General features: G+C 42.5%; 1 protein-coding gene across 5 annotated transcripts; it reads left to right on the top strand.

Annotated features, from left to right (window-relative positions):
* Positions 1-1,944: 1,944 nt before the first annotated feature.
* Positions 1,945-50,143, top strand: LOC118710504 (SEC23 interacting protein). Of its 5 annotated transcripts, none has more exons than XM_036423016.2 (19): positions 1,948-2,267; positions 7,806-8,338; positions 11,098-11,320; positions 13,700-13,893; positions 15,293-15,382; positions 17,241-17,361; positions 18,480-18,569; positions 19,949-20,090; positions 23,768-23,976; positions 24,322-24,440; positions 24,751-24,903; positions 25,511-25,606; positions 29,145-29,342; positions 32,260-32,415; positions 33,380-33,482; positions 34,726-34,911; positions 35,575-35,734; positions 36,218-36,319; positions 41,371-43,937. In XM_036423016.2, exons 1-18 carry the CDS (start codon positions 2,105-2,107, stop codon positions 36,297-36,299), a joined length of 3,018 nt encoding a protein of 1,005 aa, XP_036278909.1. In that variant the 5' UTR covers positions 1,948-2,104; the 3' UTR covers positions 36,300-36,319; positions 41,371-43,937. The 5 variants fall into 5 exon arrangements, with proteins under 5 accessions (XP_036278907.1, XP_045432091.1, XP_036278909.1 ...); XM_045576134.1 differs by lacking the exon at positions 41,371-43,937 and adding an exon at positions 49,705-50,143 and having other exon boundaries at positions 1,949-2,267; positions 35,572-35,734; XM_036423013.2 differs by having other exon boundaries at positions 1,949-2,267; positions 35,572-35,734.
* Positions 50,144-72,089: the final 21,946 nt, after the last annotated feature.

A 72,089-nucleotide genomic window follows, 5' to 3' on the forward strand; every position in this document is an offset into this window, starting at 1 on the left:
AGGCTGCCTGGACAGATTACCTGCACAAAAGGAGGCTTTGAAGCTGGAGAGAGGGAGTAAGGAGGGAGGGGCCAGCTAGTGTGTATTTTCGGATTCTCAAAAAAGGCCTCTCCTCCTCTTCCTCCTCCTCCTTTGACACTATGGCAACCAAGTGGCAGCTGGTGGAGCTGCCTGTGAGCTGGGCTGAGTTGAGGGGGAGGTGAGCTGGGGGTAGGGCTCTCTGCTCCCCTCTCTGAGCCTCAGTGTTGGCATCTAGAAAATGGGTATGACAACCCAGTTGCTGGCTCTTGTCAAACCAGGTGCTCCAGGAAGCAGAGGCCCAAGCTGAACTCATGAGGGGGAAGGCCTGAGGGTGAGGGCAGGGATGGAGGGGTGGGGGGAGGCTGCATCATCCTGCAGCTGGGGGCTAGGCCAGGCGGCAAGGAATCCCTCAGTCACGTGGCCTGTGCTTGCCAACAAGCAGCCTGCCCTGGTGTGCCCACTGCACTGTCACTGACCAGGAGCCCGGGGGAGCAGGAAGCAAGGTCGAGGCACAGACACAGGATGGGTCTCCCTGTAAACCATGCAGTAAGAGGTCTAGGGGGGACCCTGCCAGGGTACAGGGCTCAGCTGCTGCCAGAACCAGGTCAAAGGCCCCAAAGGAGGGGCAAGGAAGGTCTATTTCCTGGGACTGCTGCTCCGATGACTACAGACTGGCCTCAACCAACAGGAACATGTGCTCTCCCCCTTCTGGGGCCAGAATCTCAAATCAGGGTGTTGGGGCTCCAGGGAGGGTCCTTCCTGCCTTTTCAACTTCTGGGGCTCCTAGCCTCATCCCTTCAGTCTTCACGTGGCCCCACCCCTTGTTCATGTGCCCATTCTGGTTGATCACGTGGCCCTGCATCCTCGTTCATGGTGCCTATGCTGGCGTGTTCACGTGGTCCCGCCCCCTTGAGATCTTGGATGGTGTTTCTGGGGTGCCACCTCCCTGGTTGGCTGTCTGCCCTTAATCTCACACCTATCAACAGTTCCTTTGCCAAAGTCCTCCCAGAAAATCATTTGCATTTGCCATTTCTTTCCTGCTGTGACTGTGACAGCAGGAGACAGGAGAGCAGGGGCCGGTCCAGAACCCATGCAAGTGGTCCAGGAAGCCTGTGCCAAGCACCATTATTTTTCCTGGGTGCGCCTTTGCCGCCTGCCTCCCCAGGCAGATTTTGTTTTACCTCGAAAAGAAATTGATTCGGGGCCTGCAAGCCCACTGGCTAGGATCCTGCATTCCCTCCCTGAGACACAGGTCTGTTCAGGCACCGCCTGGCCCAAGGCCCTGATGCCACACACCCACGTGGCAGCCTCTCCTATCCTCTGGAGCCCCCATTTAGCGCACCGCACCCTCAGCGCTCCCCTGCAGTTCCAGGGGCCTGCTGAGCCCAGGCCCCAGCCCTTCCCTGTTCCACCAGGTCCTGCCTGCAACCCAGGATCCTCCAACCAGTCTGGGCGGGGCCGGTGGGTTGACTCCTTAGAGCAGTGTTTCCCAAACTTTTGATATATGTGTACCCCTTCTATAATTTTCGTAACGCTGAGTACCCTTCGTATTCATGAGTACGTAGAATTAGGCGCAGCTAAGCACAGTGCAGTGCATATCCCCACCAAACTCTGGTGCTGGTGCAATGCGTACCCCACCAAACTCTTCCCGTACCACACTTTGGGAAACACAGCCTTAGAGCCTGAGGCTTAGACCTCCTCTAACCGCTCCTCCGTTTCCAGCCACGCCTCTCCCTGCCACGCCTCTCCCCGTCTAGAGCCCCGCCCCGCCTCCAGCCCCTCTTCTCCCCGCTTCCAGCCCCGCCCCGCCTCAAGCCCCGCCTCCAGCCCCGCCCCAACTCCAGCCCCGCTTCCGTAGCCGTGGAGGGAGTCACGTGTTAAGACTCCGGGCGTGAAGCCCGCGCCACCATGTTGGTTTAGGGCGGCGCTACGAAGCGGCTGGAACTCGGCTGAGGACTAGCCGCCCGAAGTTCCGGCCCTTGTGCGCAAGTGCGGAACTGTGCTGGCCCCGAGTGTGACTGGTTTCCGGCCGGTGGTGCCGCGCCGGCTTCCCGAGACGTGTAACGGGTGGTGGGCCGCAGCCATGGCTGATAGGAAACCGAACGGTGGGGGCGGCGCCGCCTCCACCTCCGCGTCCGGCACTAACTTACTCTTCTCCTCCTCGGCCACGGAGTTCACCTTCAACGTGCCCTTCATCCCGGTCACCCAGGCCGCCGCGGCCTCCGCCCCCCTGCTCCTGCCCGGAGGTAGTCCGGAGAGGACTCCGGTGGGGCGGTCTGTGCGGGGAGGCGGGCGGGGGCCTCGGTGACGGGGGTCGGACCGGAGTTTTCCTTCGGTCGCCACCCGCCTGGTGGGCGGTGCCCGGGGCTGTTGGCGGGCCAGGGTGAGCGGCTTGGGAGCTCTGGGACCTCGGGGGCGGGTCAGGTCACCAGGCCTCCTTTGCGTTCGTGAAGGACCCCGTGGGGGGCCGGGCACTCCGGGCTGGCGTTCCGCAAGTTTCTGTGGAACACTCACAGGTGTGCCAGGCACTTGCAGGAAATGCAAATGGACCAGCTCCCCTTCCTTCAGGACACGTAGGAGATCCCTAGGTTATGGCGGGGTGTCTCCTGGGAGGCACACTTGGGAAAGAGGAGGGTTGCAGCCTGGACCTCTCTTCTGTGCAAACACTGCATGGCCACGCATCATGTCCTCCTGTTCTCCGGGATCCCACTCCTCGGTGCACCTTAGCTCCTTGTTCGTATCTTTATTGCTGTGGAGAGATTGCGTTTAACGATTGTGTGGCACAACCCAGAGGGTGGTGTTTAGAAGCATAGACTGTTCCAGCTCCAGTCCTGGCAATACTTACTGTGTTAATTTACCTTTCTGTACTTCAGCGTCCATTTATGTATAGCCTCTTAAGACTGTAATGTGAAATGAATTGATTTTTAAAAAATTATTTTTATTGATTTCAAAGATGAAAGGAGAAGGAGAGAGGTGGAAACATCAAAAAAGAGAGAGAATCATGGATGGACTGCCTCCTGCACGCCCCCGATTCCAGCGAGGGAGCATGCAGACCACACGCCAGTGCTCTAGCCATTGAGCCAAACTAACTAGGGCAATGAATTGATTTTTTTTTTAAAATATATTTTATAGATTTTTTACAGAGAGGAAGGGAGAGAGACAGGGAGCTAGAAACGTCAATGAGAGAGAAACATCGACTAGCCGCCTCCCGCACACCCCCCACCGGGGACGTGACCGCAACCAAGGCACACGCCCCTGACCGGAATCGAACCCGGGACCCCTCAGTCCGCAGACCGACGCTCCACCACTGAGCCAAACCGGCTTCGGCAATGAATTGATTTTTATAAGGCACGGAGTATAGTGCCTGGCACATAGTTCTATGTAAATGTTTGTGAAATAAGCATACATGTCTATTTGGACTGTGGGCTTTTTGAACTTTGCAGGGGTGACTTATTTACTTTGTTATTTTTTGGATCTTTAGTGACTATCTCACAGATTCTTAGTCAATGCTAAATATTTTCTCGCAGAATACTTTATTCCAAGAAAGACAGTCTCATGGAGAGGGCGAACTGGAGGTACTTGTGCGTGCAGATCCCTTTCACTTGTGTTCTATTTCTTCTTGGTGCTTATCACCACTGACAGGTACATGTATTTGTTTATCTTATCCCACTAGAGTGTAAGTTGCATGAGAGCGGGAATTTATACCTAGAACAGAAATTTGAGGATAAGGAAGGGCATGGTAAGCAATAGACCAGTTTTTCAATAGGTATTTGTTGAATGAATGAAAGGATGGGCGTCAGGCATCTTGTTTTGACAACTGGTGCGAAGATTAGGCATTGCCATTGTAAAGGACTAGCCTGGCTGTAGGAGGTTGAAGGAATAAATAAGGCCAAGCATGAGGCTAATTCTGTAACAATTATTTTTCCATCTATGAAAAGGATTTGATTGTGGCCACCATAGCTCAGTGGATTGAGCACCCTTCCATCACCAGGAGGTTGCTGGTTCGATTCCCAGTCAGGGCATTTGCTTGGATTGTGGGGGGTAGGCAATCAGTGCTTCTCTATCATTGATGACTCTATCTTCTTTTCCTCTGTCTCTAAAACAAAACAAAAAATAAAACATACTTTTTAAATAAAAGATTTGGTTATTAGAACTCTATTCAGAGAATTTACAGAGACAAAGGAAGAACATGTCTCATTGGAAGCAGCAGTTAATATCTCAGGGAAAGAGACACAAAGGAAGCAATTTCTTTCCTTTAGCAAACATGGACTGAGCAGCTTCTGTGGGCCAGGCTGTGTTCCGGATGTCTGGGAGACAGCACACAGCATTGCCCCCCGTGACTACAGTGTACATATACACACTACCAAGCTGTGTAAACAGCTTGATGCAGGTTTATAATGGCCAGAGAGAGGGGTTGATTGTCTGTGTGAAAGCTACGGCTTTCAGGCTGGCTGACTTGGGAGAGAACATCCCTTAGGCTTAGGGCCTCACGTGGAGGTGATGGAAGAAATTAGGGCATTGGGAGAAAGAGGCAGATGGAAAAGTCTGGAGTGTGGGAAAACCTGCAGATTTGTTAGGATTTGGTGGTAGCTGTTCACATTCTCTATCCTCCCGCTCTTCGTCTTTCTCCCTGTCCCTTCTCCCCTCTCCCAGGAGATCAGTGTGACTGTAGTGTGTGTAGGGGAGTGGCTTTAGTGGTCAATAAGGATCAGATCACACAAAGCCGCCTATAACATACTGAGGACTTTTTGTCATCCTGTGGGGTGTGGAGGGGCCTTTGGAGGATTTGCACAAGGCAGCGAAATTAGAGGTGTGTTTCGGAAAGGTGAGTGTTGTGAGCTTGCACTGGAATGAAGCCTGGTGTAGCAAGAGGCACCAGCCTGGAGGTCATTGTGAACCAGGCAGGAGTGGATGGCACTGCAGCCATAATCAGCCACATGGGGTGTGAAGAGCAGGAAATGGATATGAGAGGTTTTCAGAACCTAACATTGTTGGGACTTACTGACTCACTGGTGACCACACTGTCTCCTCGTTGAGCACAGAGGCTTCTCATTCAGTTTTAACCCCAAGACCTAGCTCCGGTGCCTAGCACATAAATATTTTGTACATATGTCTTGAATGAGTGTCTGACTGGAGAGTATGAGAGGAGAGGAGTCTGTGAGGTGTGGTGTCTGGCTGGAGAGGATGGGTAGACGGGTTGGTGAGAGGTGGTGCAGGAGCATGTGGAGGGGGACAGGGAGGATGATGGAGGCCATTCTAGGTGTCCTCACTTTGAGTAGATGTGGCTGCGCCTACCCAAGTATTGAGGAAGCAGTAGGAAAGTAGTTCAGGAACAGTGAGCACAGTCTCATTTGACACGGAGTTGGGAGTGTCACAAAGATACTGGTAGGTGCTCACTAAAGTGGTGTGTCTTTTTAAAAATATATATTTTATTGATTACTTTTACAGAGAGAAAGGGAGAGAGATAGAGAGAAACATCGATGAGAGAGAAACATCGATCAGATGCTTCCTGCACACCCCCTACTGGGAATGTGCCTGCAACCAAGGCACATATCCTTGGCTGGAATCGAACTTGGGACCCTTGAGTATGCAGGCCGACGCTCTATCCACTGAGCCAAACCAGTCAGGGCAAGTTGTGTGTCTTGATGTCAGATGTATCCACATGTAATCATCATGTGCCCCTGAGGTGAGGCTGGCATCAGGATGAGACCAGTACTTCCTCAGTAATTGATGCTAATTAGAAAAAGGCTTCTTGAATCAGATAGAGCCTTAAGTTGTCTTAAAGGATGAAACGCATGTTTTCAGTGGTTGACAGATGGACGAAGAAATACAGATGAATCCACATGAGGATTACATGACTGAAAAGAGTGGGAACTGGAAACACATAAGGAAAGTAGAATGATAAAAAGCAGACAAGGGCCCTTATGCAGGCTGCGATATTTTATTTTTACTTACAAAGGAACAACCTACCCTGTTTCTCCAAAAATATAAGACAGTATCTTATATTAATTTTTGCTCCAAAAGATGCGCTAGGTCTTATTTTCAGGGGATGTCTTATTTTTCCATGAAGAAGAATACGGTACACATTTATTGTTAAATGAAAATAAAGGAACTTTATTACTTGTATACAGTATGGTAGTACGGTAGTTGTCAACACAAACCAGACAAACTGTGAATCCTACAGTATCAAGAATTTACTCATTTATTCAATGACAATCATGTCATCATCATATGGAACATCATCATAACAATCCAATTCCTGAATTTCCTGGTGAATTTCTTGTGACTCTATTTCTTTCAGAATCAGTGGAACAATTCTCTCATGCTTAGCCTAGGGGGGGCCTTATTTTCAGGGGGTGCCTTATATTTCACTCAGAAGGAAACCTGTAAGTAGGTCTTATTTTCAGAGGATGTCTTATTTTTTGGGGAAAAATGGTAGAAGAATATTTGGAAATAGTGGATTATTTCAGTTATTATAAATTGATGGGGCAGCCTAGAGGCTTCAGCAAGAATCTCCAAAAGCCAAGGGCCCTGCTTTAGCAGGTCAGTGTGAAGCCCGGAGCTTGCAAGAGGGGGCTCCCTATGTCAGGTCTCAAGGGCAGGGACCTCTGTGCCTGGGCGCCGGGCATGGGCCCACCTCTGATGTGCTCCATTTCTTCAGAGGTAGGAGATAAAGAGAATGAGAAGCTTAAGAAGAGGACAATGGAAGTTACGACAAGCTAAGGGCTCATGAGAGTTTAGTAAGGCTGAACTTTTGAGGCCATCTACTAGTAGAGAAAAAATGCTTTGATTTTACAAGTTAGGGTGGAGAGAAGATAAATAATTTGATGTTGATAATACCCACAGGGAAGATCAAGTTGGGCAAAGAGAAACGAGGGGACTTACCTGGCTAGAAAATGACTTTTCTAGTGGTGTGGTGCTCAGTCACAATGCTTTAACTGGTTGTGATACTCTGATGTTAGGGATGGCAGTTCCTTGTTGGCACATTTTGCCTTGTGAATACAAATATCACATGTTCATTTCTACAGTGAGTGCTTTGTGGGTAAGAACCTCGACACACCCTTCTTGTCAACAGAGTGAATACCTGCACTTTAGGTCCTTGTCATGACTGGAAATAAAATTATGTGTATTTGATTTTTTACCAGGAAAAAAGGGAGCATGCAGAAGGACATGTAAAATAGTAAATACAGATTTTATTTCTATTTTTTTAAATGTCTATACACAAATAGGTATAATTTCTTTAAAAAAAAAAAGTATTTCATTGATTTTTTACAGAGAGGAAGGGAGAGGATTAGAGTTAGAAACATCGATGAGAGAGAAAACATCGATCAGCTGCCTTCTGCACAACCCCTACTGGGGATGTGCCTGCAACCATGGTACATGCCCTTAACCAGAATCGAACCTGGGACCCTTCAGTCCGCAGGCCGACATTCTTATCTACTGAGCCAAACAGGTCAGGGTTGTATAATTTCTATATATTTACAAAATAAATGTGTAACTATATTATTTAAAAAGTATGGAAAGGTATGTACCGAAATATTGTTGAAGGTGATTATATCTAACTTAGGAATGAATTATAATTTTTCTTACTTTTGTTGTTTCTGATGCATATTTTCCAGTTTTTTATTACAAAGAGAAGTTTTCAAATAAAAAAAAAAGTTCTCCATTTTCCCCCCCTGTCAATGCAGAAATGTAATTTGGAACAACACAATAAGAGGCATAAGAACTAGGACTGTAGAACGATAGCATACCTTTTAAACCATTTGCTCTTCTGTCCCTTTCAGACGATTCCACAGATGTTGGTGAGGAGGACAGCTTTCTTGGTCAGACTTCTGCTCACACATCTACCCCACAGACATTTAGTTACTTCTCTCAGGTATCAAGCAGTGGTGATCCATTTGGGAATATTGGACAGTCACCATTAACAACGGCAGCAACATCATCTGGACAGTCAACATTCTCCAAGCCCCAAGCTGCTCTCCCTTTTACAACTGGATCCCAAGATGTGTTGAATACATTTCCATCATCCTTTTCGAAGGCTCAGTATGTTGCTCCAGCTTCTTCACAGATGGGAACAAATGCTTATTTGCCTGCTCAGCCAAGTAGTCTCCCTCCTTCAAATGTTGGGAGCCCACCCCAAGGAATATCCCAACAAGGATACAATCCCTATCGCCATACTCCCGTAAGCAGCAGAGCTAACCCTTACATTACACCACCACAGCTGCAGCAGTGCCAAACACCAGCCCATCATACCCATCTGCCACCCTCTGGACCTCCTGTTCACATGTACCAGACGCCTCCAGGATCTCTGCCACCGGTATGGAGACATGTTTTTGTATCCACTTTAGCTTTCAATCTCTCTCTCACTTAGCCTATGCTTTTATTTTATTTACTTATTTATTTATTTTTTAAATAAATTATTATTGTTCATATTATTACAAATGTTCCTCTCCCCCCCCCCCCATTGCTCTCCTTCACCAGGTTTCCACCCCACCCTCTGCCCTTTCCCCACCCCCTCATTGTCCTCATCCATAGGTGCACAGTTTATGTTCAGTCTCTTCCCACATCCCCCTCTCCTCTTTTCCCCAAGAATCGTCAGTTCACTCCCCTTCCATACCTCTGATTCTATTATATTCAACAGTTAATATTGTTCATCAGATTTTTTTTTAATTCCCTTTTTTTTTAGATTCACTTGTTGATAGTTACGTATTTGTCGTTCATAATTTTTATCTTTCTTTACTTTCTCTTCTGAAAGAACTCCCTTCAGCAATTCATATAATTCTGGTTTGGTGTTGATGAACTCCTTTAGCCTTTTTTTTATTAGTGAAGCTCTTTATCTGACCTTCAATTCTGAGTGATAGCTTTGCTGGATAGATTATCTTTGGCCTTAGGTTCTTGCTATTCATCACCTTGAATATTTCTTGCCATTCCCGTCTGGCCTGCATGGTTTCTGTTGAGAAATCAGCTGACAATCGTATAGGTGCTCCTTTATAGGTAACTACCTGCTTTGCTCTTGCTTCTTTTAATATTCTCTCTTTGTCTTTTGCTTTTGGAATTTTAATTATGATTTGTCTTGGTGTGGTCCTCTTTGGATTCCTTTTGTTTGGAGTTCTGTGCGCTTCCTGGACTTGTAAATCTATTTCTTTCACCAGGTGGGGGAAGTTTTCTGTCACTATTTCTTTCAGTATGTTTTTGATATCTTGCTCTCTCTCATCTTCTGGGACCCCCATAATTCTAATGTTGGTTCGCTTGAAGTTGTCCCAGAGGAACAACTACATTATGTTCAATTTTCTGGATTCTCTTGCCTTCTAGCTTCTGCGGAGGAGTGTCTTCTGGCTCTTTATGTTCCAACTCTTTGACTTGATTCTTGCAATCTTCCATTCTGTTTTTAGGACTCTGTATAATATTTTTTATTTCAGACAATGTATTCTTTATTTCTTGTTGATCCCTTATCATTTCTTGTTGATTCCTTATTCTAGTTGATCCCTTTTCATATCCTCATAGGTCTTATCCATCTTTTCTAGGAAATTCTTGAAAAACCTTATAAGCGTAGATTTGAACTCTATATCCAGTTGCTTTTTGTCCTCCATTTCTTTCATTTGTGATCTATTTTATCTCCGCATTTTCGCAGCTTTCCTGAGTTGGTAGCTTTAAAAGTCTCTGTGTCCTGATTGGATGGGGCGGGGATTCAGGGTGGAGTCTGCAGCTTTGACTTCCGTCAGCCTCGCCCTATGCAGGTCCTTCAGTAATAGTTGCAAGTGCCTCTGAGAGAAAGGTGCCCTTGATTTTCGCCTGCTGCCAAACAGTCTATGCTCTCCCCCAATGAGCCCGGTATTGGGGTTCGGTTCAGTTGGAAGTGGAGTTGGAGGTAGCATTCAGAGCAGTCTGGAGCCCCTGTCTCCTTCCCCCCAGGGCAATCCCACGGCACAGCCAACGCGCTCCGGGACCTCCTTTCCTCCCTTCCCCGGGGTTCCGCCTCGCAGCCCAGCTCCCTCTGTGTGAGCCTGGGTCCCCGGGGTCTGGCCTAGAACTGGGGTTCAGAGCAGTCAGAACTGGGGCCCAGCACAGTCGGAGTTTTATCTCCTTCCTGCTAGGGAACGCCAGCCAGGCACTTGGCCTCCCTCCTCTCCGGCTCGTCCTCTCTGCGCGCGCGCCTCATTTCTCCGTACCTTAGGCTTTTACAGCTCCTCCGCACTTCCTTCTGGTTTTCTCCTTGCTTCTCGTTGTAGAATTTCCAGTCAGTCGACTTTTCTGTAGTTCTGGGTAATGTCCATTTTATATTTTAGTTGTATTTTATTGAAATTGTTGTGTGCTGCTGCGGCTAGGTGTTTGCCTGTCAGCCATCTTGGAACGGCCCCGCATTGGTTTTCACTTAGCCTGTGCTTTTAAAAGCATAGTGCTTTTTATAATCAATATGATGACAAATTATTTTCAGAGGATATTGTAAGATGTATGCTTTGAAGCAAATGTTCTTTTAGGGGTAGCTCATTGAAGATTTACATTTTGGTTCTTATTATCTGGATTGAAGTAGTAATTGATTTTAATGAGATAACCTGTGCCAGTATTTTTAGATTTTAGTGTAAGATATCAATGATAAATGTGATCTAAGGACCAGTGAGAGTTGAAGCAGTTATTAACTTCCTTAACAGCCTGCTAGCATCTCATTTTTAATTATACTATTCAATCAAGATACTAAATTATAGGTACTAAAGTTGATTACTCTAGTAATTTCTTTTATTTAAATTTATGGAGTTTGGATCTAGACAGTTAATCTCAGTCTCAGGAGGGTAATGGAATAACATTTACATTGGGTTATGACATTCCCTTATTTTTTCCACCCAACTGATAATCAATTGACTTACAAAGGGAAATCTACTAAAACAACAAAAAGGAAACCATTAAAAGATAGCAGTATTATAAAAGTGTAACCTAACTTTACTCTTGGGGACAGTGAATGGGCTTCATTTTACTTAGTTAAAATCATACTGATGCACAGACTCTGATAATGGGTTCGAAGCACCATCAAAACTGTCCTTGGAACTGGCATGACAGTCCTACCTTTGTCGTCCCCTCCAGGTTCATCCTTCCGTGCAGTCAGGGTTGTCTCCTCCAGCACAGCAGCAGGCACTTGCTAGACCTGTGGGTCCCTCTGTGTCAGTGCCTCCTCCTTTTATGGTTCAAAACCAGTATGAGCCTGTTCAGCCCCACTGGTTTCACTGCAAGGAGGTAGAGAACAAACAACTCTGGATGCCTTTCAGTGTGCTGGACTCTCTGAATCTTGAAGAAGTCTATAATTCAGGTAAGACTGTTTATGCATCACTGTACCTGACTTTAGGGAGAGAAGACGTGGAGGGGATTTATCCATGGCTTACTTTTTGTGAATGTCACATTCCTTAATCGTAGACCCCACAAGACTCAGTACCTTAGGATGGTGATTTTAATAGAAGTTCTGAGATATTGGAGAAAGGTATCTGAAGAAGTGTTTTAGTAATTTTCTTATTTGTTTAAAGGATTTTTCTGATTTTAAATCAGAAAAACAGAATAGTTCATATAATCCAGGTGTCAATTTTTTTTTATCCTTTTTTTGGGGATGGGTGTCAATTTTTTTATTTCCCTGATAGATTTGTATGTATAGAGTATATAGAGCATTTTCTATGGAAATGTTATTTCTTACGATGCTGTGAAAAAAGTATCCCATAGTCAGGTGAGTTTGGAAGTGCTGCCTTTTGAGACAGACAGTGCACAGGAGTGTGTTAAGGCTGTGAGAAGTCCTGTGGGCGGGAGAGGGGGAGAAGATATCTTTGTTTATCTTGATATTTCACCATATTAATTAATAATATTCTTCAGAAATATACTTCATAAATATTGCTGCTTTGACTCAAAAAAAATTACCAGTTACTTGAATTATCGGGTCTAGTAATAATTAATGTCGTTTTTAAACATTCGTTTAAAATCTTGCTTGGCGTTGACTTGTATTGACATAACCTACAAACACGTGGTATCTACAGAACGTGTGAAGTGCAATTAACAAGTTTTGCTTGAAAAAGTTTGTGTTTGGTTTGGTTTTTGTTGCAAAACTAGGGCTAAGAAGATGGCGGATGAAGAGCATATTCGGCACTGCATGCTTTACGAGTTCCAATTAGGAAGAAAAGCAAGTGAGGCTGCAAAAAACATCTGTAGTGCTCTTGGTCAAGATGCAGTTAGCGCCAGAAAATGCCAGCGTTGGTTTGAGAAATTTCGCGAGGGAAATTTTTCATTAGATGACAAGAGTGGTCGAGGTCGTGTGTCCAATTTTGATCAAGAAGCTCTTCAAGCTCTTTTGGTGCAAAATCCTCAAATTACCCAACAAGAGCTTGCGACAACTTTAAATTGTTCACAAAAAACAATTTCCAATCAATTGCGTGCACTTGGCAAAGTCCAAAAGTTTGGAAAATGGGTTCTTCATGAGTTGACCGACAACAACCGTAATCAAAGAGTCACAATTTGCAGTTCGCTCCTCTCTCGTCAAAACCGTTTGCCGTTTTTAGAGCAAATTGTTACCGGAGATGAAAAATGGGTGCTGTATGTTAATTTGAAAAGGCGGCCTCAATGGTTGGACAAAAATGAGGCTCCGCAGCCCACGCCAAAACCTGACTTGCATGCGAAAAAAGTGATGTTGTATGTTTGTTGGAATTTTAAAGGAATTCTTCATTATGAACTTTTACCATCTAATCAAACCATTACAAGTGCAGTGTATAGTGCCCAATTGGAAAGGTTAGCCCAAGCTTTAAGAGAAAAAGAACCCGCACTGATTAATCGGAAGGGCGTCATTCTTCAGCACGATAACGCACGACCGCATACTGCAAGAATCACTGCTGAAAAACTGCGCCAGTTGGAATGGGAAGTTCTCCCTGAACCTGCATATTCTCCTGATATTGCCCCTTCCGATTACCATTTGTTTCGTTCTTTGCAAAACTTTCTTCTTGGAAAAAAATTTAATAATGAAGAATGCCTCAAAAATGCATTGACCGAATTTTTTGCATCAAAATCACAAGGATTTTACAACAGAGGGATTAAAATGCTTCCTGAGTGTTGGGCACAAGTAGTAGAAAACAACGGCAACTATATTGTTGATTACATTTTGTTGTATTGTTTAAATAAATTCGATTTAAAAAAGTATTAGAAAACAACATTAATTATTACTAGACCTAATATGTTCATGTTTTAAAATTTTGCCCTAGTTATTTCTTCATTTAAGATTATAATTTTGATCAACACAGATTAATCTTTAGCTCTTTTTATTTTTAATGTTTCAAAAATTATTCTTTTTAAAAAAAATTAAAATTATTTAACTCATCAACTGAGGACATGCTTAGAGAGAGGAAAGGGGGGAAAGAGAGAGAGAAAGAAACAGCAATGTGAGAGAGAAACATCGATTGGTTGCCCTCTGTATTTGGACACACTGGGGATCAAACCCACAACCCAGATATGTGCAGACTGGTAATCGAGCTGGCAACCCTTCCATCCATGGGACAATGCACAGCCAGCTGAGCCACTCCTACCAGGCTAAAGGTATTTTTAAATAATTCAAAGAGCTTAGTTCTTTGTCTTAAAGGAATAACTGGTCACTGCATTCATTGCTTATTACTTCATATATGCCTTGTAACTGTTGGATTAAACTGTGGACTTTGTGCTCCAGTCCAGCCAGACCCTGAGAGTGTGGTTCTAGGCACGGATGGAGGGCGCTATGACGTTTACCTTTATGACCGCGTGAGGAAAGCTGTGTACTGGGAAGAGGAGCCCGCTGAAGTGAGACGCTGTACTTGGTTTTACAAAGGAGACTCAGATAGCAGATTTATTCCCTATACAGAGGAATTCAGTGAAAAGCTAGAGGTATGTGGGCTTTATTCCTTTATGCTTTTCTTAAAAAAATGTCGGCCCTGTGTACATTGGAGCCTCATGAAATACCACCCACAGGGAGCAGACTTTGTTTACAAGAGAGCCTGTCTGTCTTTTTTAATAAAATTTTTTAACGTATTGATTGATTTCAGAGAGAGAAACATCGATTTGTTGTTCCGCTTATTTATGCATTCATTAGTTGGTTTTTCCATTGATTTTTAGAGAGAGTGCAAGTGAGGGAGAGAGACGGAGAGCTAGAGAAACATCAGTGTGAAAGAGCCACACATCGATTGGTTGCCTCCCACTCACGCCGCACTGTGGCCAGGGACCACCGGTTTCACCCAATCCCACAGGCCAGGCCAAGGGACCCCACCTCCCAGAGGGATTCTGCTCCCTCATTCCGCAGACGCAGGGGAGGGACTGCAGTGGTTGGCTCCAGGCCGTATCTGACCGGATTCACCCAGCTGGTCACCTTCTCATGAATTTCCTTTCAATGTGCACGAATCTGTGCACCAGGTCAATGGTAATAAAATAAACCAATTTTATAAAAAAAATGTCTGTTGGGCTGTTCGGGGTTGAATTGTGTCCTAGGCTCTAGAAACCTGCCGCGGCCAGTATGTAACGTTGTGAGTAGGTCGTTGCACATGTTATTAAGATGAGATCATAGTGAAGTAGGGTGGGGCCTGTTCCCATATGACTGGTGTCCTTATAAGAGGACAGACAGAAAGCGAGTGCTCTGTGAGAATAGAGGATTGGAGTGATGCACCAGTAAGCCAAGGGACACTAAAGATTGGTGACAGCCGAAACCGGTTTGGCTCAGTGGATAGAGCGTCGGCCTGCAGACTGAAAGGTCCGGGTTCGATTCTGGTCAAGGGCATGTACCTTGGTTGCGGGCATATCCTCAGTAGGGGGTGTGCAAGAGGAAGCTGATTGATGATTCTCTCTCATTGATGTTTCTAATTCTCTCTTCCTCTCTCTTCCTCTCTGTAAAAAAATCAATAAAATATATTTTTTAAAAAAGAAAAAAAAAGATTGGTGAGAAAGCACCAGGAGCTAGGGAGGCAATGAAGAAGTTCCCTACAGGTTTCAGAGGGAACATTTTTATAACATTTTACAACATTTGCTCTTCTGACACCTTGATTTCAGACTTCCGGCCTCCAGAACCAAGAGAATACATTTCTGTTGTTTTAAGCCACTCAGTTTATGGTACTTTTTTTGGAAGCTCTGAGAAACTAGTAATCTAAATCTTGTATTTGCCTCTGTCTAATGTGGATAATGTTATTTAGGAATGAAAGAGTAATTTTATTACCGTCATAGTTTTAATTCCCTCCCACTTTCTCTCAATGTGAGATAGATTTGTATTAATGTATGATTGTTGTTTTCATTACTGTAGGTAGAATATAAAAAAGCTGTAACCACAAATCAGTGGCACCGCCGATTGGAGTTTCCGAGTGGAGAGACGATTGTTATGCACAATCCTAAGGTAGTGATTTTTTTAGAATATTAAAGTTTTTAGGTTCATTTAAGTAATTTTGACAATTGTATTTGCTAAATGCTTACTTTTACTAATGTCTGCAGTGGGGATATATGTATGACAAGTCCTTGGCTCTTAAGTTTACTGTAGTTCACAGTAATCTGTGGCACAGCATGGGCCTGAGCACTGCCTCCTCCCTGCGAGCAGGTGTGGGAGGCAACCAGTTGATGTGTTTCTCTCACATGGATGTTTCTCTCTCTACACCTCTCCCTTCTACTCTCTTGAAAAGCAGTGGAAAATTTATCTTCATGTGAGGATTAATAAAATAAAATAAAATTAAATTAAAATTTGTTTCATGAAGTTCCTGTTTATGGCAACATTCTAGCTGAAGCTTAATATGCAGCATAGAAGTTGCTTGATAAATTTTTGCACTTGATCAGGTGTCAGCTGACTTTTTCTGAAAAGGGCTAGAGAGAAAGATTTTAAGGCTTTTTGTGGCACATGGTCTTTGGGACAGCTATTAACCCTGCCCTTGTAGCCTGAAAGCAGCTACCGACATTGAGGATGTCTATTTTTAAGCAAACTTTGTCTTCCTGCCCTTAATGAAGGTTTGTTTCAACCTTTGAGACGGAAAACATATTCTTCCTCTTTTCATTTGTACCGTCTTTATAAACTTCTTGTGTATCCCCCCCCCCCTTAAGTTATTAATGGTATTCGCTTCCTTTCATTGACCACCCTTAATCTCTGAGCTACAGGTTCCTCATTTGCACTAAGATTTTCCTCTCTGCCCATAACTAGTCAAGGGCACATACCTCACTTGCAGGCTGGATCCCCGGCTCTGGTCAGGGTGCATGTGGGGGCAGCCAGCCAATGTGTCTCTCTCCCTCTCCCTTCTACTCTCTCTAAAAATCAGTGGAAAAATATCCTTGGGTGAGGATTACAAGCAACAAAAAAGATTTTCCTTCCTGGGGCATATTCTAGATGAAGTCGAGGTCATTTATAAAAAAGCATCTAGCATAGTGCTTGGCACAGTAGTTGTTCACAACAGGACAATTGCTTATTATAGGAAAGTATAAAGTTACTTATATTCTAACCACATCTATAGTCTTTAATTTTTTAAAATTTATCTTTATTGTTGAAAGTAACACAGATATACCCTTTTTTCCCCCATTGACCTTCAACCCGCCTGCTTCCCCTTATTGATATTAAAATAAATAAAAGTAAAAGCACATTTATATGTCAACAAAATTTAAACAGTATATAAAGGTGTGAAGTGAAAAATAAAAGCCTCTTACTCTTCTGTATCCTAGTTTCTCCTCTTGATGGTGACCAGGCTTATCCATTGTGTTTTATATTTTTAACTTTTTGTTTTGTGTACAAACAGAAAAATTTTGCAAAACATCTTGCATGCATTTTTTAAAAGAAGTATTTTCATGACATCAGGTTTAATTTAATATAGTTGGATTATACAATATAGGTCTTCCTAAAAATTGGTAGGTAAATCCATGATTGGCATTGAAAATGCATTTGTAAATGACTCCTCTATTGCAGGCAACTTTTCCTTAATTTCTTATGAATAAACTTGGGTGTTTATATTACATTTCTAAATGGAGGTATATTCTGATATTTTAATTGTGTCATTTTCTACTAACATTGGAAATAATGGTATTGATTTGCTTACTTTTAATTGTTAATGATCACTAGCAGGACCATTACAGATTGGATTTGGGGGAACATTGGTAGTATTTGATGTATAAATTATCCATACTATGAAGTAGTTTGTCATGTATTGAAATAACATGATTTTGTCTGTAGTGGAAGTGAATTTGCTAGTGAGCTGTCGTAATCCTCTTGTTGTGTCTTGAAGGTTATTGTTCAGTTCCAGCCGTCGTCAGTGCCAGATGAATGGGGGACCACACAAGATGGACAGACAAGACCCAGAGTTGTAAAGCGTGGAGTTGACGAGAACCTTGATGAAATTCCCGAGGGTGTGTAAAATTGGTTTAGGACCCATGTCATTTCTAGACTTCTCAGTCTTACCATCATCCTTTATAATGATGACAAAAAGAGACAGTTATTAGGATTTCCTGCCATAACAGGTTGGCACATATCTTTAAAAAATTTTTATTACCATCTTCGTTTTTAAATTTATGATCCTGTGAAGGTATAGAAACCATGTAATGTGGACTCTTAAAATATGTATTGTTGTAAAGGAAACACTGACTGAAAGTAGGCTTTTGGCTGTATTTTTGGGATTGTTTTGTCATACTTCAATTAGTTTGCCTTATTCTAGTGCTGGAGTAGCACACATTTCCTGTGAAGGCCAAATAGTAAATATTTTAGGCTTTGCAGGCCATACAGACTCTGTTGCATGCATTCAACTCTAATTGTAGTGTGAAAACATCTACAGACTGTATATAAACAAATGGGCATAACAAGGTTTCAATAAACTTTATTTATAAAGAACAGGCAGGGAGAAGGATTTGGCTTGTGATGCATAGTTTGCTAACCCCTACCTCAGTGTTTGTGTTTTGGTTCTCCTATTATATCATTTAAAATATGGATTTTATTTTGATGTACTTTATATTTGTTTTATTGTCTTATGAAATTACAAAATGAATATACTTATCTGGATCTGAATGAAATAACTAGAGTAAAATAGTAGATTTAACTAGGAGATGTCCTTTATATAATATATATGAATCTGACAATCAAAGAGAAGGATTTGGGGGAAAGATTTAAAATTTTACATTGACAAATTGCTTCTCCATATGGGATTTAGTGCCCTGTGGCTTCTGAAGAAATCACAAGGTTATGGAGCCTTTGTAGGTACACAACTGCTGGTCATCATATGCTGATAACTTCTGGGACCACAGATGGCCTGCTACCTCCACTCCTTGGTTCAGTTCACTGTTCTTTATCAAGACTGACTTTGAGTTTCGTTCTTCTAATTTGGTAGAGGATAATGAGGCTAATTAAGGTGGAAGGGTCGTGGATTTCTTTGGTAAGTTTGCGATGACAAAAGGGATATCTAGGTTATTGCCATTCAGTTAAAAAAACCCAAACAAGTTTCCAGCTTGTGTGTATGTTTGTCTTTCTTTTGTAGGGGAAATGCCTCCTGTTGACCATTTGGTGTTCATGGTACATGGCATTGGACCAGTATGTGACTTGCGATTTAGAAGTATCATTGAATGTGGTAAGTGTTAGTCATTTCATGCTATGATTTGAGAACTAATGGAAGGACTTTTAAATGTTCATTTTTAAAATGGCTTCTAGCTGAGGGACTACAAAAGAGGATTTAAATGATCATTATAATGATCATCATAATATTAATTTGTACCTGATTTGTTGTTATGACATGTATAACTCATACAATTTTAGACTGAAAAATTACATGGGATCATGGAAATAATTTATTTCTGACAACCTCTGCCTGAGCAATTCCAGCAATAGGAACACCTGTGTATCTAACTGATTTATGGAAAATTAGTTTTGAGAAGTTATTTAAAGGAAGTATGAATCTACCTGGTTTACTGAAGTATTTTATTTTTTATTGATTTTTTTTTTTGTGGGGAAGGGAGAAGGATCTATTTGTTATTTGACTTATTTATTCATTAATTGGTTGATCAAACCTGATACTTGAGTGTGTTGGGATGATATTATATATTAATATAACCAACTGAGCTACCCGGCCAGGGCTACAGAAATTTTTGAAGTTTTATTTTATGTCTGTATAATAGTTCATTTTTTTTTTATTTTTTTTTTAAGAATACTTGTTATGTGTCAAGTATCTTGCATGTATTGTATCATTTAAGTCTCACAATGAATCCTTGGGGAACAGGTGACCACAGTCTGTAAGTTCTGGAGCAGGTAGTTTGATTTCCAGTTTGTACTCACAGTTCCATGCTATTTATATGTGATAGTTAAAGTTATTCAGTCAGCCAAAACCAGTTTGGCTCAGTGGATAGACTGTCGGTCTGCGGATTGAAAGGTCCCAGGTTCGATTCCGGTCAAGGACATGTACCTTGGTTGTGGGCACATAACCCAGTAGGGAGTGTGCAGGAGGCAGCTGATTGATGTCTCTCTCTCATCAAGGTTTCTAGCTCTCTATCTCTCTCCCTTCCTCTCTGTAAAAAATCAATAAAATATATTTTAAAAGACAAAGTAAAATAAAGTTATTCAGTCAGTTATACATACCTCTAAAATAGGGGTGTCGAACTCAATCAGAGAAGGGGCCAAAATCTAAAATCCAGCCTAAATCGCGGGCCGAATGGTTTACTGAACAGTCATAAACTGTCATTGTGATGGAAACGCAGCGGAGTGCAGTGATGACAGCGCAGTGCGGGCCACATTGCAAGGCCTGGCGGGATGGATTTGGCCCGCAGGCATTGTGTTTGACACATGTGCTCTAAAATAATGAAACACTTGAAAGATTTTTCTAAGTATTAGGTTTATTGTTATGGGGGTTGAATCCTTGCAAAATATTGGCATGGTTGGGGTAATTGCTAACTACTAATCAAGCTAAGAAAATTATATTAATTTAATTTGTTGTTTTCCCTGATTTTCTTTTTTAAGTGGATGATTTCAGGGTGGTTTCTCTCAAATTGCTGCAGACTCATTTCAAGAAAGCTTTAGATGATCGGAAAATAAGCAGAGTGGAGTTTCTTCCCGTTCACTGGCACAGCTCCTTGGGTGGGGATGCAACAGGTGTTGACAGGTTTGTGGATTTTGAGAACTTGCTTTTCAGATTATTCACTTGTAGATTAAAAATTTAAACCATAATATAAAGTAGTTTATTATCACTTCAACATATAGGCATAGATATTTTAAGAGATATATTTTTTATTTTAAGTTTATACTTGCTCTGACATATAATTAAATACTGTGGTTGTTAAATTTACTTGCTACTTTTCTGTGTATGCATTTATTCTTATAAGTATTTAAGACCGTCTAGGAAGTTTAGGCGGGTTTTAGAATACTAATGCATAGTAGTTTAGATAGGGGCTGATTATACATAGCTGTAGGGTGTTAGCAGCATCCCTGGCCTCTATCCAGTAGATAATAGCAGCACAGTCCTTCCCAAAGTGTGATGTGACAACCTAAACTGTCAGGAGTCGTTGCCAGATGTCCCCTGGAGCTTAAAGCCCCAGGTTGAGAACCATTGATTAGGTGATTGTTCCTCAGTGGAAGCTCTTTGGGCAGGACAGGTCATTATCCTGTCGGATTGCTGCATGTGTACTGTAGGCCACTTACCCTGTTTCCCTGAAAATTAGACAGTGTCTTATATTAATTTTTGCTACCAAAGATGTGCTAGGTCTTATTTTCAGGGGATGTCTTATTTTTCCATGAAGAAGAATACGGTACACATTTATTGTTAAATGAAAATAAAGGAAATTACCTGTATACGGTATGGTAGTACGGTAGTTGTCAACACAAACCAGACAAACTGTGAATCCTACAGTATCAAGAATTTACTCATTTATTCAATGACAATTGTCATCATCATATGGAACATCATCATAACAATCCAATTCCTGAATTTCCAGGAGAATTTCTTGTGACTCCATTTCTTTCAGAATCAGTGGAACAAATCTCTCATGTTTAGCAATAGCACTGTCTTTAAATGAGTACTTCTTGTCAAGGTAGCCTGCTCGCAGTGCATTTGCAATGCAACTGTCAGTAATTTTCTCCCATGAATTCTCCACCCAAGTCACAATTTTTGCAGTTTAGGTTTCACAAAGTTTCTGAGACAGAGCCGGGGGGGGAGGGGGGGGCTTATTTTCGGGGGGATACCTTATATTTCACTCAGGAGGAAACCTGTAAGTAAGTCTTATTTTCGGGGAAACACGGTAGTATCCTTTGTCTAAATGCTACCAAATGCCCACAGCACTCATCAGGCACTGTGACAATTAAAAATGCCCCCACTAAAAAAATTTTTTTTACATGTACTTTTTTTTTTTTCATGGAGGAAGGGTGATGGAGGGAAAGATAGAAACATAAGTGATGAAAGAATATCATAGATCACCTGCCTCCCGCACACCCAACACGGGGAATTAAGCCCAAAACCTGGGCATGTGCCCTGACCGGGAATCGAAAGCTGACCTCCTGGTTTATGGGTTGATGATCGACCACTGAGCTGTGCCAGTTGGGCCCCACTCAATTTTGAAAGCTTTCAATTGAGAATCAGAGATTTAAATAATTTTTTTTTAATTTTTAGGAAATATTTATGCTAGCACACAGGCTAATAATATCTGAAATTAGTGACAGGCACAACCTATATAATAATGAAGTTATTGGGTCGGCAACTAAGTAATTGCGGATTTTATAAAAATCGAATTTTTTAATGGAACTAAATAACTTTATTCTGTAATGTATTGCCCATTTTGATCAATGACCTTTTGCCATCTTTCAGGCAGCATCATAATCCCACGTTCAAAAAACTTCTTGTTTTTATTAGCAAAAAACTGAATCAGGTACGATTTGACATCATCATCATTATTGAAATTTTTACCATTCAAGGAGTTTCGTAAAGATCGAAACAAAAAGTAATCAGATGGTGCAAGGTCAGGACTATATGGTGGATGTGGCAAAACATCCCAACCAAGCTCCATTAATTTTTGCCGAGTGACCAAAGATGTGTGTGGCCTTGCATTGTCATGATGGAATACAACACCTTTTCGATTTGTCAATTCGGGCCGCTTTTCTTCAACTGCATTGTTTAATTTCGTTAGTTGTTCAATGTAGACATCAGAATTGATCGTTCGGTTGGGTGGTAAGAGTTCAAAGTAGACAATTCCTTTGTAATCCCACCAAACTGATAACAAAACCTTCTTTTGATGAATATCAGCTTTTGATGTTGTTTGAGTTGGTTCACCTGGCCTGCTCCACGATCTTTTCCGCTTGATATTGTTGTAAACAACCCATTTTTCATCGCCAGGTATCAGTCGTTTTAAAAATGGATCATTTTCATTACGTTTCTTTAGCAAATCGCAGCTGCTAATGCGTTGCGTTAACTGTGATTCTTTCAGTTCGTGAGGAACCCATGTATCGAGTTTTTGAACATAGCCAAGTTGTTTTAAGTGATTTTCAATGCATGTATGTGATACATGAAGCTTCTCTGCAATCTCACGTGTTGTACTGTGACAGTCCGAATTGATTATTGCTTTGATTAGGGCGTCATCAACTTCAACTGGACTACCAGAGCGTTTTTCATCTTTGAGTGAAAAATCACCAGAACGAAATATGGCAAACCAATTTTGACACTGCCATTCTTTTAAGGCTTCGTCACCATAAACAGCACATAACTTTTTATGAGCTTGCGATGCGTTTTTCCCTTTGCGGAAATAAAAAAGCAAAATATGACGAAAATGTTCCTTTTGATTTTCCATTTTTCAACGAACGCCAAATGAAAACTACAAAACAGATCAAAAAACTTTTTTTTACTGATTAACAGCTGAATAGCCAACTATCAAATAACAAAATGTGTTTTACATTTGTACTACGTCTGCAAACCTAAAAATTCAACTGAAGCCATATATGTGTGAAACCCGCAATTACTTAGCTGCCGACCCAATATATGCAAATTGGCCACCACTCCAACACACAAAATGGCTGCCCCCATGTGGTCAAAGATGGCTGCCACAAGATGGCCAGCAGGGGAGGAGAGTTAGGGGTGACCAGGCTGGCAGGGGAGGGCAGTTAGGGGCAATCAAGATGGCAGGGGAATGGTTAGAGGGTGATCAGGCTGGCAGGAAAAAGCAGTTGGGGCAGGCAGGCGAGCAGTTGGGAGACAGAACTCATGGATTGTGAGAGGGATCCCAGATTGGAGAGGGTGCAGGCTGGGCTGAGGGACACACAGCCCTGTGCAGGAATTTTGTTCACCAGGCCTCTAGTGATTTAATAAAATTGATCCTGCACACAGCGTATACCCATGCTGGGCCCTGTCATGAGGGTGCTTTCTTTCTCTGTGGATGTTCTTGAACTTTGCTATGGACATTCTCAAGTCAGGAAAGAGCTTTATTTTATTAATCTCCTTTCTTAGTCCTGCTTTCTCTATTGTCTTTTCCACCCACATTTGCTGTCAGGTGTCCAGATTTCTAATAAATTGGAAAACAATGAAAGAGTAGGCTTTCTTCTTTAAAATTAAGTCTTTTCATAAGCTTTATTTTATTTGATAACTTTAGAAAATCCCAACATTTATAGTTCAGTTAAAGGCACAAATAGCAACTTCTTTGCTAATGTTAATGTCTTTATAACTGTCTACAAAATCAACTCATAATTAGTTTGTGGATTTATTTACTCACTGTACTTTCAGGATTCAAAATCTAAGATTAAAAAAATCCATAGATTTTAGGTACTTTCTCACAAAAAACATACTTTTTTCTTTCTAAATAGGAATATTAAGAAAATCACTTTACCAAGTATTGGTCGATTTCGTCACTTTACCAATGAAACCCTGCTAGACATTCTGTTTTATAATAGCCCCACCTACTGTCAGAAGATTGTGGAGAAAGTGGGAATGGAGATAAACCGTCTGCACGCACTTTTTCTGAGTCGGAATCCAGACTTCAAAGGAGGGATCTCTGTTGCTGGTCACAGTTTAGGTAAAACTGTCAAATATTTGTTGAATCAGCACTGCTTTCAGTGTGGGTGACACTGTTGGTGCAAGGTTTAGAATTGTAGATTTCAGGTTTTATAAATCGGTAGAGATGAATGCTTTCAATTTAGATTCTGCCTTTGCTATACACCTCTCATGAATACCTACGAATGTTTTATATTTTAATTTATTCTGCTGTTTGGTAAAACAAGAACACTGATTATCAGATCTTGATTAACGCCTAACTTTTATATAACTTCTGACAAAGGACTTTGAGAAAAAGTAGGAGAATGTATTTAGTGATATAAAAAGCACCTAGAACATTATAAAGCAAATGCTGCTTTTTTTTCAGGTTCTTTAATATTGTTTGACATCCTGTCTAATCAGAAAGATTTTACTTTATCGAAGGCTTCAGGGCCTTTTGCTGCTGCTAATGGAGCTGTGAAGCAGCCACGTGTCCAGGAGAAGCAGGTACGCCCAGTTAACATTTAGATTTGGAGTTTGAGCTGAACGTTTTTCCAAAATCTGAACTGTCTGCATATGAAAATATGCTGAGGTTTACAAGTGTAATGGAACCATATAACTTGTTGTTATTGTAAGAAATGAGAGCATGAGTGATTAATTTACATGCTTTTTCAGAATACTTACAAATTCGGATGACAAACTATAAAAATTAAGATGTGTTTTTAGAGCAGAATGGGTTAAGATTTTCTGTAGATAGGGAGACATTTTATGGGAGTTTTTCTGAGTTTTGTAATGTTTCCCCAACTTTATTTTGCAGATGCCTGAAGACCCAAAGCTGACCTTGGATGAGTCTTGTGACCTTGATGTTGAAAATGAAGAAGTCCTAACTTTGCAGGAAACTCTGGCAGCACTTAGTCTCTCTGAATATGTTAGCACTTTTGAAAAGGAAAAGATTGATATGGAATCTCTGGTACTGATGATAGTTTCATTCAGTTTTGTTTGAATTTTTTTTCCTATGTATAAATTGAAAGTTAAGAATGATTTGAACACTCATACACCATAATACATTCCAGATAAGGAAGAAATATAAGTGTTTAAGAAATTGAAAACCCCACAATTGTTTTTTTTGAAAATTGATTTCAGAAAGGAAGGGAGAGAGAGAGAGAAGCATCAATGATAAGAGAGAATCACTGATCTGCTGCCTCCTGCATACCCCTTCTGGGAATCAAGCGACCCAGGCATGTGCCATCAGTTGCCGCTGAGAAAGATGGGTTGGGTGGATGGAGCAGGACTGGAGGGGAGAGACCTCAAACCTTCAGCTTGACTGTAGCTTTTGAATTTTGTACAACTTGCCTGAGTTTTCTGTTAAAAAAAATGATGGAATGATTTGGATGTGGAGGGCTAAGATTGTACAGCCTAAATTAACCCATGATTTAAAAACAAATAACTTACCAAAAAAAAGAAAAATTGATTGGGTCTTAGGTTGCTTTAGATGTGTAGTTTCTTTTTATAATTTCCTTTTTCAATTTCAAGTATGTTCCTAGACTACTTACCATGCTTGTCTGTGTTCTTTCCAGCTGATGTGTACAGTTGATGACCTGAAGGAAATGGGAATACCCCTGGGGCCCAGGAAGAAGATAGCCAACTTCGTGAAGCACAAGGCAGCCAGACTGGTAAAGCTCATCTCGCACCAAAGGAAACAAGGCTCCCCTGTGACTAGCGTAGGGTTTGGAAGTTTTCATGAACAGCCCCCTGAGTAGGCCAGCTCGCGTGCTCCCTGCTCCAGGACACGGTGATGGAGCTGATGGAAGCTCAGACTTTGGAGTCAGCCAGGCTGGATTTTAAGTTCCAAGTAGGGTAACTGACCACCCAGTTTCCTTGGAACAGAGAATTCCCTGGACAAAGTACTTTTCAGTTTTAAAATGGGAATTTCCCAGGGCAAAAACTGGATAAGTCCTGGATAAACAGATGAGTTGGTTACCCTGATTCCCAGTATATCCACTTATTCCCTTCATGTTCATGATCAGTTTGCTTACTCTTTCTGACCCTTTGTTTGCTCCATCTCCCAAATGGGAATGACACCTTCCTTACAAGGTTTGAATGAGGATGAAGTAATCATGTGAAGGTGAATACCCAATAGATGTTTGCTCATTTTCTCTTCCCAATTTCTCTGACCTTCTAAAGATAACACACACACACACACACACACACACACACACACACACCTCATTACCAATACCCGGAAAGCAAAAATTAAAAAAAATTAATATATTGATTGCTTTTAGAGAGAGACAGAGAAACATCTATTTGTTGTTCCACTTATTTATCCACTCATTGGTTGTTTCTTGTATGTACCCTAACCCCGATCAAATTTACAACCTTGGCATATTGGGACAGTGCTCTAACGAGCACAGCTAGCTGGCCAGGGCCAGAAAGCAAAAATTCTTAACAATACAAATAAAACAACAACAACAACAGAAAAACAAAAACAAAAACTGGGAAAAGCCTCACTTGTTTATTTAATTTTCATTAAATTAATTTTACAGAGTTGCTTTTTAAATACTTAATTACAAAATTAGCACTTTGGGTGCCTACTTTATTTTTATTAACATGGTCTTTGTTGATCTATCTTTGAACTTCTGTGGTTCTGTTATTTGTGTTACTTCTTTGGAATGTAACATATGCCAGTATATGTAAAATGACTAGTCATAGGACTGATTTGTCGAGAAGCAATTGAGTTAGTCAACATTTTATAAATAATCTCTTTTGGGTCAGGCATGTTACTCAATTCTTGAGATTTGGAGGTCAGCTGAGGATATTGTGTCTATTTAGAGGGAGATATTTGAGCACAAATGATAACACATCAGTCCTGGAACAGTACTGCCCATGCTTCCTGGTCCCAGAAGAAGGGATGGGTTGATAACAGAGGATTTCCCCAAGGTGTTGGTGCAAATGAAAGGCTGCCTTTAGGCCCTGCAGCTTGTCCTTGACTGTATTCTGTAATAAAAGGAAAAAGTATTCCATTGTTCTTTGAAAATTTTTAGAAGGAGCCTGGTATATACACTGATATGTAAATTATGAAATTATAAGAATATTTTGAAAGGAGTGAAAATGGGTAAAGTGACCTTATTCTTTAAAATCAGATGTATTTGCCTCTGGATGAACAGTGACATTTTCTTGGCCATGTCGCCATTGGTCGCTCTTCATGTTTCATAGGTAATAAGGTGCTGCCAGATGAATAATAAGATAATATGGTATACCTTGTTGATTTAATGCATCTGAAATAATGGGACCAAAATTAGCTAATTACTTTATAATAAGGACATCCAGTATTTGTAGTCTGAGTGTTTCTTTACCCTTTGTAAACTATCTTAGTGATTCCCATTTGAAAAGGAATGGATTTTAGTGTTGGGAATATTGGTAATCACATAATGTGTGTCGGTTCACTTTGTTTTTACAATTATCACATGTATCTAGGGGAAATGACAATAGTCTGGCATAGGACAGTTTATGACCTACTTAGCTCTCTTAGCAATTTGGAATGAGTTCTATTAGTATAATTGGAGGTTCTTCAGAGTGATAGAGCAAATTTAAACTGAAGAATACTGAACATGTTCTTCATTTTGGGTTTGAGATTTAATCTTGTGCTGCCTTCAAAGGGAAGAGATAACCAAACCTTCCATAAAGTCATGAAGTCATGGTGGGATCCGTTCCCAGCTGGCTGGCAGAGAACTTTTTTTTCTTTTCTATTCTGCATGTTGAATTAACCAACTGGACTCTTCCTGATTTCCTAGTATTTGGAATTCCTTAGTAGATGAGACCTGTTGAGCCAGATGTTTTGTGTAAGCGTTGTCCACAAGTTCTTAAACAGACTTTCATGGTCATTCTCAGCCTGGGGAATGCAGGTCACTGAGCATGTGCCTGTGGTGAGGGACAAGTCCACCAAGGGCAGCTGTTCACTTCCCTGGCATCGCTGCAGCTGCCTCAGGCTCTGATGGCAAACAGAGTGAGTGGCTCCATTGTACTGAATACACCTGCTCCATAATGCTCCTAAAGCTTTTGTCCACATTTATTTTGGGGATCAGATTGATCATAAGTATTTGGGGCAACAGGTTTTGACAATTCTTGCATCTGTGTAGTCACAGCCTAAGACAAAAATAGAACGTTTCTGTCACGTGTGTGCTTCTTTGTAGCCAACTCTTCCGCCGTACAACTAACCATTCTTATTTCTGACACTTTTGAGAGTTTTGTCTGTTGGGTATGAAGGGAGAGAACAATATGTATTGTACTCTTTGGAATGTGACTTTTTCACTCAAAATCATTCATTTTTATTCCATTGTATGAGTAAATTACAGTGTTCTTATTTGTTACTTCCAAAATGCTTTTGAGGAAAATCTGTTAGTGGCTCCATGCAGACATAATGTTGAATGAATTTCTCCTAGGTTACACACCTTTATGGAACTATGTATTTTAAAATTCTATAATATTTCTAAACTATCTAAAGTTTGGATCTAAAAGGAAGAAATTGGCAGTTTTAAACTTTTTACTATAAAATATTACAAACAGTAGAATGATCTATATATAGAAAAGGCTAAGTGACCAGCCAGCTAGCCAGTAGGTGTGACGTGCACTGACCACCAGGGGGCAGATGCTCAATGCAGGAGCTGCTGAGTGACAGCAATTTTGCAGAGGGCCCTCTTGTACTTTGGGACCTCTCGGGGCATGTTGGATTGCCAGTTTTGGCCTGATCCCCGCAGGCCAGGCTGAGGGACCCCACCTGCTGGGGGGACACCACTCACTCTGCAGATGCTCTTCGAGCCCCAGCGCTGCCCCAGATGTGACCAGGGAGGTACTGGGAGGTTGGCTCCAGGGCATGTCTTGCTTCATCAGCCACCTTCTAATTAATTTCCTTACAATGTGCACCGGGCCTCTAGTAATATTTATATTTAGACTTAATTGTAGCTGTTTTATTTTTTCATTGCCTCTTAATCTCTTTCTCTAAAGAATTTTAAAGTAAATTTTAGACATGCACTTCTTTCCTAAATATTCAGTATGTGTCTCTGAAAGGAACATTGCTCTAATGACACACAATGTCATTGTGCCGCAGAAATTACTAATCACTGCCTTATATTGCGGTAGCATGTGTTGAGGTGAGAGCTCATAACTGAACCTTTGCTCAAGGTTATGTAATGAAATCTTGGTGTTTTACAGGAACAGAAAAAAGCAGCCTCAGAGAAGAAGGCAGCGATGGCGGCTTTGACAAAAGGACAAGAAGGAAGTGCTCAGAAAGCCAAAGAAATGGCTTCTCTCCCCTCAGAATCCAGCGAGTCTAAGAGGAGACTTCCAGTCGGTGCTTGTGTGTCTTCTGTGCATGTGGATTATGAGTCTTTTGACGTTGGCACTGGGCAGGTAAGTCCACACAGTGACGAGGGCTGCATCTGTTACGTTGAAGTCACGTATCTTTTTTTTCTTTTTCTTAAATATATTTTATCGATATTTTGCAGAGAGGAAGGGAGAGAGATCGAGAGCTAGAAACGTCAATGAGAGAGAAACATCGGCCAGCCGCCTCCTGCACAACCCCCACTGGGGATGTGCCCGCAACCACATGCCCCTGACTGGAATCGAACCTGAGACCCCTCAGTCCGCAGACCGACGCTCTACCACTGAGCCAAACCGGTTTCGGCTGAAGTCACGTATCTTTATCATCATCATCACATATCTGTCTATTATTTAACCGTTTACTCCTCAGTTATGGGAGGGGTAGAGAAAGAAACGGATTCTAATAAAAATTGTATGCTTCCTTTATAATGTTCAAAATAAGGGATTGAGTGTGTACTGAATACATCATATAACTTTTGAAATTCTATTTATTTCAGCTTTCTATCAATTTTTATAGCATTTTTCTATCATAGCCAATAACAGAATTGGCAGTACTTAGAAAGTTCTGCTAAGAATATATTTCAGTTTCTGTGAGAGAAACTTGCTATATTCACTTAAATTATGTGTTTTTAGTATTCATTGTGCTTTCCTTGGGGAAACATTCCTTTAAAAATCGATCAAGTAATAGATAATGGAACATTTAATAATATACTTTGATATTCTTGTATCACTGGCTTTGAAATCTGAAATTTCTTTTGGATGTTACTTTCAGCATATTTAAGTTATAAATAAGGTTCCATTATCATAAGTGAGATCATGACTGATATCAAGATGGCAGCAAATGGAACTGGATGTTTGCTAGAGCTTGTCCAAGCTTTCAAGCCAAATTCATTCATAAAGATTGACTTTTAAAAATGTCTCTCTTTTTTAAAACATGAGCAAATTTGAGCAGACTAGCAAATAAAGGCAGATATTCTCTCCCCTCCCTGTGAGGGAAGGATCAGGGGTGGGAGATGTCTGGGGCCGTGAGCTCCACGCCACCAGGACACACACTGTGTGCCTCTCCCTGGGACTTAGCCTTCTTCACAAAACTGGAATCACAGTTCTCAGTAGCTTTGACCTCATCTCCCTACACCTTTATTTATGCTCACAAGGAAAAGGAATCTGTCCTGATAGTAGGTCCTGTTAGGAAGATTTCAAGAAGGGATTTTATTTGATGTATAATAGTTTAAATCACAAGTCCATTGGGTACCAATTCTTGTTGCCTGGAGAAGGGGGCACAGGTTGATTGCCCAGCCCAAGTCACATGCCATCTCCATGGTGGGTGGGCTGAGGTGGGCAGGTTGGATTTGTTACTCAAAAAGTTCCAGAGCAGTCCAACCACAGCAACAGCATGCATCGTTCGTGATCAGAAAGCCAAGAAATACCGATTAAGCAAATGAAGATTAAAATGTAACTTTGGAATTTCCTTAACCTGAACTAACTGCCATTAGCTGCTTGAAGAAGACCTTTTGGACTTTTATTTGTGCATATACTTTAACAAATATGGTAAAGTACTACGTGTAATGCTTTACTAAAACCTTACACTGCTGTTTTCAAACAATATACAGTTGACCTTTCACAACAGTTCACATTGGAACTGTTCAGAGGTAAACTGTGTATATTAAGAATAAATTCTGTGTCAGTAAACATTGTTATAAAGCTTTATTTTTAATGTCCATTGTGTTTCACTGTTTTGAAAAATGATGCTTTATTCTGACATTTACTCATTGGATGTTTCCGTTTCCTATAGCTGCCTTAGGAAAGTACCACAGATTGAATGGCTTAAAACAACATAGATTTACTCTCATGTTTCTGGAGGCTAGAAGTCCAAGGTGGAGCTCTTCCTTGCCTCGTTTGAGTTTCTGTTGATTGGTCACCTGTTCCTTGGCTCATAGATGCATCACTCCAGTCCTCCATTTTCACACGCCATTCTCCTGTCTTCACATCATCTTCCCTTTGTGCATTTCTGTCTGCGTCCAAATATACCCTTTTATAGTAACACCAGTTATATTGGATCAGGGCATACCCAAAGACCTTACTTTAGCTTAATTATCAGTTTAAGACTATTGCCAAATAAGGTCTTTTTTGGGAGGACAGCCCATAAAATTGAACTTATAGGATCTTCCCAGTGTTTTAATCTTGTGAGTGATCCAGTGATGAACAGTTTTAAACCAAACTTTCTGTGTGCATTCTTTATTCTTTCTTTCAGTTAAGTGACTAGAACGTTAGCTGGGCCAAAGGATGCATAAAAGAAAACGTTGGTAATTGTTGCTACTCGCAGCTTGAACGGCTGTGGCTGTTGGCATTCCCACTGTGTGGGCCTATTACTTACAGATTTTTTTCAAACCTGTACATGTGTATTCTCTTCCTTATGGTTTCTTTCAAAAAGGAAAATATTTTCTTTTCTATAGCTTAGTTAAATAACACAGAGGATTGCCTCTCTCTCTCCATCACCCTCATTAGTACACACCGTCTCCAACTGATGATGTTTCCACGCATGATTTTTCAACTTTATGCTGGTTCAGAAGTGATACACATTTAGTAGGAACTGATTTAGAATTTTGGTCTGTTCTCAGGCTAGTGTATGTGGTAGCACACTGTCCTGTGATGCTGGGTTGTGGTCGGGAACACGGCTGCCAGGTAGCCAGGCCACCACGAGGGCCCACAGTTCCAATGTGTATTGTATTATAGGTTTTGTGTTTTCACATAAATTGCATGAGATAGTCAACAGTTTATTACAAAATAACTTTGTGTTAGATGAATTTGCCTAACTATAGGCTAATGTAAGTTTTTTTTAACGTTTATAGTAGCCGAGGCTCAGCCACAATGTTCTGTACTACATGCAGTTTTCACTTAATATATTTCACCTTATGATCATGTTTTATTGCTCTTTTTTTCTTTCTAGGTTTCTGTTGTTTATAGCTCATTAGACTTTGAACCAGAGATTTTCTTTGCCTTGGGATCTCCAGTTGGTATGTTTCTGACTATTCGAGGAGTGGATCGGATAGATGAGAACTTCAGGCTTCCTACCTGTAAAGGATTCTTCAATATTTATCATCCAGTGAGTGAATTGAATTAACTTCTATTTTGAAACTGAAGAAGTTGTACCCTTATCCTAATAGATTCTCAGAGTCTTATTTCTTAGCAATTAATAACTGATTTGGCTTTTGTACAACATAAGTACTATGTTCTTATAGATACAGTCCAATACTCTCCAATAAACTTTTCAACCAAGAAGCCTTTCTTCAAGGAAACTAGAGGCTTGCACCAAATTTGTTCATAGAGGGTGGGGGTTCCCTCAGCCCAGCCTGCACCCTCTACAATCCAGGATCCCTCACGCAATCGGAATTGCTGGCTCCTAACTGCTCACCTGCCTGCCTGCCTGCCTGATCGCCCCTAACCACACTGCCTGCCTGCCTGATCACCTCTAACTGCTCCCCTGCTGGCCTGATCACCCTTAACCAACCGTCTCTGCTTTGGCCCCCAGCACTGTGGCTTTGTCCAGAAGACATCCAGTCTATGCGGTCTAATTAGCATATCACCCTTTTATCAGTTTAGATAATTATATTGCTTTGTGGCAAAGTAATTTCACCTACAAACTTGGATTTCTACTTACAATTACCAGTATTTGAATAGGTGTGAAAAAAATAAATATGTCTGGTTTGCCAATTTTGTGAGTATTTGTGTGTATGTGTATTTTTTTGTTTGTTTGTTTTTCCTCCCATATATTTTATTGATTTTTTACAGAGAGGAAGGTAGAGAGAGAGCTAGAAATGTTGATGAGAGAGAAACATCGACCAGCTGCCTCCTGTACAACCCCTGCCGGGGATGTGCCCGCAACCAATGTACATGCCCCTGACTGGAATCGAACCTGGGACCTTTCAGTCCGCAGACTGACGCTCTACCACTGAGCCAAACCGGTTTCGGCTGTTTTTTTTTTTTGTTTGTTTTTTTTAACACAGCTAAGGTATATAACTCAAAATAAAATAGATTTTTTAAATAAATTTCCATTTTTTTATTTACAGCTTGATCCAGTGGCATATAGACTGGAACCTATGATTGTTCCTGATTTGGACCTAAAAGCAGTTCTCATTCCACATCACAAAGGCAGAAAAAGACTTCATTTAGGTAAAAAGTACATATTATACTGGTAAAACTTATTTCTTTCCCCTAAATATTAAAATATTAACAGTAAGTCCTGTCTTACAGAATTAATGTTCAGTGCCTACTATGTTGAGAACTTGTTTACTAAATATTTGATGGTACTATAAGGAAAGTTATGATGAGTTTCTTCTCCTTGATGACTTTATCCCTTGATGACATTCTAACTGCTGAGACACGTAGAAATCAGGGAAGGTGGTAATACAGTGATATAATGCCTACACGTTGATAGAATTTGATTATAATCTTTGAAATTGAGAAGCAGAGTAGCATTTGAACTAACGACCAAATCATCAAGAAATAAGTTTGGCCGAAACAGGTTTGGCTCAGTGGATAGGGCATCAGCCTGCGGACTGAAAGGTCCCGGGTTTGATTCTGGTCAAGGGCATGTACCTTGGTTGCGGCCACATCCCCGGTAGGAGGTGTGCAAGAGGCAGCTGATTGATGCTTCTCTCTCACAGATGTTTCTGACTCTTTCTCCCTCTCTCTTTCTCTCTGAAAAAAATCAATAAAATATATTTAAAAAAAAAAACAAGAAAAAGAAAGAAAGAAATAAGTTAGATGGTCTCAAGTGGGTATTTTTTTCCTTACTAACAAGACTGACTTTTCATGTTGAAAACATCCATTGATTCTATTATACTAAGTGGGGTTTAAGTGTCTCTTATGTCTGTTAATGGTGTATATTACTTACCCACAGGCTTAAAAGAAGAAAAAGTGATCATGCCCTCTTATTTGACAGTTTCTTTCTTTTTCTTTTCTTTCATCATGCTTTTAAAATAAATTTAACTCTTTTAGAGTTAAAATGAGAATTTTTAAAAAAATATATTTTATTGATTTTTACAGAGAGGAAGAGAGAGGGATAGAGAGTCAGAAACATCGATGAGAGAGAAACATCGATCAGCTGCGTCCTGCACACCCCCTAACGGGGATGTGCCCGCAACCAAGGTACATGCCCTTGACTGGAATCGAACCCGGGACCTCTCAGTCCACAGGCAGACGCTCTATCCACTGAGCCAAACCGGTTTTGGCTTCTCAAAACATTTTAACATGTTGGAGGGTTTTGGTTTAGATACTTCATCTATATGACATTTAAGAGAGGACTAGGCGCTTTCACCCTGCCTGTGAATAATGTTAACTTTATTTTTAATTTTTGTGGTGCAGAATTTTACCCACTGACTAATAACCTGATGTGTTATCTTCATCTCTTTAGAGTTGAAAGACAGTCTCTCTCGCATGGGATCGGATTTGAAGCAGGGTTTTATTAGCTCTCTGAAAAGTGCCTGGCAAACTTTAAATGAGTTTGCCCGTGCTCATACCTCTTCAACTCAGCTGCAAGAAGAATTGGAGAAGGTAGCCAATCAAATCAAAGAAGAAGAAGAAAAGCAAGTAGTTGAAGGTAAATTTGATATTTAAGGTCTTTTCCAGTTGTTCAAAATGTTGTTTTCACAACTGTAACCCATAAATCATTAATGATGCTTTTTATTCTAGTCTTCTTTGTAAAGATGTAAAGACTCCTCCTATAAAAGAATATTTTGTGCTAAACTATATATACTTGAAAATGCATGTCATCCTTTCTAACGAGGTTTTTACCTGATAGTTGCTGAACTTTTTACTCTGCAATGTTAAGTTTCATTGAGATTCCAAAGGTCAGAGTTGAGAACCAAGTTTATGTTCAGGCACTTGAAAGACACACTTGGAGAAACGACCTTTCCTGATGCTGTTGTTTACCTGTGTTGTTATGGACTTGACCGCAATGTCACGTCATTGTGCCGTGATGTTTTTGAATTTTTCAGATTCTAATTCTATTTCCTTTCTTTCTGCAATGCTCTCTCACTCCTTTTCTTCAAAAGTTCTGTCAGCTCGTGGGCTCTTTCTCCTCTCTCTGGTAACCAGCCCCGCTTCCCCAGGCTCTTTGGAGGAATGGGAAGTGAGCCTGGTAGCTCCCCAGGTTGCTACGTGTGTCAAGCAATATTCACACTGAGCCCAGAAAGTCAGCTAAAGTCAAAGAATAATGATAAAGTGATTGACTTTGATATTGAAATGGTTTAAATTCTAGCAGAAAAGGTTGTTGAAAGCCCAGATTTTTCCAAGGAAGAGGACTACTTAGGAAAGGTTGGAATGCTAAACGGAGGCCGTCGAATTGACTACGTTCTTCAAGAAAAGCCAATAGAGAGTTTTAATGAATATCTTTTCGCTCTTCAGAGTCACTTGTGCTATTGGTAAGTATTTTCTTCTTTGCTAACATTCAGGTGGCCTTTAGGTGCTAGCACAGGAAGCAGTTGTAGTACTAGTGAGACTCTTACTGATTTATCATTCGTTAAGGAACATTCCTTTGAAGTTAATGTTTCCTCCCTTTAGTTCAGTTACCCACAAGGTGGCAGTAGGTCTTCTGCCTTTGACTAGAGGCCTTTGGTGCTAGCACGGACTGTGTCTGCAGGGATTCCTTTCACAGGAGGGGCGTGGTAGGAAGGAATTAGAAGAGCGTCCCTTTCTGTACTCGCTCTCAGCAAGGAGAGCTGCAGTGGGATGGTTTGCAGCTGAGTGGTGTCCATCCAGTTTTTAAGGACAGCTTTGAGATCGCACTACTTGTTTTTCATTTGTCCTTCGGGAGAGTTGATAGAATAAAAGCTGCATTTCCCACCTTTATGCATAGAGATTACTTCTAATTGTCTCTTAAGAACATGTGAACTTTTTTTTTATAGGGAATCTGAAGATACTGCCCTGTTATTACTTAAGGAAATTTATCGAACAATGAACATTAGTCCAGAACAGCCCCAGCATTGATTGGACTTCAGCTTCACTCTGTGAGTTTATCTTTATTGTGTGTATAATTTCTGAATGTTTCATTCTGAAATGTTTTTTATGGCATTGATATTGACCAACAATTTTCCCATTTTTCTGTTTTCTTTGAGCGTTTCTTATTTTTATTTAAAAGTTCAGAATAGAGACTGCAAAGGAAGGGAATTAGTGTACAGTTTATACTTCTGACTTACAAACGTCTTCTAATTCTGCATAGAATTTGAGTTCTTTAAGTGTCTTTTAAAAATAGATTCTCAGGAACATCAGCTACGAATTTCTTTGGTTGTAGGTAACAGAATTAAGAGGTTTACTCAGATAAATGGAGGTTTACTTTAATTATGTAACAGGGAAGGTTCGTTTATTGAGTGATGCCAACAGATGCCCAGATTGTTTGCATATTTTTGCCTGCATGTTGGCATGTTAGAAGATGGCTGCTGTAGTTGCAAACATCACATCTATATTCAAGGCATGACTGATGGTGAAAGGGTGGTATTGGTTGTATCTGTCCCTTTTAATTAGGAAAGCAAAATCATGTCCAAGATTTAATCATATGTATTGACCGAGCCTGTGTCACATATCCCATGTCTTCCCACAATGCCAAGCTGCACGGAAGACTGTACAAGTAATGTGTGATGCATTTCCAGTCTTATAGAGGATAGGACTAGAGAAGGGGATTCAAAATGGTGAGCCAACCTACAAGTCAACAATACTGTATTCCTGACTGTCCTCCTGAGACGCCTGACACATACCTCTTTTTCCTTACTAGATAATGCATCACTAAAACATAAGTGATGTATTTTTTTACAAGTTAGAAGTTTTAAAGCCTTTAAAGAGGAAAACACAAACAGCTGAGCTCTGAATTACTAAAATCAAAAGTAGTTTCTGCCAATTTTTGGTTTTCTAATAATAAATGATAAGTTCAGCTTCTGCCTTATTTTGGAGAGATGCACTTTTAGTAGAATTTACTTAGAAATATTCCTGAGCATAGCCAGTCAACAGGAACCTCATTGAATACTAGAGGCCTGGTGCATGAAATTCGTGCACTGGGAGGGGGGGGTGGCTATCCCTCAGCCTGGCCTGTGCCCTCTTGCAATCTGGAACCCTTTGGGGGATATCCAACTGCTGGCCTAGGCCTGATCCCTGTGGAATTCCTCTTGCAGTCCAGGATCCATTGGGGAATGTTGCTATGTGCCAAGGCGGCTAGGAAGGAGCCCGAATCGCACCAGGCACCACTTGTTCTTATCCCAGCCTATGGCAGCTGCGCTCACCAGCCATGAGCCCATCTTCTGGCTGAGCGAACCCAACTAAGATGGTGGCTGCCATGGAGCTGGAGCAAGCAGGAGGCTTGGGTTGCCCTTAGCAATGGAGGAAGCCAAGCTTCCCGCCCACCCTGGCCAGGCCTGGCCTCTGCTCAAGGCTACAAAGTTTCAATTACAAAAGATAAATAAGTCCCAGATACCTGCTTCCAGCCGCCCTGGCCTATGCTTGGGTTGCTGGGGTGTGTGGCTAGCTTGCAAACCACTCCAGGCCCCTCACCCAGGCCACTCCATACCCCAAGGGAACCCCCACCCTGATCTGGGACACCCTTCAGGGCAAAACCAGCTGGCTCCTACCGATGCACCAGGCTTCTATCCTATCTAATAAAAGAGTAATATGCAAATTGACTGTCACTCCAACACATAAGATGGCCAGCAAGGTAGGGCAGTTGGGGAGGGGACCAGGCCTGCAAGGGAGGGCAGTTGGGAGCAATCAGGCCTGCAGGGGAGGGCAGTTAGGGGTGAACAGGCAGGCAGAGGAGGGAAGTTTGGGGCGAACAGATCTGTAGGGGTGGGCAGTTGGGGGGCACCAGGCCTGCAGGGGAGAGCAGTTAGGGGCAATGAGGCTGGCAAGGAAGGGCAGTTAGGGGTGACTGGGTCGGCAGGGGAGGGCAGTTGGGGCCGACCAGGCCTGCAGAGGGATGGTTGTGGGGGACCAGGCTGGCAGGGGAAGGCAGTTAGGCGTGACGAGGCCGGTAGGGGAGGGCAGTTAGGGGCAATCGGGTTGGCAGGGGATCAGTTAGGCATCAATCAGGTTGGCAGGGGAATGGTTAGGGGGTGATGAGGCTAGTAGGCAGAAGTGGTTAGGGGCAATTGGGAAGGCAGACAGGCGAACAATTGGGAGCCAGCAGTCCTGGATTGTGAGAGGGATCTCAGATTGGAGAGGGTGCAGGCTGAGCTGAGGGATACATACCCTCTTGCATGAATTTTGTACACCGGGCCTCTAGTCTATATAGATCTGTACCTTGATCTTTTCCATTAGCCATTTTGCTAGCACAGCTTTCCACGTTAGCTTTGTACATCAAATTTTGTTCTCTTTAATACATAGTAGTCCATTGGATGGCTATATCTCATCTATTTAGCCAGTTTCCTGTTAGTAGACATTTAAATCATTTTCTAATATATACTAGTATTAAGGAGTCATAGTCAATAGAGTAGGAAAGAGATCTAAAAAGCCATTCTATAATCAGATTCTTGTTAGTTTTATCAGGTCTTACCATTTTTAAAAAATATATATATATTTTATTGATATTTTACAGAGAGGAAGGGAGAGAGAGAGAGAGCTAGTAACGACGATGAGAAAGAAACATCGACCAGCTGCCTCCTGCACACCCCCTACCAGGGATGTGCCCGCAACCAAGGTACGTACCCTTGACTGGAATCGAACCTTGGACCTTTCAGTCCACAGACTGACGCTCTACCACTGAGCCAAACCAGTTTCGGCAGTTCTTACCATTTCTGATAGTATAATGATAAAATAACTGTAATGTCAAGGTTATCACAGTCCAGATTTTAAATTATGAAATAGTCTTCCAACTGGTCAACAAATATTTTAGTACCTACTGTGTGTCAGGCATCAGTTTTCATGCTGGGGATAAGTGGTAAAAAAGATAGCATTTTCACCTTAAAGAAATTACAGCAGGTCTTTCATTACAACATTGATGAGATGCTTTAGGAACTTTATATTTATGAGCTTCTGATAAGAAGAGGTTTTGCTATGTGCTGCTTTGACACACTTCCAAGAACCTATCCATGAAGGTTAAGTGAGGAGTCACTCCACTGGGAGGAGTATCTTCCACTGGAAGGAGGTTGACAATAGTACTATATTCTAATCCAAAAGTGCATTTCAGAAGTTGACAGCTTTTGTGGAAAAGACAAAATAGGAAGATGTGGAGAGTTACCGGGTTACTTGTAGGGCAGGCTTTGCTGACCCGAAAACATTTGAGTTGAAAATTAAATGATGACAAGAAGTTGGACACATGAAGATAAGGGAAGACAATTTAAGCAGAAAGAAAGGCAGCTGCAAAGGTCATGAGATGGGAACAGATAGGTCAGGTTTGAAGGACAGAAAGCAGGCCAGGCTAGCCAGAGGGTGCTGAGTGAAGGGGAGAGTGCAGGCAGGTGTGTCAGAGAAGTTGTGGGCCTAACTATGAGGGACCTGTAAGGACTTGTATTTGACTCCAATGAGACATTGAGGGACATGATTTGGTTTATCCTTTAGAGAGATGCTGTGAGTACTGGTTGAAGGTTTGGCTATTGAGCAAAGGAAGGGAGATTTAACATGGGGTAGTGGAGATGGTCAAAGAAGATTGAACTCCCATCTGTTTTGGAGGTGAGTTGTTTAGGACTTACTGACAAATTCACGGTGGAGTATGAGGGAAGGAGAAGCTACGGATGACTTATGAAATTTTGATGTAACCAACTGGGTGATGGTGCTACCTTTTCCTGAGGAGCTTATGGAAAGGCTTTTGGGTGTGTGTGTATGTGGGGTGTGTGTGTGTGAGAAATCAGTAGTTCTATTTTATCAAGTCAGTAGTTGGTCTAAAAAGAATAATTTTAGAATCCTCAGAATGTACTTGCCTTTTGAAGCCACAGACTGTGTGAGATCACCCACAAAGAACAGAGAGGAGGGTAGGCAGAGAAGAGAAGTGGGTCTGTGGTGAAGGAGATGTCAGTGAAGTGACAGAAAATCCAGGGGTTTGTGATAGCTTCTGCCTGCCAGCCTGATCATCCCCAAACCAGTCCCCTGCCAGCCTGATTGATGCCTAACTGCTCCCTGCCAGCCTGATTTCCCCTAACTGCCCTCCCCTGCAGGCCTGGTCACCCCCAACTGCCCTCCACTACTGACCTGATCCCCTCCTCAACTGCCATACCCTGCAGTCCTGGTCCCTCCCAACTGCCTTCCACTGCTGGCCATCTTGTGGTGGCCATCTTGTGTCGACATGGAAGCAGCCATCTTTGACCACATAGGGGCAGCCACCTTGTGTGTTGGAGTCACAGTCAATTTGCATATTACTCTTTTATTAGATAGGATTCTGACATGTAGTTGTACATCCTGTTTGTACATTTCTGACTATTTGCTTGGGATAAATTCCATAAGAAACAGCATTGTTAGATCTAAGTATGTTGCATATTTTAAAAGGTTTTGGATCTATGATTATTGCTAAATTACATTTCAGAGAGGTTGCCTAAATTTTCATATCTACCACCAATGCATGTGCTGGTTTTCCTGCATCCTTGCCAACACTGGGTAGAATTGTTTTTAAAAATTTTGCCAATTTGATAGTTAGAAAGTGTTATGTCATTACTTTACCTTACATTTTTATTACTAGTGAAATTGAGGTTTTTTGGTGTATTTATTTGGCTGCTTGTATTTATTCTTTTGTCAATTCTTGACCTTTACTTATTGTTCTGGAGGTGCGGGGTAAGGTATTTTTATTTCTTTTTGATTAATGATTGTGATATTTAACAGTAATAACCCTTTGCCATTGCAAATATTTTTTCCCCAGTGCACATTTGTAATTTATTTTTGCTATGCTTTGGGTATTTTGGGGTGGAGAGCATGGTTTTAAAATATGTAGGCCAATCTTTTAAGATTTTTATTTAAATATGTGTGTGTGTGTATTTTGTTTAATGTGGCCAATGTTTGTTTTCTAGGCTTTCTGTGTCTCTTTTATTGACTTATTTGTCTATTTACCATATTTCACTGACTTCAAATTATTATATTTTTCACATTTCAGCATCTTTAAATTTGGAATGCATCTTAAAAACAGCTGTTGCCTGGCAGGAAGTTGAGTTCTTCTGGACATGTTTGCATGTTCTGGCCATTCATTGGGGGCACTACCACCCTGCATCTTCTTAAGCTAATTTCTCTGAGAGTTCCTTGGACTACGCTGGTATTGTGAATTCAGACACAAAATTTGCAGGCAGGACAGGGTGTGTGCACTAGTTCAGCCCCCGAGGTATTCCCTCACTCTCTTCCCATTGTCAAGGAGGAGGTGTGCAGACCCTTCCCCGAGGCTGTAGCCATTTGGCGCACTCACTGTTTGTGCAAGTCTGTCTCCTTTTAGCTTCGTATCCTGGGCGTCTTTTATTTAGATGGTGCGTAAAATAATGGTGTATTAGATTCATTGAAATATGGTGTTTTATTATAACCTTTTGGTTTTTACTGTCTGACAGTGCAAGTTATTAATATGCCATAGTGTTGGCAATGATTCCAAATAAATTTTGAAATTCTTTAAGTTCCCCATTAGTCTCTCTTCACTGAATGAACAAAACTCAAACAATATAGTCCTAGGATTTTAATATCACCTAATTTGAAAAAGTAAGACCCTTTCATTTCACACTTAATTTGTTCATTATTCATTGTTTTATTTCTTCTTCAACTTGGTTGTAAAATTTAGGCAAGAACTTAAGCTCTAAAAACCGTACTAATACTATGAAGTAATTAATTTAAAATATTAACAATTCTTGCATACATGGTTCATTCAAGCAGAGATCAATTTTGCTGAATTCTTTTTATTTATTCCTTTCTAGAATTGTTCTTAAGCCTTACATTAACCTGTCAGAAACTTCCTTTTATTTTCCATACCCACTGTGACATGAAGGTCACCTGCTGTGAACCTCACCGAATGTCCCTGGCTGACTCCTGTCCCTTCCCTCTGGTGCCCTATCTGTCTGAGAACGTGCTCACAGGCTTGATTTCTGCAGGCCACTCACAGTGTGTTCTTTAAAAAATACAAGTCCAGAAAGGAACAGCAGTGCATCACTCTATTACACTGTAAGTTTGTAAGGTTTAGCAGGATTCCTTTTTCTTTGAAGACTTTTGTCTTTACAGAAAATCACCATATAAATTACATTGCTGAGAAAATTCTCAGAGGACATTCCCATTTATTCTTGTGATGGATTGACAAAGTGATTAGAAACACTTGCTTAGATACATTGACATTTGCTTAGATACAATTCTCAGATGTAGGGATTCATTTAGAAGAAAACATACAGAACAAAAAGACAACTGAAACAGTACCACATTTGGGCAGTGTAGATGAAAAATGTAATCAAAGACGCCTCGGTTATGTAATTAAATGCAATTAAAGACGCCTCAGTTCAGTTGTTAAAGTAGTGTGTGATGTCTATGAAGAAATACAGCATGCAGACGGTTGTTTCTGTTTCTTAAAAATCTGTTGCAGTGGGCTGTTAGACTTGCGTTTTTTAAATGTAGTACGTTCTTTTATTCAAGTATGGACTGATTGAGACTATAGCAGTATGAGTTAACAATTCTTATGTTCTATTTTAAATGTGAATTGTTCTGAACTGCTTTAATGCAGCGTCACTGTATTTGTTAAGAGGCACTAGCCTCAGTCACTTATATTCCGAGTTGAATCTGAGGTTTGGATAAAGCCTTTTGAGTTGCTGTGGAGAGCACTGCTGTGGGAGGAAGTGCAGCGCCTGACTGACTGCGCGGCAGTCCTCCGAGGCTCTCCCTGCGTGTCGACTCGGGGAGGGGGGCTGCAGGGTGCTGTGCAGTCGCCCTATCCTGAAGTTCCAGGTAATGTGAGAACCAGACTAGAGGACTTCCGATTTTTTATTTACTTTGTATCAATTTCATTTATACCAAAGTATTTGAAAGTATGAAATGTATTGTTTTTAGACCATAAATCAATTTCATGAAAAGACTGTTCTGTAATATTTTATTTTGTTTTACTATAACATTAGATTTTCTTAACTCTTTTCCTAATACTACATGGAAATACTGATTTTTCTTCTTTTGTTATGTAATAGAGACATTTTATACTGTTTACATAGTTCTCATGGAACATAGAATTTTTTAGAAGCAACATATGGTACACATTTTTGTGTATATATTCTAATTAGTGTGAATAAAACAGTAATATCAGTGTATCTTTTTAAAGTATCAATTGTCTGTATTTCTCTTATCTTCCTTAAAAGTTTGGCATTTATTTGCTTTTCATTGTGAGTATGTGCTATATATTATTAGTACATAGCATTTGCTCCTAATAATAGAATTAGGACAGTAGATCGTAGAGCTGCAGTGGACCCCAGACAACATATATTCCAAGCACCTTGTGTGCAGCTGAGGGCCCGGCCTCGGTGCCGGTGCCGTCTGCAGACGGCGAGCTCGGGCCTGGGCCGGAGCACAGCTTCCTGCTCCTCTGTCTCCACCTCTCCAGGCCAGTGCTGCTGCTTCCCACTTGTTCTCCCTTGATGTCCCAAGTCGGATGAAATTCAGAGAAATGAGGGTTATTTATGTATATTGTAATAAATTCTAATATGAGTTTACAATTTACAACTGGTTTTGTCTGCATTATTCAGCCTGTGTCTTCTAAATACTGGGCAGAGGAGGAGGATTACTGGGCGCAGTTCTGGGAGAAATTTGTTCCCGCCCAGGTTCAGGAAACCCTGTGATTTTATTTTAACTCCAAGAAATGTGCTCTGCCTGTGATATTTAATACATGCTTATTGACTTCAGAGAGGAAGGGTGAGGGAGGGAGAGAGAGAAACATCAATGTTGAGAAACTGATTAGTTTCTCACGCCCCCCTGCTGTGGATCAAGCCCCAGCCCCGGCATGAACCCTGACCTGAAAGAGACTGTGACTCCTGGTTCTTAGGTTGATGTCCAACCACTGAGCCACGCTGGCTGAATGCCTGTGCTATTTATATTACTCTTCAGCTTCTTACAAAAACCAAATAAACTGTTTCCAGAGGGCAGTCTCCACTACTAGCATATTGTTCACTGTTATCACCGTGCCTATCAGGGTCTTGTCACCTAGTCACTCCCTTTCCAGATGTTCGTTGAATAAAAGAATTTTAAAAATAAAATACATAATTTTAACACTTGGACAAGACCTTGCAAGACCATCTAGATCAGTGGTTTGCCAACTTTTAAAAGATAGAAAAACCTTTTTTCAAATGAAAACTCATCAAATTTCTCATATAAATTAAATTGAGCGTATAAGCTGCTGATTAAAGCAAAGACAAACCTCCCCTTTTTCCCAGGAACAAGTACCTTTTTTCTCAGGAGGAAATCAAGTCTGCAGTTACTCTGATTTCATAGGAACAGTTTGGGACAAACACTAAACTTGTCAGTAAGTCATCCTAAGCAGATAAGGATGGTGACCTGGGTCGCATTTGTTACCATGGTGTGGAATGAGGGGAAACTGCTTTCTGAGTCTGACAGACCTCTGTGTATGCCTCTTTTTCTTTCTTTAAAAAAAAATAAAATAAAATAAAATAAAATTTTCCCCATCACCATTTATTAGATTACCATTGTTTTATTGTAGGTGTTGATGACTTGATACCTTAGCGCTGAATCATAGGTTTACCAGCAACATTCCGGTGGCTTCCCAGGCAGATTTGCTACCTGAGAGGGGGGTGATTGAACTGTAGGCACTGAATGTTGGTTTTCTTTCCAGTTGCAGTTCTCATTGTAACCTAGTAGCTGGCATTCGGGCTGCACGAGAGTCAGGGCCCTAGGACCGGGTCCTTGAAAGGAGCGCAGAGGTGCCGTCATGGTGATCAATCACACTGTTGCCTGTTTCCCTGCGAAGCATTGGCGGACTGTCAGCTGCTCGTCTCCTTAGTATTTCTGTACTCACAACAGGTTATCAGTCTTGTCCTGGCATTTCACCTCTTCAGGCTCTGGACTGCACTGAGCCCACAAAAACTGGATTGCATAGTCACGAGCTCTGGTGCACACCTGGTTGTGTTTGTGTCCAGCTCTAGCTGTGGGTTCTTGTGAAAACCACTCCCTGCTTCCCCCCTGCTCCGCATTCCCCAACTCTCAGCAGGGGAAGTGTTGTTTGTTGTTGGTCAGTTTCCGCTGTCATGAAATTCCTCCATCGCATACAGTGGCTGTGAGACTTGAGCCAAAGTAAGAGCACCATGCATGTGACAGTGCTGGGCTATAGTAAGGACTCCAAACGTCAGCTGGTTACCAGCGCTGTTGCTCTTCCTTCACCCTGAGCACTGGGTTCAGGAAGACCCAGGCCTTCCGGGCCAGGTCGCTGCCACTTCCTGTCCTCCTGGCTTGGGTTTTGGCCAAGTGTTTTGTAGCTGAGACAAAAAAGAGAGAGGCTGAATGTCTGCTTCAGTGGCCTATATGTTTGCAAGTTGTGGGTATTTGTTCCATGGCTGGCTTGTTTCATTTAGCACCATGCCCTTAGGGTCCATAGTGTAGAATTTTCCAGAACTTCCTTCCTTCTTAAGGCTGAATAACATTCCATTGTATTTATAGACCACGGTTGATGAACACTGGGGGTACTTGCCCCTTAGGCTTTTGTGAACAATACTGCCTCGAACATGGGAGAGCCTGTCACTTGGAGTCCTGGCTTTCAGTTCCTTAAAATATATATATGCCAATGGGTATTTGAAAGCTGTAGAGCACATGTGTCAAACACAAGGCCCGCAGGCCAAATCCATCTCCCCAGGCCTTGCAATGTGGCCCGCACCGCGCTGTCATCACTGCACTCCGCTGCGTTTCCATCACAATGACAGTTTATGACTGTTCGTAAACCATTCGGCCCGCGATTTAGGCTGGATTTTAGATTTTGGCCCCTTCTCTGATTGAGTTCGACACCCCTACTGTAGAGCATTGAGGAAGAAACTCCCAAGTGCCTTCCACGGTGTCAGTAGCCCTGGCCAGACTGGCCTCACTGTCGCAGCCTCTGCTTCCTAGCTTCCTGCCTCTGATGGTGTCACCACATGTTGAGCTTGCAAAGTCCTACCAGTCTGCTGTCACAGCGCTCGAGGCTGCAGGAGTGGGGAGATGAATGAGAGGTTTGCTGCTGCTGTGTTCAGGACTTCCACAAACGTACATTTGTCTATTTTATTGTGTAATTCCAGTCGCCAGAATGACCCTGAACAGTGCACAGACTACAATAAAGCATCAATACTTGGCTTCTAGGAAAATAAAAATCAGAAGGAAGAAACAGCAGCAGGAGAAAGAAATTACTGGGAAACACTCAGAAGGAAATGCCGTGGCTGTTTTTTACGTTTCCCCTGACTGTTTAAACTCTGTGTATTCAATGCATTGTTGGTGGTGGGAGACTGCTGACAACCTGGTCTGCCAGAAGGAGGTGGTTCGATAAATCACACTCTTCCACACCATGGGACACTGTGAAAAGGAGCAATCAACCTCTGCAGAGAAGGAGCTACCAGACATTTTAAGTGAAATAGCAAAGGCAAATTGCTGCATAGATTGGAGAGTATGCTGTGCTTTGTGGGACAATGGAGCAAACGAGAGAGAGGGGGGGAGGGAGAGAATGAGAGAGGAATGAGAGAGAGAGAGACAAGAGAGAGAGAAGGGAGAACACACATATAATACACTCTTAGGCTTCCTTGTGTAAATATAATGAAACTGGAAAGATGCATAAGAAACCAGTATCAGTGGTTATATATAGGCGTGGAAAGAGGATTGTCACAGTATGACGAAGATTGTCACAGTATGACTTTATATATGCACTAGAGGCCCATTGCAAGAAGATTCCTGCAAGAACAGGGCTTCCCTTCCATCACTGCTGTTTCCCTCCTGCAGCTGCTGCTGCCCCATGCTTTCCCTCCCCCTGCTATCACCACCCTGCTTTCCACTTCCCCTCCTTCTTCCTTCTATGCTGTCTTCAGTCTTTACTCCACATCTGTGTATGCAAATTAACCACCATCTTTGTTGAGCTATTTTGCATACTCGCTCTGATTGGCTGGTGGGTATAGTGGAGTGAGGGTCATTTTTGCATGTTTCTCTTTTATTCCTCTCATCATTTTTTTTTTTTTTTGAGCCATGAGACTATATCATCTATAATAAAATGAAAGGGCTTATATTTTCCCACCAGCTAGACCAGCAGAGAGGCTTGACATCTAAATTAGGTTGATTTATAGGCAATAAACAGTTGTACAATTTGTAAGAAAAATCTGTTACAGGCTACTTAGAATTTATCTGTGGTCTAGGAAGCCAATAACTTGTTCTAATTCCAATTTTGGAAGTGCCTGAGAAGAGGGGAGGGGAGGAATGGTGCTCAGAGCCTCCATCTGCAACTGGTCCTGAACTCTTTGTAGAAAGGAGAGCTTTGGGTCCAAGGTCTGAGGACTACAGTTGGGCAGTGCAGGAAACCAGAGCCAGGATGGACCAGGGCTGGGTTTTCCTTGGGGTTTTCCTCTCCCTCACATTGCCCTGGGTGACCCAGGTGGTTGCTGGTACTCTTCAGAAAGTGGCTAGACCAGAATTGACTCCTCAGCCAATAGTCAGCAAACTAATGCTTAAAAGCAACCACTTAGCCCTAGCCAGTGAGCATCAGCTTGTGGACTGAAGGGTCCCAGGTTCGATTCCCTTCTAGGGCACATGCCTGGGTTGTGGGCTCCATCCAGTGAGCAGGAGGCAGCCAGTCAATGATTCCTCTCATCATTGATGTTTCTATCGTTCTCTTCCTCTCCCTTCCTCTCTGAAATCAATAAAAATATATTTAAAAAACACACACAAAAAAAACCAATTGCTTTGTGAGCTTTGATTGGATTCTCCAGTCCTGATCAAGCCTTGTGATGACTACAGCCTCAGCCTACAGCTTGATGGCAACCTTGTCAGAGACCCAGAGACAGATTTGCTGAGATCCGCAGCTCTGTGTGTCAGGTCATACTGTTTGTCGTTTTAAGCTGCTTAGTTTGGGGTTGACTTTCTGTGCAGCAACAGATAATTAATATAAGAGGAAAAGCACAAATGGAGACTTTATAAGAGTTAGCAATCACTGTATTTAGATATCACAAGTTTTTGAGAATTCAAGTACAGATATAAGCTATTTTTTTTAATAAGCTTTTTATTTTTGAATCATTTTAGATTTACATGCAAGTTGCAAAGGCAGTGGAGAGGGTTTCTAAGCAGCTCTCATGCACTTTCCACCATTGTTACATCTTACATCAACATTGCATGTTTGTCAAAACTACGAAACTGATGATGCATCATGTTTAACCAAACTCCGATTTTCCATGATGAGCCTCTTTCTGTTGCTGGGGAGACCCACACTGCATTTAGTTATCAGATCTCTGGTGGCTCAGTCTGTCTTTGTCTTTCATCCCCCAGACAGCAGTCTGGGCTATGCCAAAATTACTCCTGTTTGGTGGGTTGTCTTTGTGACAATGCTAGGAAACGGAACCACTAGTACCCAAGCTTTACAATGGTTGCAACACTTACCCATTCAATAATTGGTTTTGTGTTTACTTGTACAATTACATGGTTGTCTGCCATCCCTACTAGCCTCTAAAGTCCATGAAGGTAGGGCCTGTGTCTGCTTTTGTGGGCCTAGCATGATGTCTGCAACGTCATGCTAGGCCCACGTAGTTTCTCCATCAGTGTATGCTGAGTAAATACGTTCATTCACACCTACTACAATAGATAGGCGCACACCTGTAGTTAATGATCCATAGTAGTTTTAATGAATAAAGGAGCCTCAGTATTCCTCCGAGGACTGAGAATTGTATCTAAAGTATAGCAAGTCCCAAACAAATCATGACTATTGGCCAGACACACTGCAGTACTATACTACAGCAGCTGGGGAAATGAGCGTGCGATTCAGTTACATAAAACAGGAATTGCAAAATTCCACAGTCAGTGCTCTGCCTCTCTTAGTTAGGAAGTCTTGTTTGGTGCCTGGAACAGTGGGTGGGGGGAAGCTGTGATGGGCACGGTGCTGCCATCCCAGAGGCAGGTACCAGGTGTGGGCCGGACGAGAGAACTGCTAGGTCCTCAGGAGCAGGCCTTACCGAGAAGCTCCACAGGCTAACAGCACGAGGGGCGGAATGTGGATTCCTAGGGCTCATCTGCCTCTCAGAAATCTGAAGCCTAAGTTCAGAAAAATGCCCTAATTGGATGCAATTTCATTTTAATTCAGGGCAAAGCTCTCACACATCTCTTACATTTGATTTTAAAATAGTCACTCTTTAATATTACAGTTTGTGTTATATAAATGTTGGTATTTTAAATTTATGTTTATAATATGACATTTTTATTATGGATAATTATTGGTATTTTAGTTGAGATGCTAAGTGCAAATCATTTGTTTCACTTGTTATGGTGGGAAAGGTTGAAGCAGTGGTGATGGCACCATTTGGGAAGTCCCATGCTAATGGAATTTGGGGCATGAGGAAAGCTGAGCTGGTGACATCCATGGCTGCCACAATAATGCGTTCCAGTGGCAGCTGAGCTGGCTTGTTATTACTGGCTTTATGGGGTACTTTATATGTAATTTAGAAATAATAATAAACTGAAGTTGGACTCTTGGCTTCTCTCCCAGATCAAATCCCTTGAATATTTATCTGACACAAGAGTCAGAAAGAATTCAATTTTAGACCTGTATATTTATCTAAATGCAGTGACAATTTTTTTTTTTGTATATAGAAAAAATAAAAAAGTGTTTCAGCGTAAAATGCAGAAAAAGTCATTAAAGTAACAATTCAGCATTGGGACTATAACATTTTGCTAGTGACTATGTAACCCAATAAATAAGGTTGGTTAACTTTCTTTATAACTTATTTTTCATACTTTCCAGCAAGCTACAAAAAAATTTGCTTTAAATATGTCTGTTTTATCTAAGACCTTCTATGGAAAGAATTACTTGTATCATTTTTTAAATTATTTGCTCTCATGAAATTTTCATGACCTTACCCAGATTGATATTCCATAAAAGGGCTCACTCAAACATTCACCCATTGTGTGTAAAGGCCATGCATCGGCTTCCCAATGATTAGCTCCGTGACATATAGTGGCATTTCATGCACATGTATTGGATGAAAAACTAACTGTATGCACAGAACATCATTTTGAATGGATTTCCTAAGATGTCATCACTTGGGATGGCTAATCTTCTTTCACTATATGTTCTCCTTTTCTTTAGTAATAAAAACAATAATAGGTGATTTTTGTTAACTGTTTACTATATACCAGACACTATTTTCTGGTGAATAGTGACTGCCTCCCTTCCCACAGCCCAGTAGGCAGGGACTTGGACTCTCTTAACTGCTTCCCCTTCTTACTGGTTGGAAAGTAGACGAGATGCTGAGCCAGTAATTTATGTTCTGCCCCATGCTGCACCATCATGGTTCCAACTTGTCAGGTGCAACATAAAAACTGATGAGCTAATCTGTCTCCTAATAATGATAAGGAAGATTAAGTATTTGGGTGTCATCTATGTCCCAGCATTCTCGCGTGTCGACGTCGTGTGTGTGTGTGTGTGTGTGTGTGTGTGTGTGTGTGTGTGTCATCGTCGTCGTCATCGTTTCCCCCCCCCCCCCCCCCGCGTTCACCAATAGAGACTTTGGATTAAAACCAGCCACCCGTTGGAACATTTCTAAAAGTGGAAGTATCAGCCACTCATTCAAAGGGAATGCTTAGCTCATTTTTCTCCCAACAACAAGCTGATATCTACATTAAGGAAGAGAAGTTTATCTATTTACAGGTGAAGAAGGAGTGGAGGTCCCGGAGAGGAAGGAATTATGGTGCATGGGGGTGCTTTTGACAATTCAGAAGGCAAGGGAGGCTTGCTGGGTGCTGGGAGGGGAGGAGGCAAGGTGAACTCTGGCTCTTCAGAGATTTAGTCCAGGTCGGGGGAGTTTATAATCTCTGCTCTTTCCTATATATTTAAGGAAAGTTGTGCCGAACTCACCTGGTGGGACTCTTGTCCTTAGTGCTACCTAGGGAGGAAAAAAGGAATTGGGGTTTTCACTCAGGGAAGCTTCTGCCTTGGCAGCCTTTCACCTGGTGGCTAATTGTCTGTGAACTTCAGAAGCTGAAACTAATTAGAAACCAAGAAATTTGAAATCTCAGTAAATAGGACATTCTGAGGGTCTTGAGTAGGAAACTATTGTTTCCCTCTAAAAGCCAAGGTTGCTTATGAGCACCTCCTGCTGTTATGAAGGAAAGTCTGATCTAAATGTCCTAACAGCAGTAGGTCTCCAAGAGCTATTAAGAGAACAGACACAGTCACATTGACCTGTGTGGGTTCGTTCTGCGAAATACATTCCGAGGTGATTTTGTCGAGTGAGCATCACGAGGTGCACGGCCACCAGCATAGACGGTGTCGCCTTTGCGGACGGAGACTATGTGGTGGAGGCCATTGCTTCTAGGCCACAAGCCTGTGCAGCTTGTTAGTTGTGTAAGCAAACACGAGATACAGTCAAGCACGAGAGAAAGGGATGCAATCACCAGTCGCTGTGAACGTAAGATGGATGAGGCTGCCGCCAGCAAACATGTTTTATAAAAAGAGTACACTCTAAAACAATAACAAGTATAGTACAGTAAACACACAGACCAGCAACATGCTTTTCATTATCATTATCAAGTAGTTATGTACTGTGCCTAACTGTAGGGACTCAGCTTTTATACGACTGGCAGCGCAGGAGGTTTACACCAGCATCACCACAAACACGGGAGTAACGCCTTGACCTATGATGTTACCATGGCGATGACGTACCGTGAGCTACGTCCTCACGCTGGCGGCTACGTGGTCACGCCGGAGGTTACGTCCTCACGCTGGCGGCTTCTCTACAACGTCAGGCCGGCAGCTATGTGGACATTCTGGCGGCTACGTCGTCACGCCAGAGGCTACGTCCTCTCGCTGGCGGCTACGTGGTCACACCGGAGGTTACGTCCTCATGCCGGAGGCTACGTGGTCACACCGGAGGTTACGTCCTCACGCTGGCGGCTTCTCTACGACGTCAGGCCGGCAGCTATGTGGGCATTCTGGGGGCCAGTCGTCGTGCCGGAGGCTACGCCTTAGCGATAAGAAACGTCTCAGCTCCAGGACAGTCTATGGAACCACCGTGGACCGCGCAGCTCGTCGTTGACCGAAACGTGCCAGTTTCTGGTTTGTGACAGGTAACGAGAGAATAATGAAGGGAACAAAGGTTCTTGGAGCAATAAAAACATCACAGGGGAACATAGTGAAATGAGGTCACTTGTGTTCAGTTGTCTTCTCACGACCCATTTGGGTTGCCCTCACACTGATTCTCAGTTCATCTTTTTCTTAAGCCCCAGAAATAGGAGCTACAGGTGGTTTAGAAGCTGATCCTTGGTTCTGGGCTCTGCCATTTACCATCGGCATCATACTGAGCAAGTTGCTTTACATCTGTAAATCTCAATCTCCTCTAATCCCTTGGGTTAATGTGAGGATTAACTAAGATCATACACGTGAAATTCTTAGCCCAGGCCCAGCTCCTTAAGGAAGGGTGCACTAAAAGGTGCTTGTTTTTTAAGTAAATGCCAGGCATGTCATTCAGCTTCCGTCATTTGAGAAAAACATCCTGCGATCTGAAGCACATGAGATGGGTTTCTAATTTAGTGTTCATCGCACCAGATAACATTGAGTCCACAAAAATGAGAGTGCCTTATATTCCAGAACACCATGATACTGGTAAATGAAGCAAAATCAAGTTCAAATGGAAAATTTGCTTTGCTGGGGGAGAATGTGCCAGAGACTCCAACGCAGGATAAATGTGTGTGAAATGGACTGAAATTGGCTGCTGAGAAATGGGATTCCATAGGCAAGAACATTGGGGTTGACAATGATTAATATCCATCACATAGATCAAGAGCAAGAGTTTATCTTCTTGATAATCCTTATGTGTGTACAACAGACATTCATAGAATTTCCAGGACCAGCCACACACAGTACTAATTCCAGGACAGATCCTTGACTTCCAGAAGCTGGTGATCTAACTCTGCAGAATACAGTGGGAGCACAGAGTACTCAACAGGACCCCAAAGGCTTCCTGGGGTGGGGTATCCACAAGCTGAATGCTGAAGGAATGAAGCTCGTGAACGAGTGGAGGTGGTATCCTTCCAGTGAATTCTCTGCTGAAGAGAGCATTTTCTTTCCTGTGCAAAGCATATGCCCAAAAAGAGAAATATTGGGAAGTTTGATGTATTTCTGCTCTCAGACACTTGAAGCTCTAGACAGGAATAAAATTTTCCAGGAAAGGGCTAACCTTGCCCAAAGAAAGGCTCTGCTCTCACGGCAGCTGGAGTAACCTCTCCGGATTGGAAATTCTTGCCAGGTAAGAGGGTCTTGTTTAGTTGGGGGCTTGGGGTCACACCAGGTAGTGTGATTCTCATAGTGTTCATGGTGGGGGCCTTGACACCTGGAGCGGCTGAGACTGAGGTCAGGCACACAGGTGGTCAGTCATGCTGACCTGACCAGGTCCAGTAAACATCCTGGGCACCGCGGCTGGAGAGAGCTTCCCCAGGGTGTGCTGCTGGGAGGGGGAAGCTCTGTCCAACGTGGGTCCCCTGGGGGAGGAGAACTGGAGGCTCATGCTGTCTGTCCTGGATTCTCCTGAGGCTTTTTCACTGGCTGATTTTAATCCAAACCCTTTCACGGTAATACACTGTAACTGTAATGACTTTTCTGAATTCTATCCTTCAAGTGAAAAATTAAACCTAAGTATAGTCTTGGGGACCTCCCAAATGCAATAAATATATATAAAACAAATCACCAAAGATAACACGTGCCAACGGCTAATGAGAAACAGTGGTACTCTCACAGGTGCTGAGTGAAGGAATCAAACCTTTAGTGGGAAGAGTCAGGGAGGTTCCTGGAGGAGAGAGGGTGGAGTTAGTCCTTCATGAACCCCTATATCTCTGCCCAGTTGTTGTGGCCAATCTTATTTCCTTCATATCCCCTTCCAATATACCTATCGCCTAAATTATTTTGAATCTCTAGACATTATATAATTTCATTTTTAAACATTTTAGTCTAAATCTAAGAGATGAGGAAACACCCCCCCCCCCTTATAAATACCTTCATCACCAGCACCCCAAATTAGGAAGAATGACTTACAGCATAAAATACCCAAATAATGTTCATATTTTGCAACTTGTCCTATAAGTTCCATTTCCCCCCTAAACTGTTTGAATTGGACCAAAAAAGATCCACTCCTTTCAAATACTTAATAGATCTCTTTTAAAAATTCAACTTTACTAAGTGAGAGAATGAATATAAAAATAGACAGTAGCAGACCATATAGATGAGAGTAGCTCTCAACTTTGACCCACAATCTGCAGCCATCTGCCCAGGAAACCAACCCCTTGCCTACAGTAACCAGCCCAGGAAGTCAACCTGCTCTCCATCGGACTTGCAGGAATCTAGGTTGTTTTAGCTAGTGACAATCCAGGAAGCCAGACAATAATTCCTACAATAATTGGCTCCAAATGGCCAGGACTAGATCCATAACGTACAGCTTCCTTAATTTTGCCCCTGCTTCTAACTTAGGACCAACCAGAGAAAGCCAAATATGCTCCCCTAGCCAGTCTCATAGGTGCCCTGATTCTACTGTGTTTTCCCGAAAACAAGACATCCTCCAAAAATAAAACCTAGCGCATAGAAAAATAAGACATCCGCCAGGACCGGTTTGGCTCAGTGGATAGAGCGTCAGCCTGCGGACTGAAAGGTCCCGGGTTCGATTCCGGGCAAGGGCATGTACCTTGGTTGCGGGCACGTCCCCAGTGGGGGCTGTGCAAGAGGCAACTGATCGATGATTCTCTCTCATAGATGTTTCTAACTCTCTATCCCTCTCTCTTCCTCTCTGTGAAAAATCAATAAAAAATATATATAAAAAAGAAAAGAAAAATAAGACATCCCCTGAAAATAAGACCTAGCGCATCTTAGGGAGCAAAAATTAATATAAGACACTGTCTTATTTTCGAGGAAACGGTAGCTATCCTGACAGCAGCCTCCAGTCATTGCACAAAACCCTTCTCTTTTTATTTCCCTATTATAAGGCGCTCTCATGCATTTGCCCATCTTTGAGATTGCCAAATGCAAGTGACAGTGGCTGACTCCTTTACTACAGCAAGCCCTGAATAAATAGCTCTTGTTTTTTTCAGGTGGATGTTTTTTGTTTCTTTACACACAAGGTATAGTTTGCATATAATTAAAAAGCACCCATTTTAAGTCTGTTTAGCATGTAACTACCATTCCAGTCAAGACATGGAATATTTAAGTATCTCAGACGTTCCCCTGAGCTTCTCTCAAATCAATCCCTACCTCCCTCTGCAGCTCCAGGCAAGTGCTGACTAGCTGTGATCTGATGCAGCATTTTAATAAACCACCCTGGTCCTGGCCCCTGACCAGCTCCTGCTCTTGGCTTTTCTCTCCTGCTGTGCTGGAGTTCTCTAGGGACGAGCCTCGCCCCTCTTGGAGCTCTCGGGTGGGAAGTCTCAATGCTGATACGGCACACAATTCACCCACTTAGAGCGTATGAGTCCACAGTTTTCAGTAGATTCACACAAGTATACAGCCATCACCATGGCCAGCTTTAGAATATTCCCATCACCTCATACCCTGAGCTACCATCTCCCCAACTCTCATTCTTTCCACCCTAAGCAACCACATCTCCATTCTCTCTCTATAGAACTGCCTATTCTGGGCTTTTCATATAAATGGAAACATTATATATATGGCCTTTAGTGTCTTCACTCAGCGAATGTTTTCAAGGTCTGTCCATGTTGTAGCTTGTATCTGTATTTTATTCCTTTTTATTGCCGAATAATATTTAATGGCACTTAAATACCACATTTTGTTTATCTGTTCATCAGTTGATGGGCATCTGGGTTGTTTCTACTTTTTATCTATTGCAAATAATGCTGCTGCAAACATTCACACAGGCCTCTGTGTGGACCTGTGTTTTGATTTCTGTTGGGCAGATGCCTAGAAGTGGGTTGCTGGGTTGTGTGGTAACTCTTATCCTTACTCAGCTATTCTTGATCCTCCTAAGAATCCTGTAAAGCAGGGATTATTATTTCCATTTTAGTGGTGATAAAACTGAGTCTAAGAGGTTAAGCATCTTGCCAGTGAGACAGGATTTGCTGAGTATGGGTTTGAACTCAAATCTTTCTAAAGCTGGGGCTCTTTGTGCTCAGCACCCCAAGGTTAGCTCTGTTTCTGGTCTCGTGCATTCGATGTAGGACTGCTAGCAGGAGCTTGTGGAATTACCTTACTGCACGTGGCTCCTCCCTTAAATCATACAGCTGTTCCGCTAGAGCCCCTGGTGTAAAGTCCAACAGGAACTGGACTTACACAGAATTCTTTCTCAACAGTGAACTTTAGGCATTTAGCCTATGACTGGACCACCTCAACTGTAAATACTTACCAAGTTGTAAGGTGCCCACCACCGACTGTTAATTACACTTTGATCCTCTCCTTTGTTCTTGACCTACCAGTTTTGGTCCAGCAGCTGGTACACCCTGACTAGGAAAAACTCCTGGTTCCTTGGCTCAATGGCTGCTGCCAGATTGTTATTACAGTAGTGTGCACCCTTGGCAATTCCTGGCAGCTTTGTGTTCATCTTGTTGAGTCATTTTGATTCCCAACTCTGGGAGAGCAGGCAGCAGATGGCCAGGAGGGCGCTGACTCTGTGATTGTGTGATCAGGAATCACTGAACGGAGGCCAGTCACAGAGCAAAGCTAGATAGAATGTGCGGTGTGACTTTGGAGATGAAAATGTTTAACTGGATTGATGTCTCCCCTCCTCCCCCCTGGAATATTGCTATTTGTAAACAGATGATTTTGCTAAAAGAGCTTCCAAAAGAAACTCACTGTGATATTTTATGTTTATACTCATAGAGCCCCTCCCTAAGGAGCCAGCTGCTTTCCCAACATTTAGAAGCTTGAGTTCTCTGAGCTGAGACAGGGAGTCCACAGGATTATGAAGCAACCTTATTTTCATTATGAAATTATATAAGATAAAAAAACTTTACATATGCCAATTCTAATATAATCCGTTAAGCATTTTTGGTTCCTTTCCTTACCCTTTTCTTCTTCTTTATACACAGGGTTAAAAGCAAGTCTAGTTTAGACATGCTGTGCATACAATTTTATCTCGCCCCATTTTTATTATAATTATATAATATATGTATTATGAGTTCCTCATGTTATTATTTTTGTGACCATTTCAAATAGTGGTTAGGGATCATTATCTTACTATTTGCCTACATAGGGCATTTAGATAGTTCCTGTGCTTTTAGAATGACTTCCTTGGGAGAAATTCCCGGAATTGGCTGTTGTCAGATTGTTTTCCAGAAAGAGTTGAGTGGGTTTTGCCACACTGTCATCAGTCTTGCCTGGTTGGAGTGGGAAAGTTGAAATGCAGGCGGTAAAATGATGCTCAAGGAGAAGGAACTGTCCTCCATCTCCGGGGCTGTCCTGGGAAGTCAGGAAACTCGTCTCAAGAAGGGGAGACGAGGCTGTGTGTGTAATAAACAGCAGCGTGTGCCAGTGATGCCAGAGGAAAGACTGAACTCCCCGTTCCCTCTGTGGAAAATGACATAAAGTCCTCATCGCCCGGGAAGGTGGACAAAGACTGCGGCCAGAACCAGTGGCCTTTCACGTGACCAGGGTCAGGAGCTTTGGCCAGCAGGACACTCAGATTGGAAGAGGATGAGCTGACACATGGAGTCCTTTCTCCAGGGAAGTTTGTAAATGTAAAGGAGGCAACCTTGGGGTGAGAACTGAGCATGGAGGAGCCGGGAAGGAGAGCAGCACCTGCTCCTGCAGAGGTGACACGATGCCTGCGCTCTCGGGGCTGTTTTCGGGCCTCCTGTTCTCGGCCATGGCAGTGACCAGTGACCAGTGACATGAGCTACCGCAAAGGAGAGGCTGCCTCATGGCGCCCCTTCATTGTCATCTACCTGCAGGCCTGAGGGTGTGAGAGAGGCTCTGAGGACTTACATTCCAGGTGATCCCAGGAGGACAGCAACACCTAGTGCATAGGAGGTGAGAAGACTGTGAGCCGTGTGTAGAGGAAGGGTCCTAGGTTACAGACCTGGTCTGGCTGCTTCTCCAGGTTGGCAAACCCTAGGGCAGGTGTCCTGTCTAGGCTCCCTGGATTTATGCATCAAGCTGAGTGACTGCAGAAATAATACCCTTCTCTGTGGCTCCCCCAAACAGCACGTCAGCTCCCCTTTGGAAGGAGTCTGGAGAGTTCATTTAATGCAGGGCCAATGTGGTAAATGGGCCCCAGGTCGAAACAGAGTTAGACTGTTTCGGGAACAATACTTTTCCATGGAGGGCTGGGGTGTGCAGCGGGGCCCGTGCTGGCACTTGTCTGTTTTGGAGGAGAGGAGACACGCTTCTGCCCACATAAATCGTACATCAGACTAATGACAAAGCACTTGCTTCCAGGCCTGGTGGATGCCCTGGTTCTTGCCTGCAGCGGCCCTGAGATACACGCTGTCAGTTCAGCATTCACAATTAGTGGTGGGCAGGGATGAGGCTGGTGAGGAGCTGTTCTCCATTCCCTGGCCGGGTCTCTGCTCCCAGCACTCAGGATCTCTACAGCTCACTCTAACTTGAAGTGCAGTTTGCGCCTCTGACAGGTTCTTTCTAAAGAGCAGAAATAATCCTAATGGACCTGGAATCAGTTCAGTGGTCAGACAGTGTGGTTCCCTCGAGGCTGGAAGGACTTCATGGTGTCCTCTGACTTCCCTCTGCAGGAGGATTAAGTGGGGTGACTCATGGCCTTGGGGCTCAGCAGACTGGGATTCAGTTCTCATTTTGATTTTTGGCTGGAACTAAGTTGTAAAAGCATATGGCCCAGACTTGGCGCTCACACAGGGTCAGTACACATTGGTCATCACTCATCTGCAAGGCATCATCTGGCGCGTGGCGGGCAAACCAGCAGAGTCCCTCTCCTCTCACATCTCTGACTGCGTGGGAGTCACAGCTCCATCCCAGTTCACTTCAGCTCTATTACACTTTCCTTCCAGAACCCCAGGCAGGGGACAGATGACCTAGGAAGCATTTTCAGTACAACTTGAATCACTTGGGTGATTACTGACACTTTCTGAATTTAATATGGAAGTCCTAAAGTCTAGGGCAGCTTCATTTCTTTAGTGGTAAGGTTTTTGTTTAAATAAAACAAGCCAAACCAGAAAAAAATGACAGGATAAAACAGCAAAAAGCCAACATATCTATGAGATGATACATAATCCAGAAACAATCTGAATGGATTTAAAGATGTCATGGAGATGGAAATGATGCCAGCCCTGACAAGGTTGAAGGACAGTGCAATGGAGAAATAGACCTGAAAGTCGGTTGCAGGAGTGATTCTGTGCTCCCTGTACTTGAGAACAAATAAACAAATGAGGTGTGCAAAAGCATTCTAAAGACGTCATATAAAGTGTGTGCCCATGTGCCAGGGCACCCGTGTTTCTGTGCAATGCATAGAAAGTAAGCCTGGAGGTTCTAGAAATAATCCAGGTGAGAAATGGTCTCTGTCTACATATTTTGTAAGCAATGATGCCAAATTATTTGGACAAGTTTGCTAACAGATATGATGTGTTTAGCTAAGCAGATACTAATTTTCCAGCTTTTTGACCAGCTGATAAATTACATCCTGTTGGAGATACATCACGACAAGTTATAGCAAAAGCTGATGTTATGTGTGATTGTGGAGACATAACTCAAATGTAGTTCTTTAGTTAGAAAATAACCAAAATTCTATCGACATTGTATGTTAAAATTTGTGTGTGTGTGTGTGTTCGGGAAACGCTGTGTTAATCCCACCGGGGTTTTTAGTATTTTGAGCCATTTATCATATCTGGGACGGGTTTTGGAATTTGTGGCTCCTTTCAGAGTGGCATTTTCTCTAGCACTTATGCCTTATCTTTTGACACCCATACCTGGCTTAAAATGTTACGAGGCTACAAAACAGTTGCTTTCATGTGATGTGTGATCATGATATGGCATTCCCAGTGATTGAAAAGTTGCTGTCATTTTCAGCTGATGTTTGTTGTTTTTTAATCCATGATAAGCAGGTTTCTTAGCCTTGACACTATTGACACTTCAGACCAGTTATTTATTTTTCTGTGTGTCTGTCCTGTGTATTGTGGGATGTTTAGCATCATCCTTGGCCTTTACCCAGTAGGTGCCAGTGCTTCTCTCCCAAATGGGATAATCAGAATATCCCAAACATTGCCAAATGTCCCCTCGGAGCAAATTTGCATCCCTGCATCCCCATTAAGAACCACTGATGATGAAGCTTCAGAGTGTGCGATGTCTGCAAACTGCACGTTGTCCTGATGTCATGGATGGTTATAGAGCATTTCACATGTACTTTCTCTTTGCAGCAGCTATTTTTTTTTTTTTTTTAGATCTTAAGATTTATATATATATATTATTGATTTTGTACAGAGAGAAAGGGAGAGAGATAGAGTTAGAAACATCAATGAAAGAGAGTCATCGATCAGCTGCCTCTTGCACACCCCCTACTGGGGATATGCCCGCAACCAAGGAACATGTCCTTGACCGGAATCGAACCCGGGTCCCTTCAGTCCCCAAGCCAACGCTCTATCCATTGAACCAAACCGGTCTCAGCTGCAGCAGCTATTAACATAAGTATTCCTTATTTGTAATTTGGCCACAGTCTGGCAGGGAAGATTAATGGAGGGAAAGCAGACATACCCTGTGAGATTGCAGTGCAGAGAACTGCATGCTATTGCAGTGTCAATAAAGGAGACGGTAAACAGCATAGACTTCAGTTAAATCCCGTGTTCCCTAAGGACGTCTGCTTCCTATTTCCTGGTGTCCCTCACTAGAGCCATCCTGTGGATCAGTTAATTGTAAGTTTCTTTTTAGCCTTTGTTGGTATCAACCAGTGTCAACTCGCTACTATTTTGTTTTTTCACTAGAGGCCTGGTGCATGAAATTCATGCTCAGAGGGAGAGGGTCCCTCTGCATGGCCTGCACCCTCTCGCAATTGGGGACCCCTTCAGGGAATATATTCCTGTGGGATCAGGCCTAAACCAGCAGTTGGACATCCTCTTACAACCTGAGACTGCTGGCTCCTAACTGCTTGCCTATCTGCCTGCCTGATCACCCCAAACTACTCCGCCTGCCTGCCTGCCTCATCACCCCAACCACTCTGCATGTCTGCCTCATCACCTCTAACCACTCTCCTGCATGCCTAATTGCCCCTAACCACCTACCTCGTCCTCAGCCTCTGCAGCTTCGTCTGGAAGGACGTCCAGAATGACGTCCAGCAGGTCATTTGGCTTTTCGGTCTAATTAGCATATTACACTTCCATTATTATAGATTTTTGAAATCAGCAGCACTCTGTTACCCATTTGTCAATAGAGTGCCAGTTTGTGTTTGTTTTATCCTATATATCTGGCTGACTTCCTGCTTGGATTGATGGAAAAATCTATTTGATTTTGATGAAGCTAAGATTATATTGCTATTGATCAGTGTCTTTGGCATGGCAATTCTTGTTCAAATAAAATCATAGAATTTTACAGCCTGTGCCAGTGATCAAAGATACTGAAAACAAACACAATAAATAGTCGGTTGGCAGGCTGAGGAGCATCTCTTCACCTAGACTTTAGACCATACCTTCAGATTTACAGGACTGTGGATGGAATCATTTTAAGTTTTAAATGGCCTCTCCAACCTCCTCACTTCGTAAATGAAAAAATTAAGGTCAGGTGAGAAAAAGAGTTATGCTGTCAAAATCATACCACCCGCCCCACTGGGGATGTGCCTGCAACCAATGCACATGCCCCCGACTGGAATCGAACCTGGCTGATGGCCTGCACCCTCTCGCAATTGGGGACCCCTTCAGGGAATATATTCCTGTGGGATCAGGCCTAAACCAGCAGTTGGACATCCTTGGCGAACCTTTCCGTCCGCAGGCTGATGCTCTATCCACTGAGCAAAACCGGCTTCGGCAATATTACCGTTTTCTTGACAGCTGTTTCATCACCCCTGGACATCCGGAAGGCCATATTCTCTGCCTTCTTGAAGATGGCAAGGATTATATAACTTTGTGACGTGCTGGGACTGACAGACTGGGGGTGAAGGCAGGTGTCTCGCTTCTGGGTGGAAGAATGAATTGCTGATGCTGACTCTCCACCCAACTCTTTGCTGATGTGGCATCTGTGGAAGAATGGGTTGATGTGGGGGTCCAGGCTGAGCCAGTACATGGTGGACAGTTTCCATGGGGAGTCATCTGGACCCACCCTGGACTTTGCATGAATGAGAACTTTTGTTGAGCTAAGCCACTGGAATTTAGGGGGCATGCTGGTTATCAGTGTTGAACAAATAATTTTTTGAGAATTTTTTTTTCTGAACTAGAAATTACCACAGATGGAATATGTGGTGGTGGAGAGAAAGGCATTACTATGAGTTAATCAGCAACCATCCATTGGAGGGAGACATATTGTGCTCCAGGGATAATTGGAAAAACAGTGCACCTTCTGGGGTTGAATCCAGGAGTTGCCACTAAATAAACTGAATGATCTGTGGAAGTGACTTCATCCCTGTCATCTTCAATTTCTAGAAGAATAGGCATGAACCTATTTATCCTTTTCAGGATGCTGAGAGGCATTCAGTGAAGTAATATAATGGTAAAGTATACAGATTCTTGGATGAACAGGTGGGACTGTTACTTTCAAGGCAGAACAGATGGAACATTCTGGAGCCCGGACCAGGTGGGGTACACAACAGTTCAGTGGGCCACGGAACCTGAGTTGTTGGAGAGAGCCTAGGTTACTTGCAAGAGAGGCTTGGAAGATCTGCAAGGATTCTGAAGGGATTGAGGCCAGTGCAGGCAGAGTAAGAACAGTTGGGGAACTCCAGTTAGCATGTCAGGAAACATGAGAGGCAGAGTCGAGGCCAGAGTAGGGCCTGGGAGTCCTGTGTCTGAATCCCAGATCTGCTCTTACTTGCTGTGTGACCATAGACAATGTGTTTAACCTCTTTCAGCCTTAGTTTCCTCATCCATGATATAGGGATGATAATAATATGAACCTCGTAGGGTTATTGCAAAGAGAAAATGATAGACTATCTGTAAAGTACATTTGGTAAGTACTTAATTATTAGGTGCTATTCTTTATTATTGGAGTTAATGTACGAGAAAGTATTTGCTTCTACAAGGTCAGGTCTTTAAAGGGCTAAACAGAGATTCTAGCAAAACACACCAGGGGATTGGACTTGTTTGGAAAAGTCAAGGTAGGGGTTGCTGCCTTGGGTAAGGTCCCCATGGAGGTCCCGAGCTTTCAGAGAATTCTCCTTACAGACATTCCAATCAAGTCCCGTGCTTCCCCACATGTGAGCAACCAGCCTGTTGCTTGGCTAATGCAATGGGGAGGCTACTTGGCCAGTATTGACCAGGGGTGGGGAACGTGTGGCCTGTGGACTATATAAGGCTGCAAAATTATTTGGTCTGGCCCTGCCAAGGCATTAGGGGTGAGTTAATTACATGTTTGACCAAATATAGCAGGCCACACAATTTTTAAGTTAATAATTTTGTATGGCCCTCCAGGGATGTTATAAATATCCAAATGGCCATTGGCAGAAAAAAGGTTTCCCCACCCCTGATTTATACCTCAGAGGGATAACATTTTTGGAAATAGACTGAACTTACTGAGTTCTAAGTCCTTGCCCAATGATGCTAAACCGAACGAAGCCCCATGGGGGCCATGAAAACCAACAACCTGCTGTAATGCTGCCTGATGTCTCTGTGACGTATGCTCAAACCTCCTGTGCCTCCCCACCCAGAGGAACTCCACCTGAACCTGAAATCTGTTAGAGCCTTTAAGCCTCTTTAGGGGAGGAAAAGGACAGAATAAAAACTTTTAATTTATTGACTTCTAGTTACATAAAGGTAAGATTACATCATGTGGCAGTTTCCATTTCTAGCTGGGCAATGTTAACTAAATGGAGACCATGAAGAACAATTAGATTTCATACCCAATGTGCATGGTCCAACCCTGGGCCTCTGGCTCTTCTTTTAATTGTTAAGTGCCTCTGGGGTTTGGCTCATTGGAAGGATCAGGAAGCAAAATAATAAGTGGGCCAAGTTCCAGAACAGGAGGGTGAGAGTGGTAAAGTTCTTTCCCTGTAGGTACCACGTGGGATACAGACTGATGAAACGGCCAATATAGGTCCAACCCCAGGCTAGCCTATCAGCTGAGCAGAGCCCGCGGGGAAGCAGGCCTCCACAGAAGCTGGGAAATGGCTCTTCGTTCAGTAGCTCCCAGGGGGAGCTGGGGTCCCTTTCAAGTTCACGGTCACATTCTGGTGTCGCAAAGTCTTATCCTCCTTGATTACAGATGTTGCAATTAAATGTGCTTGAAACCAAGAGTTAGCATGTCATGTCTTTAAGAGAAAAACACCCCAACTTTTCCTCACAAGGGAAAGACACCCTGCAAATTAATTTTCCAAGCCTGCATTCTTGTTTAGATGTTGCCTGTGCCTGAGAGCCAAGGCATAAACCTCAAAGAACTGAAGTGATGAAACAAGAACTTTCTGTGATTTTTATGTTAACACAGATAGGATTGTATCTATTTGGAAGCCTTTGAGTCTAGAAGTATTCCTCTCCACTGTTTCATTGGTAATGCATTCTGAGAAGATATTAAAATACTTTCATGCCTGAAACATAAAAAAGGACTGGCCCTTGTTGTGTGTTAGATTCATAAGCAGAGCTCTTATAGTCAGCCTAAAAAGCATCTGCTATCATCTAGGAATTCAGATAGTTATTTTAAGGAATGTATCCCCAAAAGTAAGCAGTATTATCAAATAAAAATGCCTCATATTTGGAGATACGACTTTAAAATTTTTTTTTTTATTGATTTCAGAGAGGAAAGGAGAGAGAAATAGAAACATCCAATGATGAGAATCATCAGCTGCCTCTTGCACGCCCCCTTCTGGGGATCAAGTTCGCAACTCAGGCATGTGCCCTTGACCGGAATCAACTAAAACTCAGGTGAGGTCTTTGTCATTCTTTCTTGATTCTCATAAAAAGGTTTCTTGTCAAGGTTTCCTTTTTCCTTTTCCTGTTTCTTACTGAGAAGAGAACTTGAGTCTCTTTAAAAAGTCTATAGTTTCTGGGAGAGATTCTGTGCTTTATTTCCTTTCGGACTTTCTCTTCCTCTCTTTTGCACAGATGCCATATGTGTTCATAAATACATAACATGATAAAAATAGGGAAATGTAGCTTATAAGTGATAAATTCTGCTCAAATCAAAAGAAAATAAATGCATGACTAATTGGCCACGTGAAATAGTACTGTGCTGGAGGATTATTTTCAGGTGTTGCATGGCATCTGCATTGGGTTCGTGTACCTCTGCAAAGTGAATCAGTTACTCCTACTGACAAATAAGTCAGGCCAATTGTTCCTAAAGCCTTGGGCCTTACTAGGTGCTATCAGTTGGCGATTCTGAGGCAAATGGAACAAAGCTTTTATTCTCCTGGGGACTAATGATGCCCTGGGTGAGAGGGGGAGGGGGTGGGGTGGGCAAAGGGGTATGTCGTGTTGGGTGATGGCAAGTGCTATGAACACCAGAATACAGGTGAGGAGCCCGAATTTTGGAGGGGTCATGGTTATACATGTGAATGTGGGTTTCTTGCCCTGTATGGTCCTGAAACAGCCCAGGGAAGTGATGGCAGAGCTGAGTGGGAGGTTAGGTCTCCCATTTCCCAGGTGATGCCTGGGACATACTAAGGTTGGCCTGCAGAGCACTGGAGAGCAGTTTGCTGGCAATGGTCTGCTTCCCACATGTGTCAGCTAGAAAGGCTCTGACCTTCTTCTCCCTTCTCTTCCCTGCACATTTGTTTCACTCCATCCCTCCTTTCACTTAATTTAGTCTAAAATTAGGTAACAACGAACTAGTTTGCTTTGAAGGTACACTTGCAGAAGGCCTTAGTTAAAAAATCTTTCCTGTTGCTTACATGTAAGAGAACTTCCTTTGAAAATTATTCTTCCCCTTGAAATCTTTTTCCTAAGTCATTATGTTTTAAAGCCACTGTCATGTTATTATGCTGGTTAGCTGTTTCTGATCAGTTGCCAAATGGGAATTACTTAGAACATATGTTCTTATTACTAGTATAAATGAAGGACATTTTTTAAAAAACCCAAGGGAATACAAATACAAAATCTTATACTTGGTGTAAAATTTTTATTCTTGTTAAATTCAAGGCAACAGAGAATTGCTTATAAGCTGGTCACTGCCAGACTAGCATCTTCCCTTTAGAATGTTATGGTCTTGTTCTGAGGAAAAACGACTTTATTGGAAGACCAGTGTGGGATCTAAAACACCTGGTGCCATCAGCACACACATCAAAGCACCCTGTTGTTTCCTCAGCTCTCAGGTACTCAGCCCACTTTGCTGAGCCTTGGGAGATGCTGTCACCGTTAAAGTGAAACCGGACACAATGGGTCTGAGGCCACCTGTCAGTACCTGAGTCAAGTTAAGGAGAGACAGGATTGAATCATATATGAGTGTTTATTCCAATAATGCTGTCAGTATGGGGAGAGCTGTGCTCCTTGAAATTGTGCTCCAACCTCCTCGCCAGTTGGCTGGTTATATACACACTAGAGGCCCGACACGAAATTCGTGCAAGAGGCTCGGCCTTGGCCCTCGCAGCACTGGCTTCATCAGGAAGGCCGTTGGGCTGTTTGGTCTAACTAACATTGCCCTTTATTATCGATGAGGGAGAAGATATCTCTGTGCAGCTGTGAACAAAAGTGTAACAGAAAGGGAGGATTGGGTCTGCAGTCTGGCCTTCAGGAGCTCAAAGTCCTATAACAAGGTGCTAATTATCAGAGTAATGTGATCATTCTGACTGATAATAGATTGAAAGGGATAGAAAGAGACAGAGGCAAGGAAGTGATTTTACTCCCGAGGTCTAAGCCAGAGATTGGGTGGGCCTAGAGAAGAAGAAAACTAGCTCTTGGAAGCCCAGAACCTGAAGGAAGAAAAAGGCACAGTAGGTACATTTTCTCAGACTCCCCGGGAGACTCCATTAGGACACAAATGTGTCCCGAGACACAAATAGGTCTCATTTCTGCATCCACCACCTCTTCTTACCTCTCTTGCAATTTTAGGCTTCAATATTAATATTATCTGAAACATTTTTAATTAAGACTCTCGAAAAATAAGAGAATAATATGTGTAGTGAGTGCACTTCTATTATCTTTCAAGCACATCATCTGTTAAAGGGTTTTTTTTCTTCTAGTTCTCTTGTATTACAGTCATCTGTTGAGGGAGTTTGATTTAAAGGACTTCCTGGGAGGCAGAGTTTCTTTAATTGGCAATTCAGATGTGAACTGTGTTGTTAATCACCGATATATTAATAACATTGTACTTGTCAGATGTTCTTATACTACAAGGTAGGTACTGTCATTCATATTGTGCCGATGACGACTAAGCCGGTTGCCCTTTACAGAGGTCACGATTACAGAAAGAATACTCAAATGCCAAATATTTGTACTCTCTAGCAGTCCAGAATTATTATTTACCTCCAGAAAATAAGTGTGGCCACTCAAGTCGTCCTTATTCATTAAACTCAACCTGCTGTTGACTAGGTAAAGTAGCTCATCTATTTCTTATATTAGTAGCTATCCTAGTTTAAGTTGTTCCTATTTCTTATACTAGTAGCTATCCTAGTTTAAGTTGTTCCTTGTGCTTATAGATACTAAGTATGAGTCTACTTAGAAACATGATAAATATGAAATTTGTCTCTTTATCCCAATTATTTTATGTGGAAAATACTCATAACTTAAAATGTACCATCTTAACCATTTTAAGTGTACATTTCCATGTATAAAACATCTATAATGCTGTGCAGCCATCACCACCCTCCGTCTCCGTAACTGTTTCCATCTTGTAAGACTGGCACTGGCATTGTACCCACTAACAGGAACTCCTCCTCTCCCTCCCGTGACAACCACCATCTGCTTTCTGTCTGCGATTTCCACTCTAAGTAACACAGCTCCGAGTGTGTGACTGGCTCATTGGTTCACTCAGCATCACGTCCTCAGGGTACATCCAGGTTGTAGCACTGGATAATGTCCCATTGTATGTATATAGCAAAACTGGCATTTGCTAGGTCAAAAGTGGGCATCATTATATCTGATAGTTTCTGTCTAATCTGTTACATTAGGGTTTTGGTCATTTAGATGGACCTCTTCCGCCCCTTCCTGCAGGGGCTGTCAGAGGGAACGATCAGATCTTGGTAACAGCATCTGGGACTCTGATCATGAAATGGGGAAAGGGGCTAAAGAGGCAAGGTCACCTCTGGAATAAATAACATGCTTTTCATGTTTTCAGTTTTGAAAATTTGTTTCAGATCCATTAGCTCTCAGGCCAGTGAACATTTTTGTGTCTAGATATAATAGATACAGACATGGTGATTTTGCTGCACCATTAATTCACCAAGAAACATTGGGGCCATGTCTTTCCATGTTTCCCTTTTTGCTCTCTTTCTGGGGTGTGTGTGTCAAACAGCTCATACCTTACCTTTACCTCACACTCAGCTTCTCCCGAGGTGCGGCTCTCGAAGCTCAGTAAGGCATTAGTTATGGGACATCACACCTGAGCGCTAGAAAGGACACTCCTAATGGAGATCATTGCTGCTGTTATGCACGTGGAAAAGTGGGGTGCAGGGAGCTTGGGGTCTTGGCGAAACCAGGAAGGCTGGCCAGGGGTAAAACCAGGGCCAGAAGTCATTCAGGGATGTGAACTACGATCCACTTTGCACCACACAATGTGAGTCCAATTTCCTTGGACTTCAACCCTTGAAAATAAATTATTCCCTGATCTTTGGGAAGCAGAGTCTCTTTTGTAGACTATTCAGGTGCCAGGTAAGGATTTATGAAAATACATTAGTCACTGAAACCGTTTTTCAAAGCCCACACCAAGGCTCCACATGGAAGGAGCAGCTCGCTGTAAGATGGGTCCCTGGAGGATCTGGTCTCTGCCTGCTCATCTCTGGGAAGCCTGAGCCTTTCAAGAATGTGGGCAAAATGCTGTCAGGAGCAAGCAAGGGAGCCCAAGAGGCCCAGCCAGGGCCCGTGCCGGCCAAGCACACGAATGCCTCCTATCTCACGTGTTTACAGTTTTCACTTCAAGGTGGGTGTAAGGCACTTCTTCACTGCTCAGTGTCCTTGCCCTTGATGAAACTAATCTCTCTGGTTTTAATTTCAACCAATAAAAGTGATCAGTTGACGACCAGAAATCAACATTCTTAAAGTTAAACCAAGCAGCCTCTCAACTGTTTCTTGATTGGGAAATGGGACTGAATCTGCCAAGCAAGACCTTCCCCTTACTGGAGGTTCCACACCCAGAAGTCCCCTAACTGGGCTGTATTATCATAGGGTCTCCTGAGGAACAGCTGCCTCCTTTAAATGCTGGCTACATCAGTTTCATCTGCAAGGAACATCTGAGAGCCATTGTGCAGTGTGATGTGTTACAGAATACTGCAGCCTGTTAGATCCCACCAACTTTCAATGGAAGACAGGCCTAAAGTCTAATTCCACTTTAACTGCATCAAGGAAAGTGTGACTTTTGTCCAACTCCTGAATCTCCTCAGTGGCCTGCTTATTAAACAGGCACCACTGAAATATTTGTACTTGTCCTTATAAACTCCTCTAGATAGGTAATTGTCTCTTTACTTCCCAGCTCAAAACACAAGACAAATACCCCAGAAGGTGCAGATGGTGGGTAAAGGCTTCCTTTCTCACCCAGGTACTGTTGAGAGATGAAATTGGCACAATAATTAAATGTCCATCATCCTACCTGTACGTGCAGAACAACCGAATGGTGGCTGTAGGACTATAGACATGGAAAGGGAAGTCCCAAGGCGTTCATGAAGTATTAATTCTCTATTTAAAACATAAAAAAAAAATTTGGGTTCTGGCCAATGTGGCTCAGTTGGTTGAGCATCAGCCCATGCACCTAGAGGTCACTGGTTCGATTCCTGGGCAGGGTACATGCTAAGGTTTCAAGCTCAGTCCCCAGTAGGGGGTGTGCAGGGGGCAGCCAATTGTTTCTCTCTCATCTATCTCTCTCGCTCTCCCTCTCTCTCTCTCTCTCTTTCTCAAATCAATAAAAACATTCTTAAAAGTTTTAATGGACATATGTAGAATAAATTACTAAATTAAAATAAACCTACCTCAACTTCCACTTCATCTTTACTTTGACACATTTAAGTGTGGCAGGGAGCAAAATGAGGAAGACTCATTTACTGCACTCTTTCCAGGAATTAGACATATGGGTTGTTTTATTTTTTATTTTATTAAAAAAATATATATTTAATTGATTTTTTACAGAGAGGAAGAGACAGGGATAGAGAGTTAGAAACATCAATGAGCGAGAATCATCGATCAGCTGCCTCTTGCACACCCCCCACTGGGGATGTGTCCGCAACCACGATGCATGCCCTTGACTAGAAACGAACCTAGGACCTTTCAGTCCACAGGCTGATGTTCTATCCGCTGAGCCAAACCGGTTTCGGCCATATGGGTTGTTTTAAGGAGTATATATGAAACAAGAGACAAGAGAGTTGATAGTCAAACTGGCTCTGGCTCTGTCATTAGCAGCCTCGGCTCTGTCCTCCATAAAGTGGAGACTGGAAATAGTGCCAGAATCACGGTTATGGTTAAGACTGAACAAGATAACGCACACCAAGACTCTGGCACATGGTAAGTGCTCAGAAATTATTAGCCAAATGGATGGAAAGCTCAGTAACAAGAAAGGGGGAGGAAAGCATTCAATTCTTCAGGCTTTTTTTTTTTTTTTTTTTTTTTAAATCTTCATTCCCTTCACACTAGAGCGCTGAGAGGTCCCATTATTGCTCCATGGACTTTAGGCCCAGGCGTCTACAAAGGTGACCATAGTTACTCACTATGGCAGCAAGTTCACACCTGGGCACAGAGCCAACAGAAATGTGTACAGGCGTTCACCAAAAGGCCTGTGCAAGAATTTTCCAAGTAGCACCCTTTGTAATACCTTTAAACTGGAAACTGCCCAAAAAGTAGAATGCACAGTAACTAGCCACCAATAATAAATTTTAAAAATGGACTACATCATCAATAGCAGAACAGATCAACTGTGGTATATTCACCAGTGGGCTGCCACCTGCAATGAGAATGAGCAACTACAGCAGCTGAGTGACTCTCCCAGGCGTAACATTGACAAGGAAAGCCAGGCCACCAGGAGTGTGTAGGGCATTATTCCACTTACATAATGCACCAGATGCAGGCCACCCCTTCTAATTTCCACTGTCAGAAGTAAGGAGACAGTTACCCTTGGGGGACAGTGACTAGAGGAGACCAAAAGCATCTCTAGGTGATGTTCACGCTCTTGTGCTTGAGGTGAGCACACTTAGGAAAAGCTTGAGCTGTCACCTAGAATGTGTGTGCTTATCTGTAGGAATGTGATACTTCATTAACGATTTTAGTAAATAAGTAAGTGGGTCTTTTGGGTTCAGCATCTGTCTTCTCCAAGCGGGGCTGACTCCTGGGCAGGTGCAGTATTGCTGATGGAACTTTCCTGGAGACAGTGCTCCCAGGAGGCTGTCTACACACTGCCGACAGCTAGTCCTCACTTCCCACCTTCTGATCTTACCAGATACACTGCACAAATGTGCAGGCAGCTGCAGCCAGCACACTGGCCTGTAGTCCTATACA

Source organism: Pipistrellus kuhlii, unplaced genomic scaffold (genome assembly GCF_014108245.1).
Source record: "Pipistrellus kuhlii isolate mPipKuh1 unplaced genomic scaffold, mPipKuh1.p scaffold_m20_p_75, whole genome shotgun sequence".
NCBI lineage: Eukaryota > Metazoa > Chordata > Mammalia > Chiroptera > Vespertilionidae > Pipistrellus > Pipistrellus kuhlii.

Bases quoted from the DNA above. Each gene is read 5' to 3' on its own strand.
- LOC118710504 (XM_045576134.1), top strand. From the start codon at position 2,105: ATGGCTGATAGGAAACCGAACGGTGGGGGCGGCGCCGCCTCCACCTCC. The intron at 24,441-24,750 runs GTACGCCCAGTT...TTTATTTTGCAG, and splicing joins CACGTGTCCAGGAGAAGCAG to ATGCCTGAAGACCCAAAGCT. The intron at 32,416-33,379 runs GTGAGTGAATTG...TTTTATTTACAG, and splicing joins TCTTCAATATTTATCATCCA to CTTGATCCAGTGGCATATAG.